Source organism: Pinus tabuliformis, chromosome 3_1, assembly GCF_031772625.1.
Source record: "Pinus tabuliformis cultivar Carrire ecotype Pingquan chromosome 3_1, CPIR1, whole genome shotgun sequence".
In the NCBI taxonomy this organism is placed as follows: domain Eukaryota; kingdom Viridiplantae; phylum Streptophyta; class Pinopsida; order Pinales; family Pinaceae; genus Pinus; species Pinus tabuliformis.
Window position 1 is genome coordinate 18,839,909 of NC_142301.1, and position 72,089 is coordinate 18,911,997.

Genomic DNA, 72,089 nt, shown 5'->3' on the forward strand with positions numbered 1-72,089 from the left:
CCCACAAAATGGAGACTTGAACCCAAGACCTCTACTCTCTAAAAATAGCTTTGAACCAATTGATCTATACAAAAAATTTGAGAGAGAGAGAGAGAGAGAGGGGGGGGGCCTCGGTTTGCGTGCTTGCCTTGAGAAAGCTCTTTTTCCCTACAAAACACAAAAAACAAAACCCAACACGAATATGCAAAGAAAAACGAACCTTGCGGCTCGAAGTTAGCTTTAGCCAAAAAACTAGAAATTAAAAAAAAAAATCTCAAGGTTAGCTTTAGCCGAAAAACTAAATATTTTTCTCAATGTTTCTGATTTTCCGAGATCACACTAAGGTGCAGGGAAAAGAGCATACGCATGAGAAAAATCCTTCCTTTCTGTTTCTGATTTGCCCAGATCGCACAGAGTCGCAGGGCAAAGAGCATACGCAGAAATGAAAGGTATAGATCCGGTTAAAAAAAAGGCTAAATAAACTGAGACCGAAATAAGTAGAGAGAAATTAACAGTAAACTGCAAAAAAAAACACTGTATACCTCCCGATCTGAAAAATGACGCAGCTGGGGCTACCGGAAACCTTTTCGCATGAAATGAAAGGGGTTCCTCACTGGAACAGATGCTCCGAACGCAACAGAGCAGTCCTCTCAGCCCGAAAGCAGTCAGAAACAACAGATCTAGGAAACGACAGCCGCATGCAGTTCTACCGGCTTCAGATTTGGATCACCAACGAACGCGGCCCTCAAATAGCTCTGATACCATGTAGGAATTTACAGGGTAAGTTCCACAGAAAGAATACCAAAAGGACACCGCTCACAACCAGATCTCAAATCAATACACCATTATTTTTTACGTGGTTAAAACCCTCAGAGTGCAAGGAGGGAAACAGTCCACGGCCTGTCCCAACGTGGGTACTACAGGCAATTTATTAATCAAAGAATGAAAATTTACATAAGCTTCTCTCATGCACGGATTACCCGAACAATGACCCTCCATGCGCTTTAAATAGAACTCATGGCCCAATCGGGTGTCAAGCCACGGATCAAGTGTCGGTAATACCGAGGTGAGAGTGAACCGTCGGATCACTACATATCGTGACCGTCGGATTGTAAGTTACAAAATGTACAATGGTAAAGAAACAAACTTTACCTAACTCTAACCTAACTCTATGCTAGACCAAGTTGAACTTAACTATATCCTATGTGTCGGAATATCCTAACAGTTCGTGCTTCAGTTGTACTTGGGTAAGGCTCATTTCCCTCTTTTAGGGTTTTTGTTTCTGAGCAAGAAAAAATGAATTTCGAAATAGTGAGAGAGGTGTTTGTCCACAATAGGCCAGGAAAGACAAACCTCCTTCAATTTTTACACAGGTGTCATGCTTTTAGAGAAATGTCAAAAATACAGTCGCTACAAGAGAGTTGCTACACCTTTGGAGTGACCTTAGTAAAATCAATTTGTCTTCTAGATGAAATGCCCAAATAACTTACTTGATGACTCAAATGATAATTAGACACAAATAGCTTTCCAATGAGCTATCATGAGCTCAATTTGTAGTTTCGGAAGACCTTCAAAAGTTGACTACAAAAGCACCCTGCATTTAGGTAGCCTCATTCTGCACATTTTGACCAGTCTTGGGAGATTGGAATTTTGATAGAGCAAATGAACTCCACATTGGAAAACTCAAGATGTTGTGGAAATTAGACTCAATAAGCTTTCCAAAGAGCTATCACATGCCCAATTTGGACACCGCGAAGGCCTCCAAAAGTGGTCTGCAAAACGGTGCTACGCACCAAAGTTCGGCGCTATGCATAGAAGTGGCGCTACGCACATGGGTTTTTCCTGCAGTGTAATTTTGAACTGGCGCCACACACCAAACCGGTGCTACGCACCTGGTAGTTAGGCTTCAAATCATTGCAAATTGCATCAATTCAACTAAAAAATTCTCCATTTCCTTTTTGCAAGTAAGTAACAACATCATTCTTGTTGAAAAGAGATTGTTGCATCAGTCTTTGGTGGTTTTGTCTCTCAAAAAATCAAACCCTAATTTTCACTAATCGTCCCATATATCATTACTATTGTCCTATATCATTTATTTGTGTTTCCCTAAACCCCATCCCCTTATATATTATTCCCAAAACATCATTCCCTCATACATTCTCCCTAATTCCCAAACCCTATACATATACCCCTAACCCTACACTATTCCCAAAACCCTACACTATTCACTAACCCTACTCACTCCCTAAATCCCATTCCCACTCCTATTCACCCTCACCTATTTTCCTATTAAAATCTCTTCATACTCATCTTATATCCATTCACCCTATCTCTTCATTCACCACACTTCATTCACCACAAGAGAAACAATTGTAAAACAATGGAGAGGGACAGTGAGTATGAATTGGAAGATGAAACCCTTAGTGATAGTTCCAAGGAGAGAGACACAGAGGGTAGAAAGCCTCATAAGGGAGAAAAACATATCAGAGAGGAGCCCACCAGTTTGAGGGAGTTGCAAGCCTGCCCATTTTCCCTTTCTTGTTTCAGACATCATTCATGTTTCAGTTTTTGTGAAATGGTGGAAAGCGTAAAATCTCATCATGAATTAGCAAGGTTGTTTGTGACACATTTCGACAACAATGAGGTAAACCTTGCTAGAGTTACATTCACTTTGTCACCAGCTGTCATTTCAGAGGCTACAGGCAAATGCTATCTCCATAACGAGTGGAAGGGGATTTGCCTTCTTCTTCATCTAAACCGGTACAAGTTGGGCAGCAATACAAGGGCAAAGGTAAAGGCAAGAAAAATATGCATGAGAGGGATCCTAGTGATGGGCAAGATAGAGATTTTGTCCTTGTTGATCATGAGGAGGCACAAGGAGTTTATGTCATTGACTTGGATGCTAAATATCCAAGGACTGTCAAAGACATGATTATTAAGGAACAAGAGGCTGAGATACAAGCCTTGTTTGACAATTTAGAGAGGGCTAAATGGGCCATCAAATATCTAGAGCAAGAAAATAAATAATTGACCAACAAGCAAGTCATCATGGAGTTGCAAATGATCAAGGAGAACAGGCAAAAGGCTAAGAAGGCAAAGGTCAAGTTGACCTCCATTGAACAAGAGATCGAGAATGACAGGAAACTTGGCTTGAAAGGGTCAACATACAGCTTGAGAGTCTGCTCAAGAAGGCCAATAGAAACAACAAGATGCTTCATCACATGGCCTACCACTATATGACCCAGAACAAAATATCCAATATAAGGATGAGGAAGCTTAAGGCTAGGTTGAGGAAGGCCTTAAGGAGCAAAAAGGAGGAAGACAAGCTAAAAATCTTGGTTGAAGCCTCACTAGCCCATAAAAGCAACTAATGATGGAGCCTTGTGCCAAATCTAGGCAAGTTTTGATAAATTTTGATCATTTTCAATTTTTGGAATTTTGTAACACATAAATTTGCCCTAGGTGTGTAATGCCACCGGCGCTACGATTTTGATTGGGAGATGTTTTAGAGAAATGGTTTTCATATTTGGATTCAACATGATTAGAGCATCAATCCTTGAAATTTTCAGCAATTCTGGAGCAAAAATTGGTCACCTAGAGGTCAAAAAACCATCAAAAAATGACCTCTCTACCTCTTTCTGGACACATAGAAGCAGCCTTGGGAGATTCTACTTTTGAGGGGGGAAATGACCTCCAAATGCAAAACTTCAAGATGTTCCAGAAACTAGACAGGTAGGCCTATCCAATGAGCTATCATGGGCTTAATTTGGCTAAGGAAAACGCCTCCAAAATCAGCTGAGACGTAGCACTACGCACCTAGCCGGTGGTGCTACGCATAGAGCCTGTTTGCTCAAAAATCCAAATTTCGCCTAGTTTTTCTACAAATTGACTTTTTCTCTCATACTGGATGAATTTATGATTGCAAATGATGCTATGCTATGTAAATGTAATTTTAAGATGACCTTAAAGGGTAGATTCATCATTTTGAGGTGGTTTGGGGGTAAATGAATCAAGTTCCATGGTTTTAGAGGCAAGCTGTTCCATTACCTATATTCCTATTTGTTAGTTGGGAAATGGTTGAAAAAACCCATTTTCTCATGGATTTGACCCTTGAAGTTCAGGATGAGTTGTTTGATGTCTATATTATGTGTTTTCTTGGTCATTTGTTGAGGTTGGACTCTCTTGGATGCCCTGAGCTACATTGTACATCTCTACAGCAGTTTGGCAAGGAAATAAACCAGGACTTGCAGCTATTTTTGTGGGATTCTTGTGGTAATGTGTTTTTGCATTGTTTATTCTTCTGTCCTTAGTTTTTCTCATGTGTTATGTGTGCCAAAATCTAATTCATTCTTCTAAACTAAATGAATCAAGATAGATAGGTAGAATAAATTGGTTACAGTGCTCTGCCTTGGGAATACATCTAGTGTTTGATGTTTTCAGCTGTTTGAAGAGGACTCATGATCTTTGCATGTTCTCCTCAACTCCTCACCAATATTAGACTTACCATCTCACTTAATTCCAAGTGCATAAATATCTAGCTACCTCACCCCACAGAACACCCTGCATTCCTGACTTGATTTCTCGGACCCGAAGCTACCTGCTCCATTTGATCTAGCAAAAAAACCATCAAAATCAACCAAAAAACCCTAGAGATACTATACCTAGCCTAAAATCCATATTTTATTCAATTATCTCAACTGATATTGAGAAGGAGAGAGCCCTCTCCTGACCTGGTAGGGCTATCTACCAAGTTAAGCATGGTTTGTGGTTACCCTAGAATTGCTTCAATTCAGCCTGAGGTCAATCTAGGCTCCAACAGAATCCCCCCAGGGAATATTTTTGGGCTTAAAACCCAAATTTTGACTGAATCTTGTTGTAAAGCTCCGCAAATCGCAGTCGCGGAACATGAAAGTATGATAGAGTCATAGGGTTGTCCGCCCTAGTTTTGTAATGTAATGTCAGCTGGATAGACCTGACCATGGTCCGCGGACCATGGCATTTTATAAATAGAGCGACGCTCTAGGCGTAGAGAATATGGAATCTAAGGATAGTTAAGGATGGAGAATTGAGTCATATTCGTAGAGTAAAGTCTAGTTTCGGGTCGTATAGTAGGAGAAGGCTCTGGAGCCGAATGCACAGAGGCCTAGTAGTCTGTAGCTGAGTGCCCGGACCCCTGCAGCTGAGTACGTAGGGCGGAGTTGACTTTGTAACCGAGGAAGGAATTAATAAAGAGAAGTTTGGTTATAATTCTGTGTATAAGTTCTTGGCTTAATACTTGATTGATATAACTTGCAATTATATTGTTTATTTACTGCACGCATCTGTATGAATGGTTTATGTTGTTAAATATAACTTAAAGCACTCAACTAACTAACATTGGAAAATACAAGTAAGATCTTGGGTAATAACACAAAGCACAGCATTCAGCCCCTGAGTAGGGGCTGCGCGAAGGCTGATTATCAAGCTGTGAGGTATAAGAAAGTGCACAAGGTGACACATAGGGCCAAAATTCAGACCAGTTGACCTATTCAGACATCTCCAAGGTGCGGAAACCTGGTTCTAGCACCCTCCCATACTACTTCGGGTGAGACCTCAGTCCACACTCCGCAGACTATTGCTAAAAGGGCCAGTAGTACGAGGATTTTTTTGGCTAATTAACTTCAAGCCTGGATCAGGCCCCAACAAGCCAACACTGTGTCTATGTTGACAATTTTTCAAACACTGGACTCGCTATCAAATCTTGAAAGAATTCATGGTTCATGTGCACCTAAGAGCGCAACAATTCAATTCTCAAAATGGCAAGTGTTTTTCGCTGGGTAGACACTTGTAATTTATAGGGAATTTTGAATTCAAATCTGACCATTCCCCCTAAAATCGGTTCATTAATGCCGGATTGGCAGCAAATTTTCAAGGATCTAAGCCATAAATTTCATCTTAAATGCCAGCTTCCCGCTCCATTTGGCCTCACTTATGTCATCTTTTCATGAACATTGACTTTGATGGTCACTTTCTGACCGACTTGTGCGAATTATCCCTAGGTAGCGTAACTACGTTCACGCTATTGTGGACCCTACGACACTTCCTTGCTTCTCCAATCGCAAAGCCCCCCAACACGAGAAAAGTAGTTTATAGTCTTGCACCTCATTTTAGCTGCTTGGAGCACTAAGACTGTGCCACCTTCATCTAGTCACATGGCCGGACCGCCGATGTATGGCTTCAAGTGAATGCCATTCACCTTTGCTGGGAAGGGTTCTCTATTTAATTTGACCATTTGTACCGCTCCTCCATTGGTATATTCTTTAATGACATAGAGCCCTAACCAGTGCATCGTCAATTTCCCTAGAAATTTATCAAACATACTATCATATAGCAAAACCAGGTCATTTACCTTAAATGTGTGTATCTTAATGTGTTGATCATGCCACGCCTTTTTGTGTTTCTTTTGGACCTATTGGTGAAATCTAGCTAAAAATATCTCTTCCTCCAATTCATCTAGTTGTGCGAGCCTCTCCTCTAGGGCTTCGTGATCCATCATACCTGCGAGCACTACTATGCGCAGACTAGGCATAATATACTCCATAGGCATTACCATTTCAAACCCATAGACAAGCGTAAATGGGGTTTGTCCAGTCAACTTATTGCATGTCATTCGATAAGCCCATAATATTGTAGGTATGTGTAGATCCCAATCACTTTGCTAAGAATTTCAAACCTTGGTTAGCACATTTTCAAGCACCTTGTTGAACATCTCCACTATCCCATTAGCCTGTTGGTGATAAGGTGTACTCTTCTGGTGGTATACCTAAAATCCCTACGTCAGCATGCTGATCGTCTCATTTAGGAAGTGCGTACCACAATCAATGATAAAGATTTTCGGACATCCAAATCATGTCAATACATGCTCAAAGATGAGCTTTGTAGCAATCATGCCTATGCAATCCTTCACATGTTGTGCTTGTACCCAACGAATCAAATACTCCATCATAGTGATAATGTACCTTGCTCCTGTCTTTCCTTATGGCTGAATAGGTCCCACAAAATCTATCACCCACTTTTCAAAGGGTTGCAACGTCATATGTGGATTCAAAGGAATCTCATCCCTTCGCGATGGCCTACCAGTCCTTTAACACACATCGCATGCCTTGCAATATGCTTTTGAGTCCTGATGAAGGGTTGGCCACCACAATCCTGCGTGTAGAGTCTTCTGCGCAATTGCTCTTCCTGCATAATGTCCTCCCACGATGCTCCCATGAGCATCCATGAGGATGATTCTTCTTTCAAAATCAGGTACATACCATTGCAATATTTCATCAGTCCCCATCTTGTACAGATGCCCAACAATGACAGAGAAATCTGTTGCGCACACCACTAATTCCTTCTTTTGCTAGACAGTGTATCCTTTCGGTGCAATACCTGTTCTTAGGAAATGTATTATATCAAAATGACCATCCGTGATACGCATGGAAAATAGTTGCGCGTCAGGCAATCCTTCTTCCAAGTTAGTGGGTTCCTCTCCCATTTTGATGTGCGACAGATGGGCTGTTCCTGCGTTCAGTCATGCAGGCTTCACAACAACTTCAAAATTGTACTCTTGGAACAATAAGAGCCACATGTAGATTCTACCCCCCAACACAGGCTTATTTACAAGATACTTTAGCACAGAGTGATCCATATACATCTTAAAATGGCCTCCCAGCAAGTAGTGCCTATACTTCTGGAGTGCATACACCATAGCTATACCTTCGCACTCAGTGGTGGAATAGTTCTTATCTGCTTTTGGATAATCTTTGGCTTGCGGACACGATAGGATGATCCAAGCCTTCTCTGCTAGCTTGTGTTAGTACTACTCCTAGCACTATACATGACACATCGACATGCACATGAAACTCTTTCTTCCAGTCTGGGAAGACTAGAATCGGTGCGGTGACCATATTTTCTTTCAATATATCCAAGCTCTTCTTACAATCATCGTTCCAGCAGAATGTGACATCCTTCTTCAACAATTTCTCCATAGGCGCGGTGATCTGGGCATAGCCTTTGATAAACTTCCTGTAGTATCCTGTATGTCCCAGGGTAGTGCGTAACTGCTTCACACTCCTTGGTGCTTCCAAGTTCAATATCACCGCTATCTTCGTGGGATCTACCATCAGTCCCTGTTTGCAAACTACATTCCCCAACAGGTTCCCTAAAGGAACACAAAACAAACACTTCTTGACATTGAGTGTGATCCTGTATCTTCAACAGGTATCCAACATCAGGCGCAAGGTCACTACATGACATTTAACAAGCCCAAATACAGTCCAGTCATCAAAATATACCTCAAGGAACTTATGAATAAATTCCTTGAATGCAGCAACAACTACCTGCAAGAAGAGCGTAGGTGAATTATTCAATCGAAACAGCATTACAGTGTACTGAAAACAACCCCACTCAGTCGCGAAGGTTGTCTTACTCCTATCCTCCAGCGCGATTTTGATTTGGTGGTACCCAGAGAACCCATCAATGAAGGAATATGCTTGTTGGCCACCTACATTGTCTAACACTTCATCAGTGAACAGAGTCAGGAAAGGATCATGTACACAAGCGTCATTTAATTTTCTAAGATCCACGCATATCCTTATCTCATCCTTCTGCTTCTTCTCTTGCACCACCATTGGGCTTACCCAATCAAATTCTTCCATAGGCTCAATGATGCCTGCTGTGGTCATCTTATCTAGCTCTAAGCGGACCTTCTCCTTATATTTCGGATTGAGATGGTAAGGCCTTTATTTAACCGGCTTCGTATTGGGTTTCAATGTAATCTTCATCATACCTAGGTCCCTGATTATACCCTTCAGATCTGTAAACTTGGTAGGGAATAAATCCTGATATTCACGGAGCAATTCAGTGACCTTATCGATCATCGTGTCGTTCTAGTAGTCTCCAATCTTCGTGAATTTGGGTTCTGCCTCCGTACCAATGTTCACTTGTTTTTTTCTCAATGGCATGGTTATATCATGGTTCTCAATTTGTGGTCCTTTAACCTTGAAGTGACCTTCTATTTTCGAAATTTTAATTTTCTACAGATCCTCATCTTCTTCCTCAGTGGTCATGTTATAGCATTCCAGCACATGACTTAGCTGAGTAGCCCACTCAGGTTGAACCAGATCCAAAGGATCCTATGGTATTCGAAAGATAGCTACTTTTACTTATTGTAGCACCTCATTAATACAGTCAAACCTATCTTCAAAACTGAATGTCATCACAAAGCCCTCACACAGAACATCCCATTCATTTGTACCATGGCAGAGCTCTGTTTCTATGTCCCAATTCATTGGGACGACATCCAGGGTATGACAAAACAAGTGCACCCACTCAGGTTGGGGCTTTTCTCCATAAGCCTGGGTCCATTTTGCCAAGTGCATGCGTGGATCATCTTTCCCATCATACTTGTCTATCATTCACATCTTAGGCTTTCCAAATAGAATCCTCATCATCCTCCTACATTCACGCCAATCATAAAAGCTTCCTTTATGCATACCCCACCATCTTGCAGGCGTAGCGTGTAGTGCCCATTCCAACGCCTGGAAGCACTACTTTTCTAGAACCTCTCTTTTAAATGCATCCAAAAAGATATCCACCTCATTTAGGCCATCATAAGTAGGTAGGTTCCTTACCTCTGAGGATACACAGCATAGAAATTGGGTCTTCATATTGCAATTTAGCATAGTTACTTCATGTAATTGATTCTTCCAGCGTTCTATCTCTTCATCAGAGTCCGAAGTGTAAGAACTCTCATGTTCCCAAGTAATTTGTCCATCCGTGGTGGGATTCACCCAATCTTGACCTTGCACTGTTATCTTATAGATACAGTCCAGATCATCATCACTCTCATAATCACAGATTGGTTCAGCATAGTGCGATCCTTCAGCCGGATCTAGGGGTATTATTACACACAGGGATTTCTTCTCAAAGGTCATCTTTCGCTTCTTTATATTGATCACCTCTTTCATATCGATGGCCCAATCAATTCCTAGAGTGCAGGGTAGGGATTGTTGTCATCCACTATTTCTATTACTTCAAAGTCAGCCAGCGCGCTTGCACCTTCAATGTCCATAGTCACCCCTTGTAGTCATCCCATAGGGATGATATTCTATTGATTCACCATCCTAAGCTGAATCAGAGACCATTGTAGCATGGGTCTCGTCGTCCGTTCCCAAGTCCGCTTTGGTAGGACATTCGCATTTGACCCCAGGTCTAAAATAACCTAATCCATTTCATATTCTCCTATCTGCATGGTCAATCTCATCTCCCATCTCGTCCTTATCTTATTCTTGCCAATATTTTGTACTACGTGTGACTCACCTGGCGCAGTTCCAATACATCTATTGATGAGCTCTTGCAACCCTTTCACAACCTTAATATCGCGCAATAACTTCATACAGGTTTCTAGGAAAGTTGTGAGCATAGAGGGGTCTATCTTCGGATCAGGGTTATCCTTGATTCCTGAGGTGGAGGCTCAGCGAAGCTCTTCTTAGCTTCCATGAAAGTTTCACGGCCGCACTCCAAATCGAACTTCGCTTCCTTTTTCGAAGGTTTGTGGACCCACACATTGTCTTCTGGTTGTTTCCCTTTGTCATCTCCTGTCGCGATTCCACTCCTGAGCACTATATTTACATTTGGATCTTCTTCATGTGGCTCAGACCTCATCATCTATAGGTTCTAATTCGATGGAGGTGGTAGCACCCCTTTGTCACATATCCTATCTATCAGCGTACAACAGTCTTTCATTTCATGATCAAACAATGTGTAATACTTACATGATGGACGTGTTGGATTAGTGCAATCATGGGCATATTGTCCTGGTCCTCCGCAATGGTAGAAAATCATCTGTCCTCGACCTCTTCCAGGTCCTCCTCCACCTCGATCTCATCCGCCCCCCCTAAAATCCTGTCCGTGCCATCCCTACGCTCTAGTCAGGGGGGCGTGCTTCTGCCTAAACCCTATAGGTGGGAGTTTTATCCATCATCAATTCATAACTCCTACAATTACACTCATCATGTCCTACCGACCTATAAAAGTTGCAGAAGAATTATTGCGGTATCTATACAATCTTCTACATCATATGATATTTATCCGAGGCATGTTTTTCTGCTACCTGACAGATAGTGCACCACAATGCAGGCCCCGCGCTAGGTGCTGCTTGAGCTTCTGGCCTTAAAGGCATTGGCCCTCCTCCTACAATATATTTCACAAAGAAAGAGAAATGGTCTTTGTCATGACCATGACTCTTACATTTCAGGCACCATACCTCCTCACATACCTCTGGTTGAACCGTCCTGTCCTGCTTCAGACTTTGCATCTCAAGGCATAGATGCTTCAGCTGCACATGGATCTGCTAAACCCCTAGGTTTGGATCTTACATCGGAGTTTCATGCATTCTCATTGCAATCTCTAAGGCCTCCGCCTGAGTCATTATCTTCTACTGCGATAACGTGGCCCTTAACTTTGGCAGTAGCAAAGCCACAAACCACTCACGATGATGTCCGTCTATCAAATTCATGTTGGCTTCTTGGATTGTACACTTCAACCTATAATCTAGTTCCCAAGGCGTCACGCCTAGTTGCATCACAATCTCCTTGAATCCCACAATCAACTGCACCTCAGATTTAGGCCTACTAAACTCTCTATTTAGTGTTTTCTAGATGTTTGCCACTCCAACATTTGGGTTATCATTCAAATACTTGACATACCAGGTTAGCACGCAATCTTGCAGAGCACTAACTAATGTCTCCTTCTTTATATGATCATCTGTAATACCTTGAGCTTCCCATACACCTTTCACAGTGAACTAGAATTGGTGTGGGTCCTCATTTCCCAAGCCTTTGAACAAAGGAAGGTTCATTATGTTTTCCATACTTAACTATGGTGGAGGTGGAGGTGGTACAGGTGAAGTTGGAGGTGGTGTGGGAAGAGGTGGTATTCGAGGGAATATTTGTCTTATTAACTGAATAGCGCTTTGTGGAGAAACCTTCGCTATCCCTTCCTTGTCACCTCGCTGAGGTGAAATCAATGGACTACACTTCGGACCCTTTTGTCCTTCATTCCTGTAAGTTTTTCTGCTTCGTGTAGTTCTGAACATCAAGGTAGCTGCATAACCCATTTTTTGCACAATTGCATTTTAATCCAAGTATTCAAAGATTTCACATACTTACCTCATTGTCCTTTGAAAAAGCACCTTGTTGTAGCTGATTGAGGTGTCGACCGTGAATTTAGTCACAAATCCTCCTATGATGCAATCGAGCCAATGATTGATAGCACGAGGGATCTTGTCCTCAGATGCTTCTAATTTCTATGTTAGCTCCGGGGTCTAAACAATAGGACCATTAAGTTTCCACCTTCCTTGGTTTTCTGTTAGATTCATGATCCACTCGTATAACTCAATAGGGAAGGAGCAGAAATAGATCTTGTGGATCTCTGTATACAGGTATCTATCCAACTACTGTTCCTTTGTTAGTCGCAGGTTTCTGTTCTCCGGGGTCGTGAATTCATGGATCTTCCTATCTAACCAGTCTCCAATCTCTTTCTTAGTTGCATTCTAGTGATACGACATCACACATCCCTTATGTAGATTCTAGTCCTGGCAAGGGAACCATTTGTTCACTTTTGGGGGCCTGACTCAGGGTCAACGTTAATTAGGAAAAAAAATCCCTACACTACTAGCCCTTTCGGCATCGGCCCATGGAGCACAGAGCGAAGTCTCACCTGAGGAAATATGGGGGGATGTTGGAACCAAGCTTCCTCATTGATATGGTTGTGATGTCGTTTGATTCCCTCTACTGCTACCTTCACGCAGGTCGCTTCGCTCTAGGGCTTGCAAGACGATCCCTTTATTTCGACCTTCTGTACCTCCACGAAAGGGTACGATCGACCTTCTCGCAGCCCTAACCTGCTGCTCAGGTACTTTCACGCTGCTATGGCAACGTACTGTATAGATTCCCAAATTAACCTAAGTGATTTTCTTATCTCATCAAATACTTAAAGTTAACACCACGTAAACAGATATTTGTGAATGCGTTCAATTATTCAACGATTGTAATCATTCGCGCATCATACAAGAATAATAAAGGAAATTCATACGTAAAGTGTCAGATGCATCAACCGAACAAGAAAAATAAATTGTAGAATATCTCTCTTTATTAATATCTTCCAAGTGTTTACAAACTCTGTCCGCCCTGCGCACGCGGCTACAGGTGTCCGCGCACTCAGCTACAAACTTCTGCCTGAGGCCTCTATGCACTCAGCTACAGAGCCTCTACCTACGATACAACGCAAGACATAGACTTCTTGCTACAAATCTATGACTCTCTTACATCATTCCTCCTTCTATTATTTTCAAACTACTTAGAGCTTATCTCTTTTTATAAAATCCCATGGTCTGCGGAACATGGGTAGATCTCTTACAGCCGACTTTAATTTACAAAACTAAGGGAAAACTATCCTTTTTGACACATAACACCTTCATGCTCTATGACCACAAAATTCAGAGTCTGTTATGAAACCAGCTTAAGAATAGATAGAAAAGAAAGATCAACGCCTTAGAATTCAGCCTCTTCGAGGGGGCAACCTCCTTTACATTACATAAATGAACAATTCTTGGATGATACAAATGAAAATACCTCCTTTCTATATATAGGAGTCTAAGTGGTCCCAATACAATCAGAGCCTACATAACAATAATATTGTAGGGCACAACAATAACAATAGTGGGCTTCTATGTGGCACAATAGTAACAATATGGGCACTACATGGGTACATCAATATAAATAAGGGGTATAACTACAATAGTAATGGGGTAATCACTAGTATTATAGGGACCCAACATGCCCCTCTCCTTCAAAAAAGTGTTGTCCTCAACGCTTGAGTAGTTCTGGATACTTCTGCATAAAATTCTCATCCTCCCATGTGGAATCTTCAGCGGATAAGTTCTTCCACTTGATAAGATACTCTGAAATTGATCGATTTCGTAGCTGTCGAGTTCTTGTTTCTATGACTGCTTCCGGTTCCAATATAATTTTTCCTTCCTCGTCAAGTTCTGGCAATATTGTTTGAACTGGGAGCTTGTCGCCTATAACCTTCTTTAAACATGAAACATGGAAAACTGGGTGCAATCGAGAAGCTGCAGGAAGCTCCAATTTGTATGCCATAGTACCAATCTTTTGCAACACCTTGTACGGACCATAATACTTTGGTGATAATTTATTATCCTTCTTAGCTTGCTTGAGGGACATTTGCTTATATGGTTGTAGCCGTAGGAATACCCAATCACCTACATCAAAACTTCTTTCACTGCGATGTTGATCTGCCTGTTGTTTCATTCTATTCTGTGCCAACACGAGGTTATCCTTTAAGAGTTGGAGGACTTGTTGTTGATGTTCGATGTGATGTTCCACTGCCTGAACCTTAGAATTTTCTCTTAAATATGATGTGATGGATGGTGGTTGATACCCATAAAGTGCCATAAATGGGGTCATTTTTGTTGCTGTATGGAAGGAAGTGTTATACCACCATTCAGCCAGAGGCAACCATTTGACCCATTGTGTCTGTTTATCAGATACAAAGCAACGAAGATATCCTTCCAAACATTTGTTTACTATCTCAGTTTGCCCATCAGATTGAGGATGATAAGATGAGCTATGAGCTAACTGAGTACCAAGACAAGAAAATAATTCTGTCCAAAAATTTCCAGTGAAAATGGGATCTCTGTCACTTACAATAATCTTTGGGTTTCCATGTAGCTTTTGAACTGTTTCCATAAATGCAGTAGAAACTGTACTGGCTTTAAATGGATGTGATAATGCACAAAAGTGTGCATACTTGGTAAGTCTGTCAACTACCACCATGATGACACTCTTTCCCTCAGACTTGGGTAAACCTGTGATAAAATCCATTGAAACCTCCTCCCAACGTTGGCTTGGAATGGATAAAGGTTGTAATAGACCCGGTGTCTTAATTGTTTCAACTTTATTTTGTTGGCAAACCAAACATTCCGCCACAAACTTTTGAATATCTGATTTAAGGCCATCCCAAAAAAATTCCTTCTTAACCCTGTGGTAAGTTTTTAAAAATCCTGAGTGCCCTCCTAAGGGAGAAGTGTGCAATTCCATAAGAATCTTTTGTTTTAGCTGGGAATTCTTACAGAGGTATAAGCGATCTTTGTACCATAACGAATCATTTTTCCAGCTAAATGTATCAGAAGTACTGGAATCTTGTTGTAGCTTTCGAATAAGTGCCCACACTTCTTCGTCATTCTTCCATTCCTCCCTTGCTTCGTTTATCCAATCTGGTTGGATAATAGAAATGGCACACAACAATGCTTCCACATCCTCATCCTTTCTTGAGAGTGCATCTGCCACCACATTTTGCTTCCCTTTTTTGTAGATGATTTCAAAGTCATAACCCAACATCTTTGTGACCCACTTTTGTTGCTCTTCAGAGGATAATCTTTGTTCTAAAAAGTATTTAAGGCTATCATGATCCGTTTTTACCTTGAAGTGTCTTCCCATTAGGTAGGGTCGCCATTTCTTAAGTGCATGGAGTATTGCCAACATTTCCTTCTCATAAATAGCTTTGCTTAAAAACTTTCCCTTGATTGGACGACTTTCAAAAGCAATGGGTCTTTCATCTTGCATTAGAACAGCACCAATTCCATTTCCTGAAGCATCACATTCCACAATAAAGGTTTTTGTGAAGTCCGGTGTAGCTAAGACCGGTGCTTGGCACATTGCCTCTTTAAGATGTTCAAAGGCCTTTGTTGCTTCCGAAGTCCATGAAAATGAATCTTTCTTCAATAATGTTGTTAGAGGTGCTGCTATTCTCCCATAATTCTTAACAAACTTGCGATAATACCCTGTCAACCCAAGAAATCCTCGCAGATGCTTTATGGATGTGGGGATTTTCCATTCCTTAATGGCTTTAATTTTGCTAGGGTCTACCTTAACTCCTTCATGAGATACAATATGACCCAAATATTCCACCTCCTGGACTCCAAAGAAACATTTGGATCTTTTTGCATATAATTGTTTCTCCTCCAATAGTTGTAGCACCCTGTCAACATGTTCAACATGATCCTTCCAAGACTTGCTGTAGATTAGTATATCATCAAAAAATACTAACACAAATTTTCTAAGGAATGGTTTGAAAATTGAATTCATCAAACCTTGAAATGTTGAAGGTGCATTGGTAAGGCCAAAAGGCATGACCAAAAATTCATAATGACCCTCATGAGTTCTAAATGCTGTTTTCGGAATGTCTTCAATCTTCATTCTGATTTGATGATATCCCGAACGAAGATCCAACTTGGTGAAGTAAATTGATCCATGCAATTCATCCAGTAATTCATCAATAACAGGAATGGGGAACTTATCTTTAATAGTGAGCTTGTTGAGCTCCCTATAATCTGGACACATGCGCCATGATCCATCCTTCTTGTGCACCAATACTACTGGAGCTGAGAAAGAACTTTGACTCGGTTGAATTATACCAGCCTCTAGCATTTCTGCAACCATACGTTCAATTTCACTTTTTTGGACATATGGATATCTGTACGGCCTGATGTTTGGAGGAACACTTCCTGGAATCAGATGAATAGCATGATCATGATCACGCATAGGTGGGAGACCTTTGGGAGTCTCAAATACCTTGGAATGATTGTCCAGGACTTTTTGGAGATCTGGAGAAATAGATGATTCCAATGTGGAAACATCTAGCGAACATAATTGTGCAATTACACCTCTTTGCTCCTTTTTTAGAAGCTTTGTCATACCATTAGAGCTGATTATCTTTCCTGGTTTCCCTGCAATACCCCTTAATTCAACTTCCTTTCCTTCCACAGAAAATTTCATGAAAAGTTCTTGAAAATTAAAAGCTATTGTACCCAAGGATTGTAGCCATTGGACTCCTAGTACAACATCAGCACCTCCCATTGGAATGGAAAGCATTGGGCTAGTCAATACATATTCTCCCATGGATAGCTTGATATTATGGCACTTTCCAGAACAATTTATTGTTCCTCCATTTGCAATCATCACTTGACACTCTGGTGCTGGATATAGGAAGCAATTCAATTCTTTTGCTACCCTACAATGAATAAAATTGTGGGTGCTTCCTGAATCAATCAACACTATTACCTTTTTCTTCTTGATTTGTCCTTCTATCTTGATGGTTTGAGGAGTGGTAATTCCCGCCAATGCATTACAAGATATGGTCGGATTTATTTGTTCTTCATCTAGGCTTTGTTCCTGGAATATATCCTCTTCTTTTGACCTTTCTTGCTCCTTTTCTTCTTCCTCTTCACAATCTATGTAGAATAATTTCTTCTCAGCACACTTATGACCTTTTGTGTATTTGCTATCACAATTGTAACAAAGCCCTTTTGCTCTTTTTTCTTCCAATTGTTGTGGTGTCAACCTTGTAGGTTGTGGAAGACTATGGGCAACAACACTTCCTTCTTTATAGTTGTGAATGGTATGCTTCCTAGTTGCCATAATTTTGCTTTCCATTTTTCTTGCTAACCTGAATGCCTTCTCTAATGAATCAGGTTCCCAAAGGCGCACATCATGTTGGATATTATCCTTTAAAGACCCTATGAACACATCAATCCTATGCTCCTCTGGAATATCTTTTACCCTTATGTTCAATTTTTGGAACTCCTCAATGTGCTCCATTATTGAACCCTTTTGTTTGAGACTTATCAATTGGCTAAAAAAAGTGTTGCTTTTTGTATCCTCATAATGTGCTATCAATTCTTCCGTAAAAATTGCCCAAGTGATAAATTGTTTACGAGAACAAAGCCATTGATACCATACAAACTGATTTGGTTCCAAATATAAAGTTGCCATACGTACCTTTTGTGTGTTTTGCACATTATTGAGATCGAAAAATTGCTCCATCTGTAATATCCATGTGGCGGGATCCTTGCCATCAAACTTCCTCATATCGATTTTTGGAACATGGTGAGTCTTCGATCCAACATTAGAGTCTATGGAATCATGATTAACATTTCTTTTGTTCTCATCATGAGTTTCCTTTACTACCTTTTCACCATTAGTGACCCTTTCTTGTAGCAACTTCTTCAATTCTTCCATGTTTGTATTCAAATCTATCTTCAAATTTTCCATCGAATCCTCCATCTTAGCTTCCATGTCCTTTATCTTAGATTCCACGCCATTTACCTTAGATTCCACGCCACTTATCTTAGCTTCTGTTAGCTTTTGTGAGCGTGACATTTGTTGCACTTGTTCTTGTAATTTTGATATATCATGTAGCATTTCTTCCTCTTCTTCATGAGTCATGCTAGAGCTTTCAGGTTCCTTACTAGGTGTTTGCATTTTCTTTCCTCGGGGCATCAGTTACCGATAATAATGCTTTACTATGCCCTTTGAATTCCGTTAAACCAAGCTTACACAAAAATTAAAAAAAAAACTACACACCTTTTTTCACTTTATAGAAGCCTGATATTGAATCTGATGTATCTCTGTAATTTCGGATCATCCAATTCTGAAATTGCTACCTGTAGTAGCTTTCTTCGTCCTCTTTCCAATGCCCAAGTCTGAGCCAAATTGGATTCTCCAAGGAAGCGTTATGTGAAATCTCCCACAGTGACTTGATTTTAGACTGGTTCAGTAGAGCGAAGTTGTACGACGTGCCACGAGTCACTGTTTCGACCTTTGGATCTGAAAAACACCCACAAGAAACTACAGTCCGTCCTCTTTCTGTACCTTCTTACGAAATTTCAATCCGATGCTCAGAAAGAAAGTTATGACGATTTTCCCCAGGTCACCTGTTTTGAATGTAATTCAGGAGTCTGCAAAAAGACCAACTTCCTCAGATCATATCTCCGAAAATATCGCGCGAAAAGCTCTGAAATTCGGACCCAAGGTTCAGCGCGATGTCTTCTCAAATGGGTTTTTTTTGCAACTTCTGAAACGTCACAGAAAAAAGTTATAGCGAAAATTCCACGATGACCTGTTTGGAGCAGCGAAACCCTAGAATCCAAAGCTCTGATACCAAATGTTATGAAACCAGCTCAAGAAAAGATAGAAAAGAAAGATCAACGCCTTAGAATTCAGCCTCTTCGAGGGGGCAACCTCCTTTACATTACATAAATGAACAATTCTTGGATGATACAAATGAAAATACCTCCTTTCTATATATAGGAGTCTAAGTGGTCCCAATACAATCAGAGCCTACATAACAATAATATTGTAGGGCACAACAATAACAATAGTGGGCTTCTATGTGGCACAATAGTAACAATATGGGCACTACATGGGTACATCAATATAAATAAGGGGTATAACTACAATAGTAATGGGGTAATCACTAGTATTATAGGGACCCAACAGAGTCTTTACAATTATATTACAAAATTTGACTTAATCATGGGATTTTAGCCCCAAAACTGCCCTTGGGGGATCCCACTCCCAACAGGCACTTAAGTGTTATAGTAATCACTTGAATTTTCTTTATGTCCATTCTTTCTTTGGACCTTTTATCATAGCCTTAGTGGGGGACAACTCGAACCACTACCAAATAGCTCAAGGACCATTGCCACTTGAACCACTGCCAAATAGCTCAAGTACCATTGCCAAATCACTTAGTGTGTGTGAATGTGAACTTAACATGGGCTCTCTTTGTTCCCACCATCCCATCCTCTTTGTGTGTCATATTTTGTTGTTGTTCGAATTCAATAATTACTTCTTATTTTGTACCATTGTGCTTGTGAGTTGCATTTCCAACATGTGGGTGAATACTCAGTTCTTCTTGGTTTGATGGGTTCTATGTGATTCCCCCTTCTTCCTCCTTCATGAAGAAAGGATGGTAAGGTTTCCATCCTTTTGTTTTGAAATCTCACCCTTTTTTTAGTGTTATTTTGCCTGGGGATGTGTCTTGCAAGTTTAGAGTTTGGTAACATGAGGGGTATATGAATGTTCTATTTTCATAATCGAGAATTTGGGTCCACTAAAAGGTTTTATGTTTCATGTTAATATGGTCGTAGGTAAATAACCTTTTCTCCATTATTTTGACATCCATTTTTTAAATGACCCTAACTTATTTCCAATATGATCAAGGACCTTGTGATTCTCGAAAGGAAGGGTAACATTTGGAAACCTCACCCATACTCTTATCTTTGATACCACCATTTTTCTAGAATCAAAATCCAGAATGTAAGCGTTAGATCCTAGATTGACCTTAGGCTGAAGGGAGGTAATCCTAGGATAACCACAAACCAAGCTTAACTTGGTAGCAAGCCCTGCCAGGTCGGGAGAGGGATCTCTCCTTGATAATCTCAGTCGAGATGACTGGATCAGATATGAATTTTAGGCTAGGTATAGTAGCTCTAGGTTTTTTTTATTGATTTCGTTGGGTTTTTTGCTAGATCAAATGAAGCAGGCAGGTTTGGGTCTGGGAAATCAAGTCAGGATGTAAGGTGTTCTATGGGGCGAGGTAGGTAGGTGTTTTTGCACTTGGAATTGAGTGATATGAAAGGTCTAAGACTGGTGAGGAGCTGAGCAGGGCATGCAAAGATCATGTATCCTTCTCAAACAGTGGAAAAAATAAAAAATTGAATGGTTTCCCGAGGCAGAGCACTGTAAACAATGTATTCTACCTATCTATCTTGATATCGTTCAGCTAGAAGAAATAAATTAGATTGCGGCACACATAACACATTAGAAAAGCTAATAATAGAAGGATAAACTATGCAAAAACACGTTACCACAAGTATCTGCTAAAAATAGCTGCAAATCCTGGTTTATTTCCTTGCCAAATTGCTGATAAAGGTGTACAATATAGCTCAGAGCATCCAAGAGAGTCCAACCTTGGCTATACATAATATATACATCAAGCCACCTATGCTAGCCATCAGGGGTCGAATCCAAGAGATAAGGAACTGTTACAACCATTTCCAAACAAGGAACAAGAATATATGCAATGGAACAACTTGCCTCTATAAGCATCAAAACTAATTCATTGACCCCCAAACCACCTCAAACTGATGAATCTACCCTCTAAGATCATTTCACAATTACATTTACATACCATGGAATTAATTACAATCATAAATTCATCCATGAAGAGATAAAAAGTCAAATTGCAGTGAAAATAGGCGAAAATAGGATTTTGTTTGGCAAACTAGCTCAATGCGTAGTGCCACTGGCTAGGTGCGCAAAGCCGCTTCACAGCCAATTTTGGAGGCCTTCCCCTTAGACAAATTGAGCCCATGATATCGCATTGGAAAGGCCTTCCTGTCTAGTTTCAGGAACATCTTTAATGTTTGCATTTGGAGGTCATTTGCCCCCTCAAAGTGAAATCTCCCAAGACTGCTTCTGTGTGTCCAAAAAGAGGTAGAGAGGTCATTTTTTGGTAGTTTTTTGCCCTTTTGGTGACTTATGTTTGCTCCAAAATTACTGATATTTTCTAGGTTTGATGCTCTCATAATGCTGAATCCAAATACATAAGCCATTCCTCCAAAAATTGCTCTAGGGAAAAGTGTAGTGTCGATGGCGCTGCGCATCTAGGGAAATTTCCTGTTTTCAAAATTCCAAGATTTGAAAAAGAGAAAAGTTGATCAAAACTTGCCCAGATTTGGCACAAGGCACCACCATTATTTTCTTTGATGGGATAGTGAGGCTTCAACCAATATTTTCAACTTATCTTGCTCCTTTTTGCTCTTTAAGGCCTTCCTCAACCTAGCCTTAAGCTTCCTCATTCTTATGTTGCAGATCTTGTTGTGAGTCATGTAGTGGTAGGCCATGTGATGAAGCATATTCTTGTCTCTATTGGCCTTTTCAATCAACCCCTCAAGGTGTATATTAACCCTCTCAAGCCAAGTTTCCCTGTCATTCTCAATCTCTTGTTCAATTGAAGTCAACTTGACCTTAGCCTTCTTGGCCTTCTGCCTGTTTTGTTTGATCATTTGCAGCTCCATGAGGACTTGCTTGTCACTCAATTGTTTGTTTTCTTGCTCTAAATATTTGATGACCCACTTAGCCCTCTCTAAGTTATCTGATAAGAATTGTATCTCAGCCTCTTGTTCTTTTATGATCATGTCTTTGGCAGTCTTTGGATCTTGAGTTTCTAAGTCAATGACATCAACCCCTTGATGAGTGAAGTGTTGTTGTGTCTCCTCATGATCAACAAGGTTAAAATATCTTTCTTGCTCATCACTAAGATCCTTCCTTTGCATCTTTTTCTTGCCCTTACCTTTTCCCTTGCTTTGCTGCTCAACCTGTACCTGTCTTGCTGAAGAAGAAGGCAAAGCCCCTTCCACTCCTTGTGGAGATAGCATTTGCCTATAGCCTGATGATGAAGGCGAGACCCCTTCCACACCTGGTGGAGATAATACTCGCCTAGCAGCTGCAAAAAGTTTCCTAGTGCCCCTCTTATATGTCACAAACACTGGCACTCCAACAGTTTTAGTCTCTTTGACCTTTTCATGTCCTGAAGGTTCACCTTCTTCATGATATACTTATGAAATATTTGTGGGCCTTTGAACATCTCATGAGAAATGAAAGTCTCCCATGGCATGTTAAGAAGGCTCAGCTGATGTAGAATAATGATTTTAATCAAAGAGTAGTGGAAAATGTTATTCAACTGCTGGGGGTATGGTTTCTTCTTTACAATATGTGCCATCTTCTCAATATTTCTAAACATGAAGTAAGGGATATTCATCATTCTTACTCTAGTGAAATGCATCAGCAGTCTAATGTGGTAGGCATACAACCGAGAGAACCTACCTTCACAAGTGAAGTACTTGATAATGATCTTCATCAATGGAGAAAACCTATCTTCCAAAAACTTGAAGGGGAATACTCTCTTCAATTTGTCTTTGTATCTAGCCTTGATGTAAGGCTCATAGTACTCCCTATCAATATCCTGACCTTTGTTCCATTTTTCACCCACATCTGGAATACTTGTAGCCTCATTATTGTGCAAATGTGTTACAAACAACCTTTCCAACTCATGATGAAATTTAACTCTTTCTACCATTTCACAAAAACCAAAGCATGACTGGTGTTTAAAGCAAGAAATGGCAAGTGGACAGGCTTGAAACTCCCTCAAACTTGTGGGTTCCTCTCTAATAATCCTTCCCCCTTTATGAGGCTTCCTTTGCTGTATGTTTCTCTCCCCAGAACTGTCACTAAGGGTGTCTTCTTCAAGCTCATATTCACTGTCTCTTTCCATTGTTTTTATAGTTGTGAACACTTGTGGTGAATGATGAGATAGGGTGGATGGATGAAAGATGAGTATGAAGAGATTTTATGGATGAGTAGGTGAGAGTGAATGGGAGTGTGAATGGGATTTAGGGAGTGTGTAGGATAAAGTGTGTAGGGTTTGGGAAATTTGTATGTGAGAATGGGATTTAGGGAAAATACATGAGGGAATGGGGATTAGAGAATAATAGAAAATGGATAAGATAGGAAAGTGAGCTTATCAATTTATGAGACAGTTTGTGTGAAAGCTAGGGTTTTGACTTTATGAGTGAAAGAATCACCAAAACGTGATGTAAAAACCCTTTTCAACAAGAAACATTGATGTACTTACTTGCAAAGAGGTAAACTTAGATGATTTGAGGCAAATTGGGTTATTTGGAGCGATTTAGGGCCTTGCTTCTAAGTGCACAGTGCCTCACCGAGGTGCGCAGCGCCAGCCTCTGATGCACAACACCAATCAGAATTCCTTCAAAACGTAGCACTTGCACTCCTTTGCTCAATGACTCTCAAAAATCGCTTTCTTGGCTCTCTTTTAGCACTTGAACTTCAACATTAGCATAATGAAAAGATCAAAAGAGATATGGCTTTATATGACTTTCACTTTTTGATTTTTGATGGTGAAAACCCACTTTTGTAATGTCTATGTGCTTTTTCAAATACTCTATTTTTTTATGCTTGACCTTTTTGCTTTGATAAGTGGACTGATGCTCAATTTCTATGACTTTTGTAGTGGCAAGTACTTGGTAATAGCACCAGGGGACCAGGAGTAGCATGGAACCATTTATTACATATGAGAACAATAAAATTACATGAAATTTAAAAATAATATACAAACAATGTAAACTTTGAAACGGGAACTGTAAACTCAAAACGGGAACTCTAGCCAAAAAACCCCTTAAAAACATAAAAAATAGTGCTAAAAATGAAAAGTGTTGATGCTGGAATAACACTTTTTTTTTTTTCTAGGGTAAATTTTGAACATATTTTAAAAATGGTGGTGAAAACCAATTTTTTGTGCAAAAATTGTCCAAAAACACCCTCAAAACAAAAAGTGTTAACATTGGGATAACACTTTTTTTTTTCCCTTTTTTTCAAGGGTAATATTTCAACATTTCGAAATAATAGCATAAAATATTTTATCATGACCCTGAAAAAAGTTAAAATTTCAAACAAATAATGAAGACATAAAATAAAATTAAAAATTAAAAAATTAAAACAATGAAAAAACACAAAACAAAAAAAGTTTAAAAATTAACAAAACATAAATTAAAGCATATACTAAAAACAGAACATTAAAAAAAAAAATCAATAATAAAAATGTAAAAAGAAAAATAAAATTAAAAAACTAAAAAAAAATTTAAAATTATAAACAAATAAATAGTAAAAAAAACATATTTAAAAAAAAAATGGAAAAGAAAAAAAAAATCTTGTAAACAATAAAAAAATTGTTAAAAGAAAAGAAAAGAAAATATATATATATGGAAATGAAAAAAAAAAAAAAACAAACTATAAAATTTAGGTAAAAATAGAAAAATTTAAAAAAAATTATGAAAAAACTAAAAAAAAAAATCAAAATTAAAAACAAACTAAATTTAATAAAAAAAATAGAAAATTAACAAAATAAAAAGTAAAAAATAAAAACTACTAAAATTAAGATTAAAATGTTAATTACTTAAAAAATATATATAAAAAAGACAAAAAAAAATTAAAAAAATTGTTAAAAAAAAATTATCTCATAAATCTTAAACGAATCAGGAAAAAAATAAAATAAAAACAAAATATATATATATATATATATATATATATATATATATATATATATCTATAATTAAGTAAATAAAAATAGAAAATTAACAAAAATAAAAATAAAAAACTAGTAAAATTGACATTAAAAAAAAAACTAAAAAAAAAAAAAAAAACTGAAATTAAAAAAAAAAAAAAAAAATTTAAAAAATATAAAAATATGTCTTTTCAAATTAAAAAAGAAAACCAAAAAATTTAAAAAAAAAATTAAAATTTTTAAAGAAAGATGAATTTTTGTATTTAAAAAATGAAAAACAAAATTGATTAAACTTACCCTTTTTATTTAAAACACAGAAAAAAAAATTTAAAAATTTAATTTCTTTTTATACATATTGTTTTTTTTTTTATTTAGAAAAATATATATCAATTTTTTTTTAAATAATTGTTAAGCAATTTTGTTTTTGTTTTAATTATTTAAAACAAAAAAATTATTAAAAAATGTTAAACTTTTTCTTAACAAGGTTTTTTTTTTTTTTGTAATTTTAAAGTTTTTTTATTTATAAAAAACATTTATCTAAAAAATTTATTAAAAAAAAAAATTGCCACATCCCTGCTACCCGCGGTGGATCTGGCCGGGGTGGAGGTCCTGCGTGCAGGCCTCCGCCCGGGCTCGCGCCACCGCGGTCGGCCCGAAGGGTGGAGGGGCGATTCCCGGAATTGCCCCTCCGGATTCCGGGCCGCCTGCAGTGGCGCGGACCTAAGCGAAGGCCTGCATGGAGGACCTCCGCCCGGGTGCGCGCCACCGCGGGTGGCCCGAAGGGCGGAGGGGCGATTCCGAGAATCGCCCCTCCACCCTCCGGGCCGCCCGTGGTGCCGCGGGCTAGGGCGGAGGCCTGCACGCAGGACCTCCACCCGAGCCAGTGCCACCGCAGGCAGTAGGGAGGGGGCAAATCTTTTTTTTGTTTTTTTATAATTTTTTTTTATAAATAAAAAAACTTAAAAAAAAATTGTTTTAAATTAAAAAAAAAAAAAAAAACTTGCTTAAAAAAAAATTAACACTTTTTAATAATTATTTTTTAAATAATAAAAAAAAACAAAATTGTTTAAGGATTGTTTAAAAAAAATTTAATATATATTTTTCTAAATAAATAAACCAATCTGTATAAATTTTTTTTAAATTTAATCAGTTTTGTTTTTAATTTTTAAAATTGAAAAATACATGATTCTTTAAAAATTTAATTTTTAATTTTAAATACATGTTTTTTAATTTTTTTGTTTTTTTTTTTTGGTTTTGTTTTAGAAGACATATTTTTTAAAAAAATTTATATTTTTTTTGGGTTTTTTTTTTTTTTTAATTTCAATTTATTTTAGTTTTTTTAGTTTTTTTTTAAATGTTTTTAATGTTAATTTTACTAGTTTTTTATTTTTATTTTTTGTTAATTTTCTATTTATTTTTTTTAATCTAGTTTGTTTTCATTTATTTATTTATTTTTTTCTTGTTTTCGTTAATGTTTTTTTTTTTTTTTTCTTCTATTTTGATTTACTTAATTTTTTTTATATATATATTTTTTTAAATTATGTTTTTTTTTTCCAAATTCTTTTATGGTTTATGAGATAATTTTTTTTTGTTAACATTTTTTTTTTGGTCTTTTTTTTATGTATATTTTTATATGAGTTTCTTGAAGTAATCGACATTTAAAAATAAAAGTAAAACAACTTAAAAATTCGTTAAGTAATCATAATTAAAAAAAAAATGGACATAATAAATTTAAAAGTGTGAAAAATAAGTCTAAACAAAAAAGGTATGCTATATAACACGTTGCATCAATATTCAAAATCAACATAAAAATCACTAACATTTAAAAACAAATATTTATATTTGATACATAAGAATATTTAAATTGTAAAAAATATGCTCCAAAAAATAAGTATTGTATTCTGCATCACCACTTTTCAAAATCGGGTCATGTTTTTACTACCTCTACGAAACGGGTAATCGTATTGGTTATTTAAAGTGCCAAAAACTATGTTCTAAAAAAAATATGTGTATTCTGCATCGCCCCTTTTCAAAATCAGGTCAATTTTTTGCTATCTCTACGAAATGGGTAATAGTATCAGTTCCCATTTCAAAGTTTACATTATCTACAAATGCTCTGTTTTCACCTCAAAACTAGTTTTGAAGTGAGAAATTTATTAAGCTTACAAATTAAGAGATTAGAACTTTTCTAATCATTATTATCATCCTCATGTGTCTACTGACCATTATTAACAATAGTCACTGAACTTTGACCACGGTAAAAACCCTAAGACCTAATGAGACTGAAACCGTAAGTAATTGATGAAATGAACTGAAAATAAGCATGAATCATTGACTGAAAAGTATGAAAGGAGGTTAGCAAATATATATCATGAGGGAAAAAAACTGAAATGAACCCTACCATCAGTAGATCCATGACCTAATGGAATGCAACTCATCAGAATGGGACTCCTAGTATGAAATGCAAAAGAGTAAATTTTGATCCCTGATGGCAGTGTGAAGACACTGACACTAACAGTAAGGGTTGATGAAAATCCCTGCTCTTCCCCAAAACTAGGGTCATTCTTTCAATACTCTATCCAAATCTTCCTTAGTATCAAATTGAACAATGAAAAAACCTTTTGAACATAGGTATATATCATAGTTCTTTGTCCAGGTTGTGAAAATCCACTAATGCAGACCACAATACCTTAGCCAAAACCCATTGAATTTACAAATCACTACCCTTGATTGAAGAACAAAACATATGATTTACCTTCTTTACTTTTACCTCTAGAGAAGGTTCTTGTTGCATTAGTTTTGACAATGTAAGTTGTGGATTGTATTGTGGGAGATTTGATGGGTTATTTTCCTTATCTGATGTTGCATCCTTATAGGAGACTAACATCCTAGGTTACTAGATCTCAAAGCACACCCTTGCAGCCTCAAACTCAAGACAATGGTGCAATTTCTTGAAATGTTGTAATCCTACAACTAGGATAGGTCTTGAAACTACTTCCCTTCATGAAGAAGACTTTGTATATATGCATGAAAGCCCACCCAATTCTCTATACTCTACTTAATATTCACCACATAGTCCAAGCCAAAGACCTAAAAAGTCTAAGCCAGAGACCCAAAAGAGGAGAGACTTCTCGTTTAGGGTCTTAATAAAAATATAAAAGTCCTCAAGGTGATGAAACTCTTCCAACCCTCCACTCAGCTCAGACGGATTAGAAGAACGGGTTTTTTCTGGTGGGTCTATGTCATTCAGAGAACACTAGAGATTGTGTGTGCATAGATGTAAAACTGCCACCCTAAGGGCTTTTGAACGGGGGCTTGTCATGCCAGTCGTCTTCGGATGTTTCCTCTTCTTGATCGGTAGAAGAACAGCTAAGAGGCAATCTTGAGTAGCTAGTGGCAAGTGATACCACCTAGTTTTCATCATAATTTTCTCCATCATCGTCACCATCAATCTTTGCATGACTTCCACAAAGGCATCTCTCACAGCTAAAGACAATCGAATCCAACTTCACACAGGCGGCCCCCATACAGTCACAGATTTTCAAATCTGGCACAGTAAGCTTGGAAAATGTGTTGGGTTGGGTTAGATTCTTTCCACAACTAGCCCACATAGTTAACCAGGGAGTTAGAAGAGGGGTGGAGCCCCCCCTTCGTTGCATCGATTGCGTAGCGGCGGGAGTCACAGGGGGTTTGAGGGGTGCAGCTAACCCCACTCTATGGGGTCTGGGGCAACACCCCAGAAAATTTTTGTTTTGGACCCTATGTTAGGTTGGGCAAACCTACCTATGGTTTTGTGCATGTTTTTCACACATGGTTTTGGACGTGATGGTTTTCGGTCCATGGTTTTGGACGTGATGGTTTTCGATCCATGGTATTGGATGCTTCAGCATTTATAAATATGTATTGTAACATTGAAAGGAACATAATGAAAAATCAAGCTGGTAGTCCTGGTTTTGGGATCCAAGAGAAAATCTTTGTGTATATGTGTTTTATGTGTTATGCTCTCGCATTGTTTATTTTCCGTGTTTTTGAATTCGTATGCAGGTAATTTCTGTATGGGGTTAAAACCTACAAAATGCCACACCATGACAAAATTTTCACTGTGAAATTTGGCATCATAGTCCCAACAAAGACTCGTTTCATCCGTGTTGCATAACAATCTCACAAACAATTCACCGAGATTGTGTTCCTTCATTGTTTTAGTCATATTTAGATCTCCCACAAACCCTAGTAGTTTTAGATCCTCCAACAAATCCTAGCATCTCCCGCACTTTATTTTAAAACATATTGTATTCAAAATTATTACAAACTTGTTTCTGTCATAGACAGTTCACGGAGCCCACATTCCTTCACTGTTTTAGTCATTTTCAGATCTCGCACATGTTAGAATAATAATCACGCCTGTTCATATGAAGACGTGTAGTTGGTGTCAGTTGGTGATAGTCGACAAGTATAGGTAGATGGTAAATGGTTGTCGATGGTATCCCCATAGATTATGTAATGCAATAAGAAATCTCCTTGTGAGTCTTCATATTTTTGATATGGTATCAAAGCCATAGTGGAGTGGGCTTGGTGGAGTGAAGAGTTGAGGGCTCGGTGTTCTGATTGAAGAATTGTTGCTCCTTGTGCGTGGGAGCTTAATTGTTGGGTGCTACATATTGGAATGTGTGCTACATATTTGAATGTGTGTCATGTGGTGAAACTGAAGCAGATCTGTCTCATCTGTGAAGTGCGGCCACAACATAGCCTTGCCACAACATAAGACTTAAATTGTCCCAATCGAAGATTAGTTGTGATTTCCTTGTCGTAACTGTATTCCGAGTTAGACATCTCTCCTCTGACTCCCCATAATTTTTTCTAACATGGTATGAGAGCGGGTTAAATATTGTTAGTGTAAAAACAAGTGTTTTTACTAGCAATTAAAAATTATTTTGAGGGAAGAATTTTTTAAGTGTATTTACCAGTAGGTAGAAAGTTTTTTTTTCTTTCACTTAAAAATGGCAACATCAAGAACAAGCTTGAATAATCCTCAAATACCTCAGTTTAATGGAAAAAATTATGATTATTGGTCTATTACAATGAAGGCCCTGTTTTTGTCTCAAGACATTTGGGATTTGGTGGAGAATGGTTTTCCATAACCAGCAGATGCAGTAGCATACAATGCCTTGTCTCAAGTAGAAAGGGATTCGTTGAGGGACAACAGGAAGAAGGATGCAAAAGCCCTCTTCTACATTTTTCAAGCAATTCATGAAAGTATTTTCCCAAGGGTTGCAGAAGCAACAAAGTCCAAGAAAGCATGGGACACCCTCTAGACAACCTACCAAGGCATGGTAAAAGTCAAGACAGCAAAACTACACATGCTGAGAAGAGATTTTGATACACTTTGCATGAAAGAGTTTGAGAATGTAGACACATTTTTTACACATGTAATTGGGTTGGTTACTCAAATCAGGTCTCATGGGGAGACACTTGAGGAAAGGAGAATAGTTGAGAAAGCTTTGAGAAGTCTGCTAATAAGGTTTGATGCCATTTTTTTGGCGATAGAAGAGAGACAAGATCTCTTATAGCTCTCAGTGTATGAGCTTCATGCATCACTGATTTCTCATGAACATAGACTGAATAGAGTAACAAGCTCCTTAGTGGAGCATGTCTTCAAGACACAAGTTTCATTTAGTCAAGGTAGAGGAAGATGAAGATCATATGCTAGAGGAAGAGGAAGAAGCCCACACAGAGGTGGAAGAAGAAGCCCTTCGAGCCCAAGTGGAAGAGGCAACAATCAAAATCCAAGTCAAGGCCCAAGCTAAAATCAAACACAAGGTCAGAGGTATGATAAATCTCAAGTTCAATGTCATTACTGTAAGAAGTATGGTCATTACGAAAATGAATGTAGAAAGAAGAAATATGGCATTAGTAACAAACCAAGTGTAAATTTCACAAAAGAAAATCAGAACCATGATAGTGCGTGTTTTTAGCTTGTAATGTAGCAAAATAAAAACAAAGTGATATATGGTATCTAAATTCAGGGTGTATCAACCACATGTGAGGGAACATTGAAATGTTTTCCAATCTAGATGAAAGTGTGAAAGTTGAAGTGACATTAGGGACTGATAGAAAAGTCTCTATCATCGAAAAAGGAAGAGTTACTATCCTAACAAAGAATGGGGAGAAGAAGAACATCTCGGATGTTTACTTTGTCCCTGTTCTGAAGGAACCTCATAAGCGTTGGACAGCTCATGCACAATGGCTACAATGTCTTCTTCAAAAATGATGCGTGCACAAGTTTGGATAGGCCTCCAAGCAGACAACTGATTTCAAACGTTTAGATGAAAAAAGTATAATGTTTCCCCTAAACATAACATCATATTTGAAAGAAGAAGGTACACAAGAACAACTATCAATGAACTAAGGACTAAGGACTGACAGAGGTGGCGAATACATCTCAAATGATTTCCTTCGATTTTTCAGGGAGTGTGGAATTCACAAGCAATTTACAACAAGATATACACCTCAACAAAATGGTGTCGTGGAAAGGAATAATAGGACCATTATAGAAATGGAAAAGAGTATGTTGAAGGCAAAGCATTTGCCAAATGATTATTGGGCTTAAGTTGTTAGTTGTACAGCATATATCTTGAATATATGTCCAACCAAAAGTGTCCAAAACATGGTTCCTAAAGAGGCATGGAGTGGAAGAAAGCATAGTGTCACTCACATGAGTGTCTTTGGATGTGTGGAATATGAACATATCCTGGATAAGTTGAGGAAGAATTTGGATACAAAGGGGGAGAAATGTATATTTGTTGGATAGAGTGATGAATCCAAGGCATACAAACTCTACAATCCATTAACCAAGAAGGTCATAATCAACAGAGATGTGCAGTTCATAGAATAGGAAGCATGGGATGGAATTTTAGAGAATACATTCAATGTGAAAGCATGTATACCACATGAGGACAAAGAGGAATTGACAACAACAAGTAATTCCTCAACAATGACTCCCTCTACTCCTATTCAAGCACAATAAAGTAGGAAACAAGTAACACCATCAACAAATAATAGGACATCGTCGCGTAGTCAAGGAAGTGTTTCTCCAATAACGCTGCAAAGCGCAACACCAAGTGACATGTCAATCCCATCTTGAGCAAGCACAAGAAGACCAAAATTCAGAAATTTAAATGAGATCTATGAGAAAGATGAAGCTGGCAGTAGCACTGGTCTAAATTTCTTATTTGCATTATTTTCTCATGTAGATGACCCAATCCATTTTGAAGATGCAGTCAAAGATGAAAAATGGGTTGTAGCAATGGAGGAAGAAATAGAAGCAATAGAAAAGAGTGACACATGGGAGTTAGTGAACCTTCCGCAAGGAAAAGAAGTCATTGGAGTTGTTATGCTCCTATACCAATAGGTGTCATATATCATGATTGACTTGATGAGCTATGTAATATGTTCATACCTTTATGATTGACTTGATGAGCTATGTAATATGTTCATACCTTTCCTTGTTGCAAAGGTTTTCCATATTGTCAAAAAAAAAAAAAAAAAAAAAAATGTAAAGAGGGTATACTCTAAAAGAAAAATCAAAGGGTAAAAAGAATAAGATGGTAAAAAAAGTGAAAGAAAATGAACCCCACCAAAAGAAAGACCAAGGAAAGTGTGCAAGTTTAAATGCCACTACTTTTTACTCTTATTTAATAAACAATTGTGTGTAGCTTGTAATTTATGCCACAATTGATGAACAGTCAAACAACTTAAATTTGGCTAGTTCATATTTGAATTTTATGTTTTAGAGATAGAGAATAAAATCTGACCAAACAGTGTAATCTTAGCAGATAAGTAGATAGGTAGAGTAAATAAAAGGAGCTCAACAGTCTAATCTGAGCCCTTGGATGTAATAAGTGTAGACTTAGGTAGGCTTGCCATGTAAAAGAAAAGGAAGATTTGATAAGGGCTTGCCAGTCTAAGTGCACCCAAATAAAGAAGAAAAAATGCTAGGTTAAAGTAGGTAGGGTAGGTAGATGATGTTGCAGAAACATATGTGATGATTAATGTCTCTAAATGTGTTAATCTTTCACTTTCATCACAAGGCCAAGGCATACAATACATTGAAAGCATCTCAAGCAAAGAAAAGTCACAATAATTAACTCCCCTTCTCATTTTCCCTAATTATTCACTAATTTCCCCTAAGTACTAAGGTATTTGCTAAATTGGAGGGGCTCAGAGCATTTCTCTGACTTCTGGAGGGATCGGATCCTCAGCTCAATAATTTGAAAGCCTAAGTACTTAAAACCATCCATAAATTATTCATTCACTTTCATAAGTCTTTTCCTAAGTAAAATCCTATTTTACTTAGGAAAATTACATGACTTTTCATAAAAACCCTTTTTTCTTTTAAAAGCCTAAGTTAAATACACTTATTAAATGTTTTATACTTGGCGCTTTTTCATTTGATTTACCATATTAACTATTAACTTATATTATATATTCCTGCAAAATGTTACCCTTTCCCGTATTATTTAAACTATTAAAAGTCCCAAATTTCTATATATCCCGCCCCTTTGGTTAAGTTATAACCATAAATACATTTTAACCGGGATTAACTAGTTAACGTGTAACTAGTTAACAACCCTAATCCTCCGCTGCATTAGTAATGAATTAATTAACCCTCACGGTTAATTAAGAACCTCCCCAACCTATCATATCACCCCTGATACAATTAATTAATCCTTAATTGTGTTGGGCCCGCCTTTGTTAAACCCCTTCGTATTGCACCTCCTGTCAGCCGTCTAATCACACCTCCCACATCTGATGGCTATTATCAATATCGCACACCCCTTTGTGACTGGGCGTTAACATGCGATCACAAAGTGGTTTTCTCACAGTGCCTCTGCCACGCATCGTTAAACCTATGGAATCGCTAGCTCTCGGCTCATTACCGCCCATCCCTAAAAGTGGTGCGATAAAAACTGCTTACCGCTTCCTGCAAATTATAAAAAATATCAAATCAGCCCCACTGACGTAACTTGTCACTATCGTTAACCCGCCAATATCAACCATTTACCCGTTTAAACACAAAAACCCCAGTTTTCCCCATTTTCACTTGATTGTGCAGTAAAACCCTATGTAACCCATCTGCACCACCTAAAACCTCTGTTAACCGATTTGAGCATGGTTTACCTCCCAAAAATCATTCTGGACTCACTCCACAGACCTCTCGAGCTCAAATGAAACCTTTTCGACCCTCCCTGTCAACCTAATGTTTTCTTGACAGTTTGTTTTGTTTTACAGGTGATCAAAAGACTGCAGCCTTGGATAAATAGTCTTAATACTAGTCATAAGACTTGTTTGCTCTAAGATTGTTATCAAGCCTATTCAAATAGAGATGCAAAATAAAACACACAGCTGAAAGACAAGCAGAGGGAACATGGAAATAAAAGGATTTACTGTTGAAATAGACAGTAAAAATCTAAAATATATATTGAAGGTAAAAGGACACAGTAAAGAGCAGTCAAAGTGTATTAGGATAAAGAGTATCAGATTGAATACCAAGTGAAGTAAATCAGCTAGCATGAATATAAACAGTAGGGAAGACAGTTACAGAACAAAGTATACAAATTCATGTCAAAGTGAAGACAGATGAAAAAACAGAGCGGTAAAAGTAAAAAGTAAAAAGTAAACATGAAGACATTAAGAGTTAAACAAAGATAAAAATACTTTCACCAGCTACAATGAATTTTATCCAAAGTAAAAGTGAAAAACAGTCAAAAGAAGTTTAAGGTTAAAAGATGAAATTAGAGCAAAAATGGTACATTCTTCAGAAATTTCCTGTTTAAGTCATAGTTTTGCAGAAAATATTGTGGCTAATACAAGAAGTATTTAGAGAAAAAGGAAGAGGTTTTTGTTCCTAACAGGCCAAGATAAAAAAATATATCTCACGTTTTACATAGGTATTACCAAGAGGGGGATAAGTGCATGTCTTCACAGCCTATTTTTCAGTTTGTGCAAAATCTTGTCTTTGACATCGTTTTGCAGAGAATATTGTGAAACGCTGGAGATGCATTTTGGGAAATTGAGAGAGGTTTATTTCAAAAACATGCTTATATATAAAAACCTCTTTCACGTTTTACATATCTATCACGGATTGAGATATACAAGCATATCATTGGACCCTAAGTTTGCAGAATTTCTAGGGCAAAATGCACAAAGGAAGGATGCAGTTAGTGACTGGGATGCCTCATCATCAACAAAGAGTTGCAACGAAATTCGAATTTTTCTTCTTCATCACCAAAAATCCATAAAAATACTGCCAAATAGATTCATTAGTTTTGAATTTCCTTTATTTAATTTCTATTATTGTAAAACAGTTTGAGACATTTGTGAAACTAATCTTGATATTTTTTCAAGATATTTCAGTTTACAATTAGTGTAAATACTTCTTCATTTGAAGTATTTTGGGTGGATTCATATACATTGCTGTAATATTGGTTATTTTGGAATAAATTGCTGATTGGACCAAACTTTTGTATGGCTTGCTAGACAAAGAATTGATGCAAAGGACTTTCCACAGATTTCTTGAATCAAACACCGGATCAATAAGTTCTCTATACCTTATGTTTTAAAGTTTTCTTTGTTTCTTATATCATTTATGTTTCATATCTGAATGATAAACAAAAAAGAGTAATTCGGAATATGCTTGATTGCACTCTATCTTCAAACGTTATTATTCTCTATGTTTTCTTCTGAATTAGAATAAACAGTGAAACCTTAATTGCTCATGTTTTCTAATTCTTTCATTTTGATTATTACTTAAAGAATACTTAATTGCTCTTTGTTAGTAATCAATTCAAGTTCCCTTTTTTCAAATATATTGAAGGATTCTTACTGCACTTCACCTATTTTGAAACCATTCCATTTACTCTAAGTCTCTGTTTGTTCCCTGTTTGACCATCTTGCTCTCTAAAACCATCCTTTGTTAAGAAACCTAATCCAGATAAGCCATCTTCTTTGACTCCATTAGTCCAATGGCCTAAACTAGTCAATCCTACCCCTCTGCTATTGAATCTCACCACCCAAACTCAAACAAAACTCCTAAATTTCATAACTAGCCTAATATCTTCCAAAAAAAAGCTAAATCATAAAGAGAGAGCCCTCTCTGGGTACAAATTGGCTAGAATCTGTATCTAAAATATTGGTTTGTGGTTACCTCAGCCCCCTTTTCCATTCTTACAACTTCTGGGAAAACCTGAGTGATAACAGGAGTGAAGTGGGTCTATAAGACCAAGAGCAATGTCGACGGTAAGATTGAAAGGCACAAAGAAGGCTAGTTGTCAAAAGATAAAAGCAGCATCATGGAAGAGACTATGTAGAGACGTTTGTGCTAGTCGCGAGGATGGAGACAGTGTGTAGAATTGTGGTGATTTCCACACAACATAAATGGAAAGTGTATTAAATGGATGTAAAATCAATGTTCTTGAACGGAGTGCTAAAAGAGGAAGTGTATGTTGCGCAACCACTTGGTTATGAGGTAGAAGCCCAAGAAGACAAAGTGTATCATTTGAGGAAAGCTCTTTATGGGCTGAAGCAAGCACCACGTGCATGGTATAGCAGGATAGATTCTTACTTGTTAGACAATGGTTTCAACAAATGTCAAGGTGAACCTACTCTCTACATCAAAGAGAATGCCGGTAAGATTCTTATTATTTTCTTACATGTAGATGATTTCCTCATCGTTTATTTCAAACAAATCATGAAGAATGAATTTGAAATGACTAACTTGTGGTTGTTAAGGTATTTTTTGGGCATAAAAGTGAAGCAAATAGAAAATGGAAATTTTATCTCTCAAGCAAAGTATGTAGCAGACATTTTGGAGAGGTTTAAAATGTAGAACAATAAGCCCGCACCAACTCCAATTGTCATCAGGTTGAAGTTGAGAAAATAAGATTGCAGCAAAAATGTCAATCCAACATTATACAAAAGCATGATAGGCAGTTTCATGTATTTGACCGCCACTAAGCCGCATATAATGTATGCAATGAGTTTGGTGTCAAGGTGCATTGAGACACCAGGGAAAAAAATTGGCAAGCATCGAAAATGATTCTAAGGTATGTCAATGGGAAAAAACAATATGGCATTTTGTACGCTGCAACAAGTCATTTCAGGCTAGTTGGTTACACTGATTATGATTGGGCAAGAAGTGTCGATGACAGAATGAGCACATCTGGATATGTTTTTCATTTGGGTTCCGAAGCCGTTTCATGGGCCTCCAAGAAGTAGTTGATAGTTTCATTGTCAACAAAAAAAGTTTAATATGTCACTGCAACATCAACAATGTGTCAGGAAGTTTAGATGAGAAGGATGTTGAGGGATCTTCGCCATGACCAAGAGAAAATGACAACTATTTTCTGCAATAACACCTCAACAACTGCATTGTCAAATAATTATGTTTTTCATAAGAGGACCAAGCATATTGATTCTAAATATCATTTTATTAGAGAGTTGATTAACAATGATGAATGTGTTGCAGCACTACATGTCATAGGAACAATTTCTTGATATTTTCACAAATCCATTGGCACGTGAAAATTTCATTTATCTAAGAGATCGTTTTGGAATTATCAATGGCAGTAGTTTTTATTAAGGGGGAGTGTTGGAAATATTAATCCCAACCATCACCTTAAACATAATGACAAACACCATGCTTTCCCAGTCAACTACTGCACAGTTGTGATTTTTTTGTAGGCGAAAGGACTGAAGTCAGAGTAGAAGTATAGTGTTGACCATTCCGAAACACAACAGATAATTTAAGGCACTTAATGAAGTTTGGTAAATAAATATGGGCAAGCATTTAATCCGAAACTGTGTCCGAAACTCAACAACACCTACAAGTTCAGAAAACCAATTACTATGTAAAATTGCCCATGCTGCGTATTAATTATTTGCTATGTCATGTATTAATGTCAAATTTGTATGTTGAGATAAATACGGATGTGAAAGTAATTTTTGATGTTGGGCAAGTTAGAGAGCGAGAGAGAGGGTGAAAGTCTGTGAGGTATTGAGGCGAAAATCATGGAGAAAATATTGGTGGCCGTGTGAAAACCAGTTTTATGGAGTTTTACAGAGATTTACTCTGCAACCCCAGTGATGCATAAATCGCAATAGGTCTTTTGTATTTTTCACTTGGATATGCAACCTCCATTTAGCACGTGAATATATTTTCCTATGTTTTATATTATAATCAAAAGTATGTTATGTTGCGATATGGTCTTAAGCCTTCGTGAGTAGATTTATCGCAACCATTCTATTTTACGTTGTTTTGACATTACTGAACTCTGTGTTTTTATTAATCCTCTGCGTACTTGCGATATCCTTGCTGCAACATAATACATACCTTGCCGCAACCAAAGATTAGTTGTGATTTCCTTTCCGCAACTGAATTCTAAATTAGACTCCTTTCCTCTGCCTCCAAGTAAAATTTTCTAATAGTGGAGCCTAAAGCTGGCATGGAAGGGTGTGACTTTGTGTAATCCTAGAGCTGGCATGGAAGGGTGTGGCTTTGTGTAATCCTGGAGCCAGCGTGGAAGAGTGGCCAACGTGGATGGTTGGCTAACTAGTTGTGTTTAATGGATTGAATTAAGGTGCAGAGCTGAGTTGATTGGTAAACTATCAAAAACAATAGCTCATTCGGTTAGCGATTTGTTTTGGCCAAATTTCTGAGTATTTTTTCTAAATTTGGTGGCGAGAGGCTGATAGGGCACGTAGCGTGCCCAGTGCACATGTGGCTACTAAGACCAATGACACTATGTGATTGTTAATTGTCGATGTGATAGCATAGCAAGATATTTTCTTGATTGGTTGTTTAGCAGGCAAAGAGGAGACCGTTGCATTTGGAGAACCACACGAGTCCAATAGGAGGATATCCATTGCATTGTGGTGACACCAAAAGACTATATTTGAAGGAGAAGTAATGAAGGATCTCGATGGACTAGGTCGAATGGCATGCGCTTGGAGGTGTGCCAAGGGTGTCTAGAGCAACCTCATTCAGAATGTGTCGCATATCAGTCATATTTGCAAAAGGATTTTGTTGGCCTGGATCTGTGTGTCGGGTGTAAAATTTAAGGGTGTGAAAGCGTTTGTGACTTTGTGGCATGTGGTATGTGTCTGGGAGCCTAGGTGCTACATACATGAATTTAGAAGTTGGAGAAAAGAGATTCTATGGTGAATGTGACGTGAAAGGTGTAAAGGAGCAGCTATAGTGGAAGGCGTCAACATGTTGGGCTTATGGCCTGTGTATCAAATGTGTTGTTAAGTTGTTGTGTGGTGTAAGTGACCATGTTGGAATGCTCTCCATGTGTGGAGGATTGTACGTGGAGTAAGAGCATGAGTGCCTATGTGTGAAGAAGCCTTGGCCAATAAGTTCAATGAGTGAGGTAAATATTTTCTTGAGCATTTTTTAGAGTATATTTTTTGATGATATCTTTTTAAAGATTCCATCTAGAAGTATTTTTATGCCTGGTAATATTCTTGATTCAGGTAGTATTTTTCAGTCAAAGCAATTAATAGATAAATGGAATGGTTTTATTGATGACCATGAATATTAGGAGGTGTAGTCTATTCCACATGTTCATGCAATCCCTAAGAGAAAAAATTGCTTCTTCGGGAACCCAATTGCTAGAAATTTTATTGGATTCGCTTCTAAGATGGTTGCAATAATAGAGGATACAACCATGGATGTTGTTACCAGGCTGCTCATGTTTCAATATGAGTGCATTTTGGTAGATGAAGAGGAACTTTGTCATATATTTTACCAGGCCCCTTCTCATGGAAACTGGGGAGAGTATGAATTGGATTACCTTATTTGAATTATTTGGAATGTTGCCTTGCATCCCAATATGGAAGAAGTTGTTGATGTTAAGTACGTAAGCAAAGAGAAGTTCAAGGATCTCATGAAGAAAGCAAAAAAGGTGAAGATGAAACTGCACCAGAAAATGAACAAGCATGGACCCTTTTGAAATAAGGGAAACATGAAATGTATCATTGTAAGACTAGCTAAGACTTAGACTAGCAAGCAAGTTAAAGTATTGGTCATGATTAGGCAAGTTCAAGTATAGGTCATGAGTAGGCAAGTTAATTATAGGTTGTGATTAAGGGGAGGTGTTAGAATAATAATCATGCATTTTCTTATGACGACGAGTAGTTGACGTCAGTTAGCGATAGCCAATAAGTATGGGTAGAGAGTAAATGATAGTCAGTGGACTCTGTATAGATTCTCCAATTAGGCTTCTATATAAAATAAAAACCTGGCAATTGTATTCAAAATTATTAAAAAAAATGTTTCTTTGATTATTATAAAAGTTTGTTTATAAATTTTCTTAAATTATTATAAAATTTTGTTGAATTGTCCCTCTATCATTGAAAATGGCATTTATAGTTACTAAAGTTATTGGCGAAACTTTATGAGAATTCCTTTTTTTTCCCAATTTTTGGTCTAGGAGGTCTCTTTTATAAAAAATTGAAAACATGTTTATGTGTGTACTTATACAAGTTGACTTTAAAGCTAAATTCTCTCACATATTTCTCTTGGTCATTTATTTCTGTATGCAAATTGATTTCTAGTTATCAATATTGTATTGTTGAAAAAAATCTTAGTTATCAAGGTGTATTTATAATAATAAATTTGCTTTTTTGTACATTTTTTATGAATCTGACTTCACTTATTTATAGATATAATTAAATATATATTGAAAAAATGAATATCCTATGTATTCACCTACATCGAATTTACCATACAACTAGGGTAATTGCTCCATGGCTTGTGCCCAAGGGTTGTCCAAATTTCTCACATTACACATGAATTGATTAATCTAATCATTAATAAATACATTTTTTGGTTCGTTTCCTCTTTCACACCGATGTAACCCATTCCATGCTCTAAATCATGTAAAGTGATGGAATAATCTTCAATAGTGGAATTATATTTAACGTTAAGCATGACAAAATTACTAAGTGTTCTCCTAATATTTTTTAAGGCATTTTTACTTTCTACCACCTTAATGTCAAAGTTATCTTACTTTTCATCATGAGTCATCAATTCATGGACATTTCAAATGCATTCACATCTTTTATGTCGAAGAAAATGTTAGATCTTTGTTTCTTAATTTTTTCATGGTCCTTAACCAACTCTCTAACTATTCCCAACTTCTATTTTGAACATATTTTGATTTTGTACCATCTTTGATTTAATTGAAAGTAACATTTTTGGTGTTTCAATTAGAGTCATTATTTTTACCTTTTTGCAAACAATTTGACATATTTATTGTTCAAATAATCATCTTTATTTATTTTAGACTGCTCTATATGCTTCAATGCAATAATCATTCATCCTAACACAACCTACCTATCAATAATATGCCAACTCTAATATATATATATATATATATATATATATATCTCTCTCTCTCTCTCTCTCTCTCTCTCTCTATATATATATATATATATATATATATATATATATATATATATATATATATATATATATATATATAGATAGATAGATATATATATAGATATATATATATATATATATAGTCAATTGGGGTTATCTAAGATGTTTGGGAAGAATGGTTGTCATTTTGCCCATCTAGGTTCAATTCCATGCAAGTGACATGATCGTGAGAAATATTGTTGTGATTAAAGATATGAAAAGAAAGTTATCATAGGAATTTGAGATGGAGGATCTCTGACAGATGCACTATTGTCTAGTTCATGAAGTATGGAGAGATAATGTAAGGACTTTAATCACAAAATGAAAATATACAAACGAGGTACTAAAGAGATTTCATATGAATGGATGTAAAGGAGTGAGTACTCCATTGGAACAAAATATCAAACTTAGAAATGATGATGGCATAAAAGAGGTGATTGTATCGAAAATTAGTGGGAAGCCTGAATTACCTCACTACCACTAGACGAGACATTGCTTATGCAGTAAACATACATAGTCAATTCATGGCTAAGCCTCATGAAAGCCATTGCATAGCTACAAAAAGGGTCCTTCGATATTTAAAGGGAACTATCAATTTTGTTATTGAATATATTAATGATTGTAATGTTGAATTGATAGGTCATTCTGATTCTGAGTGGGCCAGAAATCCTGATGATAGGAAATCCACCATTGGATATGTGTTCAATATAGGATCAAGAGCTATATCATGGAGCAGTAAGAAACAACCAATAGTTTCCTTGTCATCAGTTGAAGCAGAGTATAAATCATTATGTAGTGCCACCTACGAAGAAATATGGCTCATAAGGATACTTGAAGATGTTGGAGAAGCTCAACAAGAACCTACAGTGATTAGATGTGATAATCAAAACACCATCAAATTGGCGAACAACCTTATATGTCATGCAAGGTCAAATCATATAGATACACAACATCATTTTGTAAGGGAAAAATTCCAATCAAAGGAAATTGACTTAATATGTTGTAATACAAATGAAAATGTGGCTCACATATTCACTAAGCCTCTTGGGAAGGAAAAATTTGAGATTTGTAGAATTAAGCTATGTGTTGTAGAAAATCTAGATTATTTTGTAAGCCTAGCTGAGACTTACACGAGAAGGCATGTCAATTAAAAGTAGGTTTGTGTATTATGTATTGTGTTGTAACACATTTTGTGTTTTTTTCATATGGTTGGAATTAACGGGGAGTTTTGGATAACAATAATTCCAACTTACCAAGTTACCAACCACATTAAATGAACCAAAAAGGTTGTCTTATGATTTCTAGAGAGTTCACCTAAATTCTTGTAGAATTTATCACCACTGACAATGCATATAGTTCGTAAGCTTCCTCATCATGTATAAAAGTTCTTCTTTGGAAATGGAAGTATCAGGTTTTTGTTCTCTGATTTTTAGATTTAGTTTGGAAGGGATAAAATCCTAGTTATCATTTTAAAGATAATCTTGGCCAAACTATAATATTTAATTTGTTATTGGTCAAATGTTCGATTTCCATTTACTTTAATTGAATCTTGAATAGTAAGGGTCGAAGCATCAAGTGAACTATGTAGTAGCATAATTATTAATTAACCTTTGTGTGACACTTGAAAAGCCCAACATTGTGGATCTTCAATGATCAATGAATAAAAAGGTTTTTGGAGGGCCTTTGTGAGCCACTGAACCCAATTTTTCTCGTATGATTTGTAGGTTATAAAGTTGTATAAAAATTAGGTGCAAACTAATTCTTAAGAAACAAAAAATATGTAATGGCCCAGTATGAAAAAGATATACAGAAAGTATGTTTGGGCCCAATATGAAAATAAATGAAATGGTGGTCCATAGTGTTTGTGGAGATGAGGGTGTCTCGAAAGTGGTTGTTTGTTAGATGAGGAAGTTGAGGCTTCCTAGGTGGGAGAGGTCAACAAATTCATGTAGAGGGAGTGGTTTCTCTTAGTTGGCAGAGGCCAACAAACCAATGTAATGACATTGAATAATAATAAAAGAAGACAAGCAAAGAGAAAGTTAGTTTTTCTCCCAAAATGGTTTCTACCTAAACTTCTTTGTGTCCATATGTGTTGATTCTCGTGTTGTGTTTTGATGTTGTTTGCATGCTTAGTGTTTCTCTTTAATTAATGGTTTAGTTGATTAATTAATGAATTGGTAAAAAGTGATTAACCATGATCTAATAAAGTTTTTATTCACACCCAAGCTTTCAACATTAGGCACAATATGCATGTAGCCATTGTAATTATGTCTCTCATAGTTAGTTTTTAATTGGGGGTTAGTGAAAATTATTTTTCATTATTCCAAGTTAGCTTCATTTACACTATCATCATCAACATAAACATCATCATCATCATCATCATCATCATCATCATCATCATCATATGCTAGTATGATAGAAATCACTAAAATTGCTTCTCTAAAAGGCTTTGGGAAGATAGAAGCTTGGAAAGGAAGGATAATTTCAAGAAGAGGGGTTCCTTTTGGAAGGTAGTGAGGCAATAGGTGTTTTACTTGAATTGTTGTTAGGGTTTTAAATATTGTGATGAGGGATTTTCATTGTCCAAGTGTGCAACATCCTTAGAAATTATTGGCATCTAAGAAATAGATGTCGTAGTTATCGGAAAAATAATTCGAGAACAATCATTGGACATCATGGCTTGTTTAGAAGGATTGTCAAGTTTGGCACATTAAGAGACAAATTCTAGGAAATGATAGGTTGTAGTGACAATAGCCTTAACAAGGCCACAATGAGAGGAGAGAATTCAATGTGAAGCATCTTAGAATTATCCAAAAGCTACTTGGCAAATATTGTATGGGGTTTCTCTAGTGATGTAGGTTTTGAAAAAGTCCCCATCAAGGTCAATAAGGCTCTAGGATCTAGGGCTGTGAGAAATGGTTTTAGAAGGAAAAACACATTTTTTTTTGAAGCCATAGAGAATATTAGTAATTGTACATTTAATACAAAGGGGAAAATGGGAGTAGAAGAACAATCATAAGTGAATATTTCACAACTTTTTGACAGTGGATAGTGCTTGATATTTGAAATGGAGCTCCAAATTTTGGCCAGTTCTATTATGGTATACTTTAATGGAGCTTGGATGAACAATAACTTTCTAGATGATGCTTTCCAACCATGGAATTGGGCTTCCATTGGACATAATTACTTGGGATTAATACTACCCTATTATTCAAATAGATTCTCAATATTTATTTATTGTGCTCGACAATCAAGTCATCACTAATTACTTTACCAACCACTCTATAATGATTCCAGTGGAAACCTGATTGGGGTTTCTGAGTGGTTCATGTAGGTTTGGCCAATGGTTTTTAAAACTACCATTCACCGTCAACAATCCATGTGTTAGTTCCACAAGTGTAAGGTTTCCTTATGATTATGAAATCTTGTTAACCTTTCATATATATTGCAACCTTTTCTTTCTAATTTATCCATGATGTTGATCATCCTATCTTGTTTTTCATTCAATAATCCTTGGATTTACTTCCAACTTGGGAATCCATTTTATTGAGACTTGTAGATTGATGTTTCCATCTATGGACATGATTTTAATGGTGATTCGTGCTAATAATTGCAAATCGTGCATAATATTACATAAGACAAAGCCTTACTTTTCCCATGAGATCATCAACCTAAGCATTATTTATGAAAGAAAAACTATGTGATCTCAAAGTCTTTCTTAAGAAAAACTTTAAGACGTCAAAGGAAGGGCTCTTTGCAACCCCTTTTCAATCTAAAGCAAAATATAAGAGGGCATGAGATGGGTTCTCTAGCACCCCAACTGATACAGGTGGATATTGGTGGCCACCTGCCAAGTCCACCTAGACCCCCACCATTGTTTCTCTCATCATTTTCAGTTTCCTTAATTGTAGCACAAGTTACTATTTTTAGCAGTTTTTCAGGTCCTGAACTTCCGGAACCGTTTTGAGGCCCTAAACGACGTTTTTTTTGGGAAATCTAGGGCAACATGGGTCCATGGACCATGTTTCCTCCCAAAGTGGTAGTGCTCGGATAGATCTATCTAACGAGCTATTGTACGCGTCAAACGGAGATCGTATGCCAAAGTTACGACCCCAGAAAGTTGGTGTAGCAATTTACCCAAACAGGGCCCACAGTTTGGCGTTTCATCTGCTAGGGTTAGGTTTTGGAATGTTAAGGGTTTTCCATTGTTTCTCGACAATAAATAGGCCTTCGAGCCTCATTGTAACATAGTTCAGAGGCATGTAGCCACCACATCTCTTCTCAGAGATAAGCTACCATTGCCCTAGCTAGTTTATTTCCATTACTGTTTGTAAGCATATTTCAGTATTTTACATTAATGAAATGAAGTATTATTTCTGCTGCATATCTATGTTTATGGTTATCTTTGTAATTTTTTGCGTTCCTATTTAAAGTCTGGATTAGTGGTATCAGAGCGGTTTGCTTTTTCTTTGTTTTTCTTTGCATGTTCCCAACAAGGTCGGGATATAACGAGTTAGGACTTGAACTGGTCGACCCTTTGCAAGACCTGCCTCACAAATCCCAACGGCCTCCCATGGCGGATGAGAAGAAAGACGAGGGGGCAGGAGATCCTATCAAAATCTTGCTCGAAGAAGCCCTTGAGCAACAATGGAACGCGATGATGGACAGCTTTTCCCAGATCCTTCAGCGGCTACCTAGAAGCGACGCATCGGCTTCCAGCAGCTACTCTGGAAACTCCACGCCCTTTAAGGTACAAGTTAATTTTGAAATCCCCATATTCGAGGGTCAGAGTAGACGCAGATGTCGTAGATAAATGGTTAAATTTTCTAGAGGGTTATTTTTCTGTTCATGAATTTTCGAGTCGGGAAAAGATTGTTTTCGCTCTTCTCAAAGCAGGCCCCCACGTCAAGGACTGGTGGGAAACCTACTGCGAGCAGAAGGATGAAAGTATTGGCTCACTATTTTCAGCCGCACCCACCTGGAATTCATTCCGCGATGCCATCAAGGAGCAGTACTAGCCTGTTGGGAGCTATGAGGATGAATACATAAAGTGGACCACGCTGCGGCAGGGAAGGGACCAAGACGTGCCAGAGTTCACCAATCTTTTCCATACCCTTCGCACAAAGTTGGGTATCAAGGATTCAGAGCAGCATTTGATACTCAAATACTGTGGCTGCTTTCACAAGTACATCCAGGAAGAAATACAATTCTTGAACATCTCCTCGCTTGGCACAGCATACCGATATGCAGTCAAGGTCGAGCAAAAGTTTAAACAAAAGAAGCGAGACTTTGGATCTGCGAATCCAAAGCAGGGGAAAGGTGCCCCTAAACCACAGAACAAAGGACAAAGCCAAGGCGGGGCAGCCCAAGACAAACCGCCGAAGCTGCAAGCAAAGAATAGCGCTGCGAAGCCGAAAAAGGACATGGGAAAATGGTGTGAGTTCCATAAGAGCTCCACTCACAACACAAGTGAGTGCCAGGCCAAGCAGTCACTGGTGGTTGAGCTAAAGGTTTCAGAATCAGATGCATGTTCCAACTCTGAGTCAGAACCCGACAAGGGGAATGACAAATGGAAGCAGATCATTGATGCGAATCCCAACGCCACTGTTGCTACCGTGAAGATCCAGAGAAATGAACCCGAAGATCTAGAGGAGGAGGAGCATCTCTTCCACTCCCAGATGTGGGTAAAGGGCTCTCCGCTACAGTTCATTGTGATAGCTGGAGCCAAAATAACCTCATTTTGGCAGAGGTCGTGAAGCGACTGGGCTTACCGACCACAACACATCCACAACCGTACACCATCGGGTGGCTTCACCAAGGACGAGATCTTCGCGTGAGCCAGCAGTGTCGCCTTCCATACAACATCAAGCCCTTCACGGATGAGGTATTGTGTGACATTGCTCCCCTTGAAGTTTGTGATGTATTATTAGGACAGCCATACTTGTGGAAGCGACATGTTGTGTATGAAACAAGGCCCCGTGTTGTTATTATTACATTGGGAAATAAGTTGTACAGGATACCAGAGGTAGCACCACCTACTGCCATCTCTTTGGTTACTACAAAACAATGCAGTAAGCTCATTTCCAAAACCGGGAAATTTGTTTTCCTAATGATACGCCCTCAAGAAAAGAAGAAGATGTTGGCCGCGGCCTCCAGATAGGGCCCCTCTGCACGACAACTACATATGGACAAGGTTGTGGAGGAGTACGAGGACCTCTTCACCTCCCCCATAGGGATTCCTCTGCACAGTCAGGTCAAGCACTCCATCGATCTGACCCCAGGTGCGCCACTACCCAATGGACCAATTTATCGGCGCTCTGTTTTGGAGAACGATGAAATCAAGAGGCAGATTCAGGAGCTCTTGCAGAAAGGTCACATCCGTCCGAGTTCATTGCCTTGTGGGATCCCGATCGTGTTGGTACAGAAGAAAGATGGGACTTGGAGACTCTGTATTGACTATCAGGTGCTGAACAAGATCATTGTCCGTAATAGGTACCCGATCCCACGGATTGATGACCTCCTGGACCAACTAAAGGGGGCGAAATATTTCAGCAAGATCGATCTGAAGTCAGGATATCACCAAGTACCAATCGAACCCTCTGATGTGTGGAAGACTGCCTTCAAATCCAAGGAGGGCCTTTTTGAATGGTTGGTTATGCCTTTCGGATTGACAAATGCTCCTGCAACCTTCATGAGGCTAATGGATGACATCTTGCGGCCATTCACCAACTCATTTGTAGTAGTATACTTGGATGACATTTTGATCTTCAGCCAGAGTTGGGAAGAGCACCTCCACCACATCCGACAAGTTCTCCAAGCACTGCGGCAACACAAGCTATGTGCCAATCTGGATAAATTAACTTTTGGCATGACCTAGGTTCAGTATCTAGGATACATCATTGATGAACAGGGGGTGCATGTGGATCTAGCCAAGATCCAAGTCATTCAGGATTGGCCAGCTCCAACCACTCTAACAGAGCTCCATAGCTTTCTAGGTCTTGCCAACTTCTACTGCAGGTTCGTGTTGGGGTTTTCTCATATTACTTGGCCCTTGAGTCAAGTCACCAAGGGAGGAGCGAAAGAAAAATTATTTTGGTCTGAATCTCAACAGAAGGCATTCATAGAGTTGAAGGATCACCTTTGCATGGCACCAGTGCTCGCGTTACCAGATTTACAACAACCATTTGAAGTCAAGACAGATGCCTCTGACTATGCTATTGGGGCAGTCCTTACTGAACATGGACATCCAGTGGCATATCACAGTGAAACACTTTCAGACACAGTCTGGAAGTACCCCACTTATGATAAAGAGATGTATTTCATTGTGCAGGCCTGCCGACAATGGAAGCATTACATTTTAGGGAAGGAAACGGTCATCCACACAGACCACCAACTACTGCAGTTCATACAGACCCAAGGGAAATTGCAGAATGATCGCCATCAGAAGTGGTTTACATACCTGCAACAGTTCCACTTGAATACAAGTATAAGAAGGGCAGCACCAATAATGTTGCACACTACCTCAGTTGACCACCGATCAAGGCGTTAACCACCGTGCTCAACTCTTGTGGGCACGAGACTTCTAATTGGCCACTTCTCTACAAAAGCGACCCAGAATTCGGCCACACATACCAGACACTCTTAGAGGGTCGGCATGTTCCAGATTTTCACCTTCAGGATGCCCTGTTATGCCACCTGGGTCACCTTTGTGTTCCTTTAAGCGAGCGTTCCAAGATGATTTTGGAAGCACACTACAGTCGGGCTGCTGGGCATTTCAGGGTCGAGAAAACAGTGGCAGTACTACAAAATTATTTCTATTGGCCGAATCTTTGATAGGATGTTGGGAAGTACATCAGAACATGTACTCCCTATGCCATTGCCAAACCGACCATCAAGAAGCACGACCTCTATACCCCGTTTCCTACCCATAATCGACCTTGGGAATCCATCTCCATGGATTACATGTCAGGCCTTCCTTCCACTAAGCATGGAAATGACTGTGTTTTTGTGGTCGTCGACAGGTTCTCGAAGATGGCCATTATGGCGGCCTGCAAGAAGAATATCACAGCAGAAGCCACTGCTAAACTCTTCTTTGAACGAGTATGGGTGCACTTTGGGATCCCATAGTCTATCATCTCAGATCGGGACAGTCAGTTCCTTAGCACATTTTGGTCCAGTCTCTGGTCAATGCTAGACACCAAACTCATGACGTCCACAACCTTCCATCTTCAAACTGATGGCTAGACAGAGGTTGTCAATAGGATGATTGTGCACATTCTGCGCATGTATAAATCAAAGCATCCACGCACATGGGACGAGAGCCTCCCCTATGTTCAGCACAACTACAACCGAGCTGTTGCCACTGGCCATAGCCCTTTTCAGGTGGGTTTGGGATTCCAGCCACTATGCCCCATTGATGTGGCCATGCCACTTGTAGCTACTCACATGAATTCAGCTCATGTCTAGTTTGCAAACAGATAAGGCCACCAGCTTCATTGAGTGCATCCAGCATATTCGCCAGCAGGTCCATGACATTCTGGAGAAATCAAATGCCAAGTACAAGCAGCGACATGATTAACATCAGGTGCCACACAAGTTTCAGGTGGGCAACAAAGTCTGGTTGCATTTGCAAAAGGAACGCCTTACTGGAGCCTATCGGAAATTGAGACCATTCCGATATGGTCCTTACACCATTACTAAGGCTATGGGAGACAATGCATTTGAGCTTAGCATCCCCCCATTCCTTGGCCTGCACCCAGTGTTCAATGTGGACCACCTTCGGCCATACTTTCCACCATTGCTAGACACATCTGACATTGCAGAACAGCTCACACCCACATAATTAAATCCAAATTGCATGGAACAAGCTACAACTGATCAGATTATGGACACACAGATCAAGAACACTCACTAATAGAATATCCAAGTATATCGAGTTGCCAAAGCAGGCCAACTCCTTCACCAGGGCAAGTGGCTCACCCTGGAACAAGTTCAGCAAAAGTTTCCTCATCTCATGGAGGAACTCAATGCAATGGGGACCATTGCTTCCTAAGGGGGGAGGAATGATCCAGGTGGATATTGGTGGCCACCTGCCAAATCCACCTAGACCCCCACCATTATTTCTCTCAGCATTTTCAGTTTCCTTAATTGTAGCACAACTTACTATTTTAGCATTTTTTTCGGGTCCTGAACTTTCGGAGCCATTTTGAGGCCCTAAACGACGTTTTTTGGGAAATCTTGGGCAACATGGGTCCATGGACCCATGTCGCCTCCCAAAGTGGTAGTGCTCGGAGAGATCTTTCTAACGAGATATTGTACGCGTCAAACGGAGATCGTATGCCAAAGTTACGACCCCGTGAAGTTGGTGTACCAATTTACCCAAACGGGGCCCACAATTTGGCGTTTCATCTTCTAGGGTTAGGTTTTGGAATGTTAAGGGTTTTCCATTGTTTCTCAATAATAAATAGGCCTTCGAGCCTCATTGTAACACAGTTCAAAGGAATGTAGCCACCACATCTCTTCTCAGAGATAAGCTACCATCGCCCTAGCTAGTTTATTTCCATTACTGTTTGTAAGCATATTTCAGTATTTTACATTAATGAAATGAAGTATTATTTCCGCTGGATATCTGTGTTTATGGTTATCTCTGTAATTTGCTGCGTTCCTGTTTAAAGTCCGGATCACCAACTTAAGTTCAAATGAGTGATTTATAAAAATGAATAAGAGGGAAAATGTTGAGCTATTGGCAACCTCAATTCATCACATCCCAGCCACAAAAAAAATTAATAATGATTTGAAGGGAGAACTCTCGATTTTTTGCTCGATTTTTTGACCTCAAAACCTTTTCCGTAAAGACTTCTTCAACAATAACTAAATGTCTACATTAGTAATCTAATTATGAATCCAACTAATATTCTTGCATGAAAATAGTTGAAAGTGCTATGTGCCATTTTCCAAGATAAAATTATATACATCCTGAAAGACATTAACTACCAAAATTACATTTCTAAAATAATAATGAATAAGACAATTTTGCTAGAATGGATTCTCAATAAAATTAAAAAAAATGTCATTAACAAAACTGTCAAAACCAAACTATATTAGAGAGAAAATCCTATTATTATTAACGAGGGTGTGCGTAGATTGTATAAGACCCATAAAATACACTAGAATTGCCTTGAAGAGTATACAGTGATAAGTGATACCTATATTCACATGCAAGATTATGATAAAAAACCACTAAAAATTTAAGTGTTACATGAAAAATTATGCTAAAATCCCACTCCAAGAGAAGGGTTGCCTGATAAAAATAATAGTTTTTTAACAGTCACAAATATTAAATAAATCATTTTTTTTTATTAATCAAATCACTCCAAACTCCAAGTTCTATGTGCCTCCAAAACTTTAGGTGCCTCCAAACTCCAAGTTCTAAGTGCCTCCAAAAATTCAGGTACCTCCTTAATTCAGGTTTCTTGATCTTTCAAGAATCAAATCACATTAGCAATGTTCCAAACAACTCCTGTCCAAACCCTCAAAAAATAACTACTCTATTGGTCACTGTACTCTTTGTTTCAAATAATATAGCATTTAGTTGTTTCTTAAAATGTGTATGTGCATTATTTTTTAAACCTAAAAAAGCTTACATCTTTTCATTTAATAATAACAAAGATTTTTCATTGTTTTATTTCACTATTTATTTATTTTTTATCAAAAGGAATAACTTGTCTAAAATGCAAATATCATCTAGTGAAGCTGGAAAAGATCACCAGACCAAAAAATTTTGGAGGTTGGGGTGTTCTAAATTTGAAGATTTCTGGATGGGCTCTTATTTTAAAGTCTTTATGGAGAGGCATCAACAGTAAGGGGAAGTTGATTCGATCTAAATACATGTTGAACAAGGAGTTTTCCTTTTGGTTAAGACAAGGAGCGATAGGGAAAAAAAGGTGGCTCACATATTTGAAATAGCTTTAGAATGGTCAAGAACATACTATTTCAAAATATCTAATGGTTCTTTGGATCGGGCAACAGAATTTTGTTGGGAAAACATTGCATTATAGGAGCAGGTGAGAGGCCACCAGGGATAGTGGAATTGATTCAGCATCTGAATAGAAGAGGCATTTTTGCTCTCACTTAGTTGATAAGTGCTTGGAATGGCAGTATTCCAATTTGGCTTAACTCCTCCCAACTGAATCTTGTTGATCAGTATAAACAGGATTGGCTATAGTTTGTTAAAACTCTAAAGGAGGCAGGGATATGTTATGATAGAAAAGGGGATTGTATTGCATGGGCTGGAAAAAAGAAGTGTAGAGGAGAAATAGAGGTGGCAGACTATTGTCTCAAAATATGCCACAAGGAAGTTCAAAATATATAATATTTTTGGTTTTATAGCTTCTCGCAAATTAATGTCCCAATAAAAATTGTAATTTTCCTATGGCTAATGTGGCGAAACAAGAATGTCACATGGACAAACTTACAAAAGAAGAACCACCATGGTCCTGGGATATGCTATTTGTGCACACAAAATTAAGAGGATAATGATCACCTATTTTTACACTGTCACAAATCTGTTAATAGTTGGAAACATTTCACCAGTAAGCTACATATTCCTTTTATTCAGTTTAACACAATAGAGTAGTGCTTAAAATGGTGGAGTAATCAAAGTAAATGCAGGAGGCTTCTCACTTTGGTTGTATTATGGGAAATTTGGAAAAGTAGGAACCAATTGATTTTTTGTTCATTTAGTATAGGGGAAAACATAATATATGATCTCATAGACAAGTGGGTTGTAGCAGATCAGAATGTAGATAGCAAGGAAAAAGAAAATAAAGAGGAGAACTTTCAGATCAACAATTACGCAATGGAGATTTTTGATGGAGCACATCAAGGAGGAAGATGTGGGAGCAGTTTATGCTTAAAGATGGGTTCCAGGTACACTGGTATGGGGGATAAGGAACAAGCATGAAGGAATAAGCTATTGCTCTATGGGGCTTATTATGGTTTACAAAGCTTTTGGATATCCCTAGAGTACAAATTTTTGGGGATTCCAAATGCTTAATAGATCATGTAAATAGAAAGAGCAATATCCAACAGGTCTCCCTACAAGGCTGGACGAGATGTATAAACACATATGGAATTCCTTTCAGAAACCATCCATTCAACACATCAACAGGACGCATAAAAAAAAAATGAATGATTTATCGAAGAAAGGACTAATAGCCACGGAAGAAGATATGTATATCATGATCAAAAAGGGAGAAGACGAGATAGAAGTAGAAAGTCTAAAGCTGCCAAGATAGGACACCGAAGACTGTATAAAAAAGGCATAACTCCCATGCACATAATTTCATAGAAAGCCTTGTTTCTTTTTATTTTTGTTTAAAACTTTGTACAAATTTTGTTTCAGCTACTGTAAAGAAAACACATGAGGAATGCCTACTGTATGGTAGTGAATTTTAGAATATGTAAATGTCCTGTGACATATCTAGAGCTTATAGTATCTCTTTGAAAATTTGGCGATATATTTGCAATTATGCCAGAGAGAATTTAGTTCCACAATTGTTGCAAATTGTAACCTACAGTTCAGTGGTTTGTATGAAGAATATTTTCTACCTCATGTAGTCATGTTGTGGATACCACAGGGCTTATGAAGACGATTTGTCCTTCATAGTTATGTATTGTTTTTAACATAATATAATATAAAACAGATGGTTTTTTCTAACTTAAAAAAAAAAAAACTTCTCTACCTAATTTCACTAATCGGAATAGTTAAATATTTACATAGCACAGAGATATGTTTTCTTCTTCAAACCATAATTTGTCTACCCAATTGCATGAACAAACTGTAGTTACATCGCTCAATACGGAAAATATTTTTTTTCGCTGAAAAAGATTAATAGTCTGCCCAATTGCGTGAATAAATTGGAACAGTTAAATCCTTGGATAAGGCGTTCACTGTATCGATCACGGATCTATCTCATCCTCGTGAAAATGGAATCTGCATGATTGATCATGTCATCCCCCTGATGCTGGACTTTGCATGATTGATATTCTCATGACACTTTGGGAATTTCTCAACATTCAAATTTAATACATGAAACATCAAATGGTCCTCACATGCACTGAAAACTTCAAAATTTGACCCTGTTTGGGAGTCTAGATGGTTTCCAAATCCGAGTTTGGAGTTAGCCTGCTTCTATATAAGGCAACCTATGCCATTGTATTTCTCACCTCTTGCTTACCGAATTGCCCTACTCCAGTTGTAGGTATGCTTGTATATTTCGTGTAACCTAGATTGAGGCTTTCCAATCAATCACAGTTATGCACCTTTTCAGTTGAACTGAAGGCTTCCTTTTTTGTAGAACTTGAAAATTTGAGCCTAGTTGGGAGTCTGCATGGTTTTCAAATCTAAAATGAGTTCGCTTGCTTGCAGGCTATCCGATTACATTTCTGAGCGCTTGCCTACCAACTTTGCCCTAGCCCAGTTGTAGGTATGGTTGCATATTTGGTGTAACATACATTGAGGCTTTATAATCTATGAGATATCAATGTGCTTTTTCCCATGTTGCAACACCCCCAACAATGGCAACACCACCAACAACGGCATCAAGAACACCAAGATTCACGGCAATCCCATCATGGGCAACAACACCATGAACAACAACAACAAAGGCAACAAACCCATCATCGGTGATCCCATCGTGGGCAACAACAACAATAGCAAGAGCAACAACACCATGAACAACAACAACAAAGGCAAGGGCGGCAGCAATAACGCGATCAAGCTCTAGAGCAAGGGTAATCACAAGTAGGCCTAAATTCCTTATTTGCATTATTTTGTCATGTAGATGACCCAATCCATTTTGATGATGCAGTCAAAGATGAAAAATGGGTTGTGGAAATGGAGGAATAAATAGAAGCAATAGAAAACAATGACACATGGGATTTAAAATGTTCCACAAGGAAAATAAGTCATTGGAGTGAAGTGGGTCTATAAGACCAAGAGCAAAGTCGATGGTATGATTGAGAGGAAAAAAACAAGGATAGTTTTCAAACGATACAACCAACGGCATGGAAGAGATTATGTGAAGACGTCTGCGCCAGTTGCGATGATGGAGATGTCCATAAAATTGTGGTGATTATCATGCAACATAAATGGAAAGTGTATCAAATGGACGTAAAATTAGCGTTCTTGAATGGAGTGTTGAAAGAGGAAGTGTATGTTGCCAACTGCTTGGTTATGGGGTAGAAGGCCAAGAAGACAAACTGTATCGTTTGAGGAAATCTCTTTACGGGCTGAAGCAAGCACCGCGTGCATGGTATAGCGTGATAGATGCTTACTTGTTGGACAATGTTTTTGACAAATGTGACGGTGAACCTACTCTCTACATCAAAGAGAATGATGGTAAGATTCTTATTGTTGTCTTATATGTAGATGATTTTATTTTTACAACTAGTGATGATTTCCTCATCGCTAATTTCAAACATGTCATGGAGAATGAATTTGAAATGACTGACTTGGGGTTGTGAAGGTATTTTCTGGGCATAGAAGTGAAGCAAAGAGAAAATGGAAATTTTATCTCTAAAGAAATGTATGTAGCAGACATTTTGGAGAGGTTTAAAATGGAGAACAACAAGGTCACACCAACTCCAACTGTCATGGGGTTGAAGTTGAACAAAGAACATTGCAACACCAATGTCAATCTGACATTATACATAAGAATGATGGGTAGTTTGATGTATTTGACTGTCACTAGGCCGGATACAATGGATGCAGTGAGTTTGGTGTCAAGGTTCATGGAGACACCCAAGGAAACACATTGGCAAGCAACGAAAAGGATTCTAAGGTATGTCAATGGGACAAAACAATATGGCGTTTTGTACGATGCAATAAGTGATTTTAGGCTATTTGGTTACACTAACAGTGATTGGGAAGGAAGTGTCGATGATAGAAAGAGAATGTCTAGATATGTTTTTCATTTGGATTCTGGAGCTATTTCATGGGCGTCCAAGAAGCAGCCAATACTTTCATTGTCAACAACAAAAGTTGAATATGTCACTGCAACAACAGCAGTGTGTAAGGAAATTTGGATGAGAAGGATGTTGAGGGATCTTCGCCACGACTAATGATCTGATAATGAGATCTTGAACAATTATTAAGGTATTATAGACTCATGTGCATGGATTTGCCTATGTTATTTTGTGCAATGGGTCAATAAGATTGTGAAACACATAGACAATGAAGCAGTAAAAGAAACATAATAGACAACACACATAAACACAACAAGATTAATAAGGAGTTCACCCAACACTCCTAGGCTACATCTCCTGGTCCAGCCTTTAGTGGTGACCTCTCTATTATGTCTTCAAAACAGAGTTTTACAACAGTGAGCTCAATTTGAGCCTCACACAACAGATACAAAAAAACAAGGCTTTACTTGGATCCCCCAAGTCTCTTCTAAGTACATAAACACTCCTCACTGACTCTCTATCTCTGTTGCTCTGTCTCAGCACTGCCTTTAATACTGCCTGCATTTGCTTCTGTCAGTCTATGGCTTTTAAAGCCAATCTATGTTGTGTGTTCATTCTCCCTCTCGGGCTCTTTTTCCTCCTGACCTTTGTCTACTCAGATCCCCCTCTGAGCGTTAGAAGTCATTACTAAACACTTTCAGGGATGGTGGCCACCTGTACTGTAATAGAATGGGTCATTGGGCCTTTGAAATCCCAAAATTGGTTGTTTTCTGTTAACACAGAGAAACGCTGCAAAAACACGAAAAATCCTCCAAAACACTGTTCATCGGATTTGAACTATTATGAATCTACTTTATAACTCCTATCAGGTCCGCCTTTGTAGCGATATCACATCTCCACCATTGATCTGGGAGATCTAGATCCAATGGCTATGGTCCATTTCGGGCATCCCTTCCATACGGAGGTTAACCGCCCGATGAGGGTGGTTTTCTCTCTCCTCGGCCTGGACATGTGGTAGCCAATGTATGGGCTCGGGCGGAGCCCGGCCCAAACCACTTACTGCTTTGTTCCTCCCGAAATCCCACTTGTTTCATGGATTTCCTTTGCATTTGGAAAATACGTTAAAACACTGAAAAATCCCATAAAAATGGCTTTGGGTAGATTTGAAATATTATTCATTTTCATTCCCCAACCCTTTTGGGTCCACTTTTCATCGCATCGGTGCTCCCCTTGTATTTCGTTTAATAAACGAAATACATTAAAAATGTCATTTTATTGATCTCAAATCTTATGAAATAGCGTTTATATTTTTATTGGGTCCAGTCTATCGTAGTCTTAGTCATAATCGGCCCCGCTCCTATGCATAGCTCCGATGTGATATTGTGATATCGCAATTGCATGTCGTTGATCCTCTCGGTTCGTGGTTAAGTCCATATGTATATATATATATATATATATGTCAGTGATGCGATAGCGCGATTGACTCTAGACCGTTGATCTACGTGCATAGATAAATGACTCTCATTTGATCGCATTGCCCGCTATCGCACTTCCCATATAGCTGCCTCCTATAGCCTCTGATAGCCTTTGCCTATTGCGATTTTCCAATTGGATCTGGACTGTTGATCAGCCAAATCTGACAACTCTTGTCCATCATTCCTTTGACTGCCGATAAGCCTACTTTCCACTATTTTCTTGGTGTTTTTGCCTCCCGATAGTGTAATATGACTTTTGCATAGGTTTTCCTTATGTGATAGCTTTGATCTTTTAAGCGATTTTTGAAGACTTATAGGTTTTTCTATATCCATTTAGATCATGCCTTCCCACTGAAAAAGGATTTTGGACCACCAAAAGTTGGTTTTTCAGCATCAATCAAGTGAGGATACAACTTCCTCACTTGTCCAATCTCTATCCATATTACACTGCTTGGTTTTGAACCTTTGAGTCTGATTCTGAGGTACTCAACATCCCCTCTGCATGTAGTTCTCACCTTCTTTTCCAGAACTATATCTTCTTGCAACTCATTGAGATACTAAGGAAACAAATCATCAATAGAAGGAAACTGACTTTTCTCCTCGGGATCTTCAATCAATGAAGATTCAAATAGTCTCAAGTTCTCTGCATTAACTACTGAATAGATGTGCATGTAAGCTGGTAAATCAAGGCAAAAAGCATTCTCACCAATTTTATCCAGTATCTTGAAAGGCCCATACCTTATTGGCTTCAATTTCTTTCCTTCACCTTGCATTTTGTCTTCGCTGATGTATAGCCAGACTTGATCACCAACTTGGAATCTATGCTCAATTCGATGCTTATCATGCCTTTCCTTGTACTTGGCTTAGCTCTTTTCCAGCTTTTCCTACACTACCTCGTGAATTTCTTGGATCTATTCAAAGAACTTGATTGCTTTGTCTACATCACTATGTCCATCAACTGCTATGTCTTTTCCAAAGAGAAAATCCAAGGGAGACCTTGGTGTGAAACCAAAACAAGTCTCAAAAGGAGATCTTTGTGTAGAAGAATGTTTAGCATGGTTGTAAGCATGTTGCACATAACACAAACATCCCAAAGCTTGGGACGCTTGCTGCAATAGCCCCTGAGAAACTGGATCACTATCATTTTGACCACCTCTATTTGGCCATCTGTTTGTGGATGAAAGGTTGTTCTCTTCTTCAGTTTGGTGTCCATTAACTCCCATAGACTTGACCAAAACTTCCCAACAAATTGGGAATCTCGATCAGATACTATGGAAGTGGGTAACCCAAAATGCACCCTGACATGCTGAAAGAACAACTTCACTGTTTGTTCAGCTGTAATTTGTTTGTTACAAGGTATTAAAATACACATTTTGCTGAACTTTTCCACAATAACATATAAATAGTCAAGACCTTTTCTAGATTTTGGTAGTCCCCCATCAAAGTCCATGGAAACACTTTCCCAAGGACGAGAAGGAACTGGAAGTGGAGCTTACAAACCTAGTTTTGTATTTTTGGGGTTGCTTTTAGCACAAATGGTACACCCTTTAACATATCTAGAAAATGTTTCATGCATTCTTGGCCAATAGCAGAATCTTTGCAGTTGTCCAACTGTTTTACTTACCCAAAAATGACATGATATTAGAGAAGTGTGTACTTCTCGGATTATGTTAACTCTTTTAGTTTGAGGAATGCATAACTTTCCCAAATGATAAAAGAGTTGGTCCTTGACATGATAATCCAACTCTTCTACTTGTTTTCCATGACTTAAAGTTGCATATACATCTTTAAAATCTACATCTTGAGCATATTGTTCAATGTAGCTTTTCATGCAATACTGAATTATGCTTAAGTATAGTACATGCATTTATGATTGGTCTGGACAACATATCTGCAACCTTATTTTGTATGCCTTTCTTATATCTAATGACAAGATGAAATTATTGTAGAAACCCCATGCACCTATAGTGTCTTGATTGCTGCAATTTAGTTTGTGAGTGTAAATATTGAAGTGGTTGATGATCAGTATGTTTCCACTTTTTCACACTCTGTACTAATGCATACAATTCTTTATCATATGTGGGATAATTAACTACTCTAGAATTAAATGTCTCAGAATGATAACATATGGGTTTACCATGTTGCATCAACACTGCTCCAATGGCATAGTCACTGAAATCTGTTTCAATCTCAAATGATCTTTGAAGATCTGGCAATGTTAGTACTAGTGTTGTACTAATTTTTTCTTTCAAGGTGTCAAAGGCTTTCTGTTGTTTGCCTCCCCACTAAAACACCTTGTTCAATCCTGTCAAAGCATGTAAGGGAGCTGCAATCAAGGAAACATTATCAATAAACTTTCTCCAATATTGTGCTACTCCTAGGAAGCTTCTAACTTCTGTAGCAGATTTGGGTTTAGGCCAGTTCACAATGACTTCGACCTTAGAGGGATCTATCTTCAATTCACCACCCCCTACAATATGACCCAAATAATTCAAAGATGTTTTGCCAAATTCACATTTAGATAACTTCACATAGAGATTTTCTTTTTTCAAAACATCTAGAGTCTACTTTACATGCTTCAAATGTTCTTCCCATGTTTTACTAAAAACAAGAATGTCATCTAAATATACAATTACAAAATCATCAATAAAAGGCCTGAGTACATCATTCATTACTCTCATGAAAGTGGTAGGAGCATTAGTTAAGCCAAAAGGCATAACCAGCCATTCATACAACCCTTGCTTTGTTTTGAAAGCAGTCTTCCATGCATCTTGTTCTGCTACTCTGACCTGATGGTAGCCACTACGCAAGTCTAACTTGGAAAAGTAAACAGCTTCTTTCAACTGATCTAATAGATCATCTATGCGAGGAAGAGGATAATGATTCTTTATTGTTATTTTATTCAATCCTCTGTAATCAATGCACATCATCCACGAACCATCTTTCTTTCTCATCAACACAATTGGAGATCTGCATGGTGATGTGCTTGGTCTTATGAACCCTTTGTCAAGTAGCTCCGGTACTTGCTTCTTAATCTTTGTATTCTCTAAAGCGGAGAACCTGTACATTCCGATGTTAGGCAATGGAGCATTTTGCTGCAAATGAATATCATGTACAATTTCCGTTTTGGGTGGCAGACCTTTAGGTTCTTGAAATAGGATATCATATTCTGAAACAACTTTTTCTAAATCAGCTTTCTATTTAGCATCACAGCCTTCAAATACATTGGTTTTATTAGGGGTATTTTCCTTTACAACCATTAGTAAAAATTGCATGCATGAATTTACAATCAGGGAAAATTGTAGGCACTAATATTTGCGCATGGGCTAATTTTCTATACTTTTTCCAAAAAAAGATTCACCAGATTCCATTATTTTGTAAAAATAATTCGCCCAAATTTTGTAGAATGAAATTATTTTACCCTAAAAATCGCCAAAACATTATATAGACTGTATAAAAATATTATAAATATGAATATTTTTACAAAAATATCTTCAAACATTTTATAGATTTCATATTATGGAATAGTGGGATTTGCCAAGGTTTCTAAACTTTAAGATAAATATCCATCCTTAAAAGTTTCCCTGTTTACAATTCTTTTCATCTGCCCTGAGTTAATGAGAGTGTAGTTCTTTTTGAACTGATGAGCTCTTACAATATATTCTATTCCATCTTTTGTGAGTTGATACTTATTTTTTGGCTCTATAGAAAATGGCTTTTCTATAATACAAGTAAGGACTTCCTAAAACGATACCACATATATCCAAGGGAACTATATCTAACTCAACGTCATCTACAAATGTTCACCCAAATGCAAACCTAAGTTTACATTGTCTAGTCACTTGTAGCTTTGCTTTATCACATGCCCAACCTAATGGATATGGCTTCTTGTGAGGTGTGGTTAGTAGTCCCAACTTCTTTACAATTGCTTCAAAAATCAAGTTTACTTATGAAACACTATCAAATAAAGTATCAATCTTTTGATGCTTGGAAATAACTTTAATATGAAAAAGCTCATGTCTTTTCCTCTCATTTTCTTCATTATCAATAGTTTGTGCAGAATTACTAGTAGATGCTTCAAATTTTTTACTTTTATACCTGTGGTTGTGACTGTTGTTTCATCGCCTGAGTCTGACCCCAAATCTTTCTGAATAGCAGCAGCAGTCTTCTTCTTCTTGCCATCGAACTTCTTGGGTTTCAGCTCCGGATGCAAAGACTAGAAATGTTCATCATCGTGTCCACCCTTCTTGCAGTGAGTGCATGAAGGTTTGTCTTTCTATACAGAGTTTGCCTTCCTCTCTTTCCATTTATGCTTCCTCTTTTCCTTGTTCTTGCTTGCAATGGGTTTTGATGATCCCCCAATCTCTGGGTTCACATTCTTACCTCTAGCCTCTAGATGTGTAGCCTGAACTGATACCTCATCTATGCTAGTAGGGTTAAACATGAGAATGGTGTGCCTCAAATTAATGTAGACCACCTATATACTTCAACAAAGTTTCAGGTGAGTCTAGATAAATTCATAGAATTAAAGCTCTTTTCTTGAATTCCTGGGTATAGATTTGTACACTTTGCCCTTTTAATTGGCGAAGAGTTTACCAACTCATCATAGCTTGTTACATATAAGCTATTTTTAATGGCAGAAACAAATTCACTCCAGGTAAAAAGAATTTTACCATGCTTCTTCAAATCAGCTTGGGTCGTGCCTTCCCACCACACTAGGGTAGTTCCTGCAAGGCAAAGGTTGGCTAGCTGAATCTTTCTCCTTTTTGAATTGATGTTCTCCACCCTGCAATATACATCAATCTGTAATCCAGTTATCTAGCTTTTCTGCATTTAATTCTCCATCATATATTGGCAAATCAAATTTTACATCTAATTTGATCAAAGGGCTAGAAGGAGATGTTGTTAGAGGAGGATTTTTTCCTTTCTCTTTTCCTTTAGAATGGCCACCTAGAAGAGGTTCCTTTGTTCCTTTGTCTTGTTTGGAGGTTGAAGAATCTTCACTTTGACCTTTCTTAAATTCTCGAAACATCTCTTCTACCATGGATCTCATGGTCATGAAACTGTCCATGAACTGAGAGTCTGATTCCAAGTTATTTTCTTCTGCCATTTTCCTCCTAGGATAGGCTCTTCCTATCTTTGGGTTAGTCTTAACTAGTTCTCCTTCTCCTAATTTTAGCTTTGACGTAGTTATCATTCACCAATCCAACACAACCTTGTCCAACCTTAGAAACCTAAAGCTCTGATACCACTTGATCTGATAATGAGATCTTAAACAATTATTAAGGTATTACAGACTCGTGTGCATGGAGTTTCCTATGTTATTTTGTGCAACGGATCAATAAGATTGTGAAATACGTAGAAAATGAAGAAGTAAAAGAAACATAATAGACAACACACATAAACATAGCAAGTTTAATAAGGAGTTCACCCAACACTCCTGGGCTACATCTCCTGGTCTAGCCTTTAGTGGTGACGTCTCTATTATGTCTTCAAAATAGAGTTTTACAACAGTGAGCTCAATTTGAGCCTCACACAATAGATACAAAACAATAAGGCTCTACTTGGATCCCCCAAGTCTCTTCTGAGTACACAGACTCTCCTCACTGACTCTCTGTCTCTGTTGCTTTGTCTTAGCACTGCCTTCAATACTGATTGCCTTTGTTTCTATCGGCCTGTGGCTTTTAAAGCCAATTTGTGATGTCTGTTTATTCTCCCTCTCAGGCTCTCAGGCTTCCCGACCTCTGCCCGCTCAGATCCTCCTCTGAGCGTTAGCAATCATTGCTAAATGCTTTCAGGGATGGTGACCACCTATACTGTAATGAAATCGGTCATTGGGCCTTTGAAATCCCAAAATTGGTCATTTTCTGTTAACACAGAGAAACATTGCAAAAACACAGAAAATCCTCCAAAACACTGTTCATCGAATTTGAACTATTATGAATCCTCTTTATAACTCCTATTGGGTCCGCCTTTGTAGCGATATCACATCCCAATCATTGGTCTGGGAGATCCAGATCCAACGACTGTGGTCGATTTCGGGTGTCCTTAACAGCCCGATGAGGGTGGTTTTCTCTCTCCTCGGCCTGGACACGTGGCAGCCAATGTATGGGCTCAGGCGGAGCCCGACCCAAACCACTTACCGCTTTGTTCCTCCCGAAATCCCACTTGTTTCGTGGATTTCCTTTACATTTGGAAAATACATTAAAACACTGAAAAATCCTGTAAAAATGGCTTTGGGCAGATTTGAAATATTATTCATTTTCATTCCCCAACCCTTTCGGGTCCACTTTTCATCGCATCGACACTCCCCTTTTATTTCATTTAATAAATGAAATACATTAAAAATGCCATTTGACGGATCTCAAATCTTATGAAATAGCATTTATATTTTTATTGGGTCCAATCTATTGCAGTCTTAGTCATAATCAGTCCCGCTCCTATGCATAGCTCCGATGCGATATTGCGATATTGCAATCGCATGTCGCTGATCCTCCCGGGCTGTGGTTAAGTCCATATGTATATATATATCAGCGATGTGATAGCGCGATTGACTCTGGATCGTTGATATGCATGCATAGGTCAATGGCTCTCATTTGATCGCGCTGCCCGCTATCGCGCTTCCCATATAGCCGCCTCCGATAGCCTCTGATAGCCTTTGCCGATTGTGATTTTCTGATCAAATCTGGACCATTGATCAGCCAGATCTGACGGCTCCTGTGCATCATTCCTTTGACCACCTATAAGCCTATTTTCCACTATTTTCTTGGTGTTTTTGCCTCCCGATAGTGTAATCTGACTTTTCCATAGGTTTTCCTTATGCGATAGTTTTGATATTTTAAGCGATTTTTGAAGACTTAGAGGTTTTTATGGATCCATTTAGATCAACCAAGAGGAAATGACAACTATTTTCTACGATAGCACCTTTGCAATTGCATTGTCAAAGAATTATTTTTTCACAAGAGGACCAAGCATATTGATGCTAAATATCATTTTGTTAGAGAGTTGATTAACAATGATGAAATTGTGTTGCAGCACTACAGGTCATAGGAACAATTTGCTGATATTTTCAAAATTCCATTGGCACGTGAAAATTTTGTTTATCTTAGAGATTGTTTGGGAATTATCAATGGCAGTAGTTTTTATTAACGGGGGGTGTTATAAATATTAATCCCAACCACTACCTTAAACACACTGACAAACACCATGTTTGCCCAACCAACTACTGCACCGTTGCGATTTTGTTTGCAGGCAAAAGGACTGAAGCCAGAGCAGAAGTACAACGCTGACCATTCCGAAACACAACAAAGAGGTTAAGGCACTTAATGAAGTTTGGTAAATAAATATGGGAAAGAATTCACTCCGTGACCGTTTCCCACACTCCACAACAGCTGCAAGTTTAGAAAATCAATTACTATGTAAAATTACCCATGCTGCATATTAATTATTTGCTCTGTCATGTATTATTGTCAAATTTGTATGTTGAGATAAATATGGATGTAAAAGTCATTTGTGACATTGGACAAGTTAGAGAGCGAGAGAGAGGGTGAAATTATATGAGGTAGTGAGGAGAAAATCATGGAGAAAATATTGGTGGGTGCGTGAAAACCAGTTTTACGGAGTTTTAGAGACATTTACTCCACAACCACAGTGATGCATAAATTGTAGTAAGTCCTTTTTGTTTTTAAATTGGAGTTGCAGCATCCATTTATCACGCGACTATATTTTCATATGTTTTATATTATAATCAAAACTATTTTATGTTGCGATGTGGCCTTAAGCCTTCATGAGTAGATTTACCAAAACCATTTTGTTTTACTCGGTTTTGATGTGAGTGAACTCTGTGTTTTTATTAAGCCACTATGTAGTTGTGATATCATTGCCGAAACATAAGACTTACCTTGCCACAACCAAATATTAGTTATGATTTCCTTGGCACAATTGAATTCTGAGTTAGAATCCTCTCCTCTGCCTCCAAGTAAAATTTTCTAACAGTGGAGCCTGAAGCCGGCGTGGAAGGGTGTGGCTTTTTGTAATCCTAGAGCTGGCGTGGAAGGGTGTGGCTTTGTGTAATCCTGGAGCTAGCGTGGAAGAGTGGCCAACGTGGATGGTTGGATAACTAGTTGTGTTTAATGGATTGAATTAAGGTGCAGAGTCGAGTTGATTCTCAAACTATAGAAAATAGCATCTCATTTGATTAGCAATTTGTTTTGGCCAAATTTCTGAGCATTTTTTCTAAATTTGGTGGCGAGAGGTTGATTGGGCACGTAGCATGCTCGGTGCGTGTGTGAATATTGGGACCAGTGACACTATGTGATTGTGAATTGTCGATGTGATAACATAGCAAGATATTTTCTTGATTGGTTTCTTAGCAACAAGAGAGGAGACTGTTGCATTTGGATAACCACACGTGTCCAATAGGACGATATCCATTGCATTGTGGTGACACCAAAAGACCATCTTTGAAGGAGAAATCGTGAAGGATCTTGATGGATCAGGTCAAATGGCATGCGCTTGGAGATGTGCCAAGGTTGTCTAGAGCGACCTCATTGAAAATGTGTCGAAGATTAGTCATATCTGCGAAAGGATTTTGTTGGCTTGGATATGTGTGTCGGGTGCGAGATTTAAGGGTGTGAAAGTGGTTGTGACTCTATGGCATGTAGTATGTGTCTAGGATCCTAGGTGCTACATACATGAATTTAGAAGTTGGAGGAAAGAGATTGGATGGTAAATGTGACATGAAAGGTGTAAAGGAGCAGCTGTAGTGGATGGTGTTACCACGTTGGGCCCGCGGCCTATGTATCAAATGTGTTGTTAAGTTGTTGTGTGGTGTAAGTGATCAATTTGGAATGCTCTCCCTATGTGAAGGATTGTATGCGGAGTAAGAGCATGAGTGCATATGTGTGAAGAAGCCTCGGCCAATAATTTCAATGAGTGGGGTAAATATTTTCTCGAGCATTTTTTAGAGTATGTTTTTTGATGATCTCTTTCTAGAGATTCCATTTGGAAGTATTTTTCTGCCAGATAATATTCTTGATTCAGGTAGCTTTTTTGAGTGAAAAAAATTATTCGATAAACAAAATGGTTTTATTGATTACCATGAATATCAAGAGGTGCAGTCTATTCCACATGTTCATGCAATCCCTAAGAGCAAAAATTGCTTCTCCGGGAACCCAATTGTTCGAAATTTTATTGGATTCACTTCTAATATGGTTGCGACAGTAGAGGATACAACCATGGATGATGTTACTAGGCCACTCATGTTCGAAGATGAGTGCATTTTTGTGGATGAAGTGGAACTTGGTCACATATTTTACAAGGCTCCTTCTCATGGAAATTGGGGAGAGAATGAATTGGATTACCTTATTTTCATTATTTGGAATGTTGCCTTGCATCCCAATCCAGAATGAGTTATTGATGTTAAGTACCTAAGCAAAGAGAAGTTGAAGGATCTCATAAGGAAAGCAAGAAAGGTGAATATGACACTGCACCAACAAATGAACAAGCATGTACCCTTTTGAAAGAAGGGAAACATTAAATGTATCATTGTAAGCCTAGCTGAGACTTAGACCAATAGGAAAGTTAAAGATAGGTCATGAGGAGGCAAGTTAAATTATAGGTCATGAATATACAAGTTAAAGTATAGGTTGTGATTAAGGCGAGGTGTTAGAATAATAATCATGCATGTTCTTATGACGACGAGTAGTTGGTGTCAGTTAGTGATAGTCAACAAGTATAGGTAGAGAGTAAATGATAGTCGGTGGAATTCATGTAGATTCTCTGGTTAGGCTTCTATATAAAATAAAAAACTTAGCAATTGTATTCAAAATTAGTAAAAAAATGTTTCTTTGATTATTATTAAAGTTTTTTTAGAATTTTTCTTTAATTATTATAAAAGTTTGTTGAACTCTCCCTCTAACATTGAAAATGAAATTTATAGTTACTAAAGTTATTGGTGAAACTTTATGAGAATTCCTTTTTTGTCAATTTTTGGTCTAGGGTTTCTCTTTTATAAAAAATTGAAAACATGTTTATGTTTGTACTTATACAAGTTGACTTTAAAGCTAAAATCTCTCACATTTTTCTCTTGGTCATTTATTTCTCTATGCAAATTGATTTCTAGTTATTAATATTGTATTGTTGAAAAAATTCTTAGTTATCAAGTTGTATTAATAATAATAAATTTATTTTTGTATAAAAAAATTATTATAGCTATAATTAAATATATATTGAAAAAAATGAATATCCTATGTATTCACCTACATAGAATTTACAACCTAGATAGGATTTAACATACAACTAGGGTAATTAATCCATGGCTTGTGCCCAAGGGTTGTCCAAATTTCTCACATTACACATGAATTGATTAATCTAATCATTAATAAATACCTTTTTTGGTTCATTTCCTCTTTCACACCATTGTAACCCATTCCATGCTCTAAATCATGTAAAGTGATGGAATAATCTTCAATAGTGGAATTATATTTAACAATAAGCATGAAAAAATTACTAAGTTTTCTCCTAATATTTTTTAAGGGATTTTTACTTTCTACCACCTTAATGTCGAAGTTATCTTACTCTTCATCATTAGTCATCAACTCATGGAAATTTCAAATGCATTCGCATCTTTTATGTCGAAGAAAATGTTAGATCTTTGTTTCTTAATGTTTTCATAGTCCTTAACCAACTCTCTAACTATTCCCAACTTCTATTTTGAACATCTTTTGATTTTCTACCATCTTTGTTTTAATTGAAAGGAACATTTTTGGTATTTCAATTAGATTCATTACTTTTACCTTTTTGCAAACAATTAGACATATTTGATGTTCAAATAATCATCTTTATTTACTGCTCTATATGCTTCAATGCAATAATCATTCATCCTAACACAACCCACCTATCAACAATATGCCAACTCTAATATATATATATATATAGTCAATAAGGGTTATCTCAGATGTTTGGGAAGAATGGTTATCATTTCGCCCATGTAGGTTCAATTAAATGCAAGTGACATGATCGTGAGAAATATTGTTGTGATTAAAGATATAAAAAGAAAGTTATCATAGGAATTTGAGATGAAGGATCTTTGGTAGATGCACTATTGTCTAGGTCTTGAAGTATGGAGAGATAATGTAAGGACTTTAATCACACAAAGAAAATATACAAATGAGGTACTAAAGAGATTTCATACGAATGGATGTAAAGGAGTGAGTACTCCATTGGAACAAAATATCAAATTTAGAAATGATGATGGCATAAAAGAGGTGAATGAAAAATTGTATCGACAATTAGTGGGAAGCCTGAATTACCTCACTACCATTAGACAAGACATTTCTTATGCAGTAAACATACTTAGTCAATTCATGACTAAGCCTCATGAAATCCATTGGATAGCTACAAAAATGGTCCTTCGATATTTAAAGGGAACTATCAATTTTGGTATTGAATATATTAATGATTGTAATGTTGAATTGACAGGTCATTCTGATTCTGACTGGGTCAGAAATCCCGATGACAGGAAATCCACCATTGGATATGTGTTCAATATAGGATCAAGAGATATATCATGGAGCAGTAAGAAACAACCAATAGTTTCCTTGTCATCAGTTGAAGAAAAATATAAATCATTATGTAGTGCCTTCTACGAAGCAATATGGCTCATAAGGATAATTGAATATGTTGGAGAATCTCAACAAGAGCCTACACTGATCAGATGTGATAATCAAAACACCATCAAATTGGAGAACAACCATATATGTCATGCAAGGTCAAAGCATATAGACACACAAGATCATTTTGTAAGGGAAAAAGTCCAATCAAAGGAAATTGAATTAACATGTTGTAATACAAATGAAAATTAGCCTCACATATTCACTAAGCCTCTTAGGAAGGAAAAATTTGAGATTTGTATATTAAGCTATGTGTCGTAGAAAATCTAGATTATTTTGTAAGCCTAGTTGAGACTTAGATGAAGGCATGTCAATTAAGAGTATGTTTGTGTCTTATGTATTGTGCTATAACACATTTTGTGTGTTTTTCATATAGTTGGAATTAAGGGGGAGTGTTGGATAACAATAATTCCAACTTACCAAGTTACTAACCTTATTAAATGCACCAAAAAGGTTGTCTCATGATTTCTGGAGAGTTCACCTAAATTCTTGAAGAAGCTGTCACCACTAAAAATGCATATAGTTCAGAAGCTTCCTCATCATGTATAAAATTCCTTCTTTGGAAATGGAAAGATCAAGTTGTTTTTCTCTGATTTTTAGATTTAGTTTGGAAGGGATAAAATCCCAGTCATTGTTTTAAAGATAATCTTGGCCAAACTATAATGTGTAATTTGTTATTGGTCAGATGTTCGATTTCCATTTAGTTTAATTGAATCTTGAGTAGTAAGGGTCGAAGCATCAAGTGAACTATGTAGTAGCATAACTATTAATTAACCTCTGTGTGACACCTGAAAGCCCAGCATTGTTGGTCCTTAATGATCAATGAATAAAAAGGTTTTTGGAGGGCCCTTTTGAGCCACTGAACCCAATTTTTCTCATATGATTTGTAGGTTATAAAGTTGTATAAAAATTAGGTGCAAACTAATTCTTAAGAAAAAAAAAATATATAATGGCCCAGTATGAAAAATATATACAGAAAGTATGTTTGGGCCCAATATGAAAATAAATGAAATGGTGGTCCATAGTATTTGTGGAGATGAGGGTGTCTGGAAAGTGTTTGTTTGTTAGATGAGGAAGTTGAGGTTTCCTAGACGAGAAAGGTCAACAAATTCATGTAGAGGGAGTGGTTTCTCTTAGTTGGCAGAGGCCAACAAACCAATGTAATGACATTGAATAATAATAAAAGAATACAAGAAAAGAGAAATTTAGTTTTTCTCCCAAAATGGTTTCTACCTAAACTTCTTTATGTCCATATGTGTTGATTTGTGTGTTGTGTTTTGATGTTGTTTGCACGCTTATTGTTGCTCTTTAGTTAATGGTTTAGTTGATTAATTAATGAATTGGTAAAAAGTGATTAACCATGATCTAATAAAGTTTTTATTCAAACCCAAGATTTCAACATTAGGCACAATATGCATGTAGCCATTGTAATTATATCTCTCATAGTTAGTTTTTAATTGGGGGTTAGTGAAAAATACTTTTCATTATTCGAAGTTAGCTTTATTATATAGATCACTAAAATTTCTTCTCTAAAAGGCTTCAGGAAGATAGAAGCTTGGAAAGGAAGGATAATTTCAAGAAGAGGGCTTCCTTTTAGAAGGTAGTGAGGCAATAGGTGTTTTAATTGAATTGTTGTTAGGGTTTTAAATATTGTGATGAGGGATTTTCATTGTCCAAGTGTGCAACATCCTTAGATATTATTGGCATCTAAGAAATAGATGTCGTAGTTATCAGAAAAATAATTCAAGAACAATTATTGGACATCATGGCTTGCTCAAAAGGATTGTCAAGTTTGGCACACTAAGAGACAAATTCTAGGAAATGATAGGTTTTTGTGACGATAGACTTAACAAGGCCACAATGAGAGGAGAGAATTCAATGTGAAGCATCTTAGAATTATCCAAAATATACTTGGCAAAGATTGTATGGGGTTTTTCTAGTGCTATAGGTTTTGAAAAAGTCCTCATCAAGGTCAATAAGGTTCTAGGATTTAGGGTTGTGAGAAATGGTTTTAGAAGGAAAAACACATTTTTTTTGAAGCCATAGAGAATATTAGTAATTATACAATTAGTACAAAGGGGAAAATGGGAGTAGAAGGACAATCACATGTGAATATTTCACAACTTTTTGACAGTGGACAATGCTTGATATTTGAAATGGAGCTCCAAATTTTGGCCAATTCTATTACGGTAAACTTTAATGGAGCTTGGATGAACAATAACTTTCTAGATGATGCTTTCCAAACATGGAATTGGGCTTCCATTGGACATAATTTGATCCAAAATGGATCCTAAGAACCCTCTAAGTCTTCAATACTTAAAAACTATCCCATGAGAAAAACCTTTACAAAAGGCGATTACACTATCGGGCAAGAAAAAACTTGCGAAAATGGTGAAAATGAAGTTTATCAGAGGCTTCAACAACGATGCACAAGGGTCATCGGATCTGGCCAATCAACGGTCTATATCCGATCGGCATATC